The 65,477-nt window shown below is 36.7% G+C and overlaps 2 protein-coding genes across 3 annotated transcripts; one reads left to right on the forward strand and one right to left on the reverse strand.

Moving 5' to 3' along the window:
- The first annotated feature begins 3,288 nt into the window (after positions 1-3,288).
- On the forward strand, positions 3,289-17,222 carry LOC105223566 (sodium-coupled monocarboxylate transporter 1). Its single transcript, XM_049454475.1, has 9 exons — positions 3,289-3,804; positions 13,393-13,552; positions 13,618-13,683; positions 13,761-13,880; positions 13,939-14,093; positions 14,159-14,408; positions 14,462-14,842; positions 14,926-15,125; positions 16,007-17,222. The coding sequence occupies exons 1-9, from the start codon at positions 3,563-3,565 to the stop codon at positions 16,287-16,289; spliced, it is 1,857 nt and encodes a 618-aa protein (XP_049310432.1). The 5' UTR covers positions 3,289-3,562; the 3' UTR covers positions 16,290-17,222.
- A 16,273-nt stretch (positions 17,223-33,495) lies between these two features.
- LOC105223564 (uncharacterized) lies at positions 33,496-34,523 on the reverse strand. Of its 2 annotated transcripts, none has more exons than XM_011201311.4 (3): positions 34,339-34,523; positions 33,860-34,202; positions 33,496-33,771 (listed from the first exon to the last, which is right to left on the reverse strand). In XM_011201311.4, the coding sequence occupies exons 1-2, from the start codon at positions 34,450-34,452 to the stop codon at positions 34,002-34,004; spliced, it is 315 nt and encodes a 104-aa protein (XP_011199613.2). In that variant the 5' UTR covers positions 34,453-34,523; the 3' UTR covers positions 33,496-33,771; positions 33,860-34,001. The 2 variants fall into 2 exon arrangements, with proteins under 2 accessions (XP_011199613.2, XP_011199611.2); XM_011201309.4 differs by having other exon boundaries at positions 33,496-33,776.
- Positions 34,524-65,477: the final 30,954 nt, after the last annotated feature.

Raw genomic sequence — 65,477 nt, forward strand, 5'->3', positions numbered from 1 at the left:
ACGGAACATTTTATATTATCGCATCTAGCAGGAACCATAGCTTGGGAAATATCTTAAAGTGTAAACGGTTAACCAGAGGTTCATCAACCAAGCAATCAATATACTTAAAGAATGTTCCCTGAGTTTCATTTAGGTACCACACATACACTCATTAATCACATGGAGTAAAATCAGCCGGATGTTCGAAAATCCTGTTATTACTTATAAGGCCTAATTTGAGGCAAAATATACACTGTTATAAGTAAAAAACGCTCTCTCATTTTCATTGAGATAACTTAAATTTTGGAAGATTCAGCATAAAGTCGCTTGGAAGTTCGAAAATCATTGTATTAGGTATTGTATATGGAGCTACGGGAAGAATTGTCCCGATTCCATCCATTTTTGATACACAGAGTTAATATTAACTCAGGAAAGGATTCTGTCTGAGTTTCAATTGTATAACCGACATTTTCGGTCAAAAGTCAACTATGGATACTGGTGTTGACATAGTTGAAATCAGTTGGACGGATCTCGAGAAATGTGTGGGCGATGCCATGCCCATCCACCAATTTTCAGATCGGCTTGAATAAAGCCTTCTCGGACCATCTAAAAAGTAAAATTTCATGTCTCTGGCATGTTTCGTTATTGATTCATTGCTTTTCGATTTCGAGTATTTCGATGCCGTTTAGCTAAAAACAAGACGTGAAGAAATGCACCGACTCAACATTTTCTGACTTCTCAAGAGTTCAGTAATGTATAACTCAGGTTGGCATGTGCCATAGCTGAATGCTTATATAAGCTTATTTTGAGTTGAATCAATAAAATCTGTTATAAATATCAATTCTAAGCGTTTGAATGTTAACTCGCGCGATGGTGTTTTCAACATCGTCGTTCATTCAGCCTGCGATACGTCCGATCAATTGAAGCAGTGTCAAGATCTCCGCCCGCCGTACTTTAGAGAATTGTTCCATAGCAGAAATTTGCTCTTTTTCGCAATCTTAAGGGTTCACTTCGATAAAAATATTTCCTTAAAATGAAATGCTCGAGATTAAAAGGTCTTTTTTGGAACGCTTTATACTTCATACTATCGAACCGCTATCAAAATGTGGAAAAACCGTTAACACAAATGCATTACTCATGACAAATATTATGTATGTCTAAAACAAAGCCCGAAAACGCGCAACAGATAAACCATCCAACCAATGAGAGGAACTTTATTAAGTAAGTGACTCAATAATGTAGGAATAATGGAGTTTTCAAATACTTTTTTGTGCTTAATTTGAATATTAAATACCGAGTTGTCTCCTACAGGGCCATTTTGGTAGCGTTCTTAATGAAAAACCCGTTACTTGTAGGAAAGATTGGAGGACATCGGTAGTGATTTGTGATTTTGTAGTCATGTGAATATCAATCGATAACATTTTTAGGTCGATTTCTGATGCATTATTGTTAATGCTATTTTCAAGTTTTACGGAAGATCTTGGAGTATGGCTTCAGAGTCTGTTAGAGCATTACCTTGTAAGCCGATATGGCTGAGTATTCATGACAGTTTTATGTTTTCTACATTGGCAGGAAGGATATCTCTGATTTGGCAAATCGATTGATCAGCAAAATTTACTCTTAAAGTAGCTTTGAGTGATGATAAGAAGTCACTGAAGATTATATGTTTATCTCTACTCCTTTGTGCTATTTGGCAAGCGTGAAGAATGTTTGCTTCTGCTATAAAAATTGAGGCGAAAGATGGTAGCCTAACCTATGTCTTAGTGCTGCTTTGAGAGGTGATCCTTCTACGTAGATCAGTTTAGTAGTAATGCTTTTTGTGATGAAGAGTAACCTGTTTTTGAAGGCAGGTGATCCGGCTTTGACTAATATATTTACTATTGTTGTAGTTCGGAAAGCTCCAATAGCCATTGGGGTAGTCGGACTACTGTCTAGTATAAAATGCTTTCGCTTTGAAGTTTTACTAAATAAGCTACCGTACCGTACCGTTATCAAGAAATCTTTGAAGAAAATCAGCAATTCCCGCAACAGCCGATTCTACGTTACTTGAATTGGCCCAACCAAAGACTTTTAGGATCCAATCCTGTTTAAATTAGTAAGTAAAAAACAAATAAAACGGATAACTTTCAGCGTAGATTCCTTATAAATGACTGGCACAGCCCTCAAGCTAATCTTTGGAAATTTTTGCTAAACACATGTCGTCATTCCTTGGCCGTAGCTTACTGTTTTTGTAATTTTTTAATATGACGTGGCTCAAGACTGCCTCGTATAAACCGCTAATCTGATCCACTTTGCCTTCTGACACTCACTTTGTCACATTGCGTAATGCAATTCCAGATATCGTACTTATGAATTGCATCTTCAAAGTTTTTTTATCTCTTTAGCACATGTAACTGTAAACACGCTCATTAATACGTATATCAAGTCTGGCATAAATCTTAATTTAGTTAAATGAACGCTAGCGCATAGACTGCGAACTTAGCAAGCTGGCATCAAAGCATTTCCTTGCAATAAATGAGTTAGACTGTTACTAGCTATATATGTTAAACCTATGTACATATGTACATATATAAATTCCTACATTCATAAGAGTCTATAAGTAGCTACTGGTAATTTGCAGATACGTCAAGAATAGCCAAGAGTTCAAAGTCTGCAGCAACACTCACTTATCTACTGCTTTCCATTAAACGACAGTTTGACGCGCACTGTAAACAAACGAATGACCAATCAGCGCGTAGTAACTGCTGAGCGCCAAGTAGCGAGTGCATGCTAACTGTTATATACGGCTATGCGAGAGAGAGTTTATTACTTTAAAGAGCATACGAAGCTTGCGCGCTCTGCTTGAGGGTGATCATGCGGTCGTAGGCAACACTGGACCGAATTATCAAAATTTATTCGTATGAGTATCTTCACATATGAGCAAATCTCACAAACCCCCTAAAGAACGCACACGATCAAAGCAAAGCTAATTCTTATTAGTATAATAATATTTAGAATTTCCAAGTAGCGCTGCAAGACTTGCTGTCTAGAGACAATACAATGTAATAACTGTAAAATTACCGTAAATTGACACCCTCAGGTTCAACTTGCTGTCAACAACATGCTGCGAGTACGTTGATCAGCATTTGACGAGCCACTTAGTAATATGCAACCGTGTTTAGCGACTAATTTGTGCTCGTAATACTTCGCAAAAAAAAAAAGAAAACAAAAAAATATAAAAAAAACTGCAACAACAATCTAGACGACGTTCGACGAGAACTACGTATGATGTCGCAGCATATGTGTTTATTTAGTATAAATTTAGAACTAACGGGTAATAAGATGCAAAGTAACGGTCTCAGTTAAATCAGTTATAATTCGCGTGCGAACGCGTAAGCAACGGTCCAACGATCGCGCTCGTGGTTAATATAGTGATCGTGTGCTGAATTAAGTAGAAGTGTGCCAAAACTGGAAAAAAGGACATTCTCGAAGGACTCTAAGCAGTGTTTGTGTAGTGTTTTGTAACGGCAATTAAAGAAACTTTTTATGTACTTTTCCAAATAAAAGAAAGCATTGCAATTTCAACTTTTGTAAGCCATTCAGCATGCTGCCTAAAATGAATGTGGACGAAGTGCGCGTTAGCCTGCAGCGCTTCGGCTGGCCCGATTATGTGGTGTTCGTTTTAATGTTAACCAGCTGTGCGGTGATCGGTATTTATTTTGCGCTGCAAATGCGTCGTGAGGCGAAGGCACGCAAATCGCTTACGACAGAGGATGCCGAGGATGCTTATTTGGTGGGCGGCAGGAATATGAAGATTTTCCCTATTGCCATGTCGCTGATAGCGAGGTTAGTGGAGAATTATAGAATGAATGGATTTTAAATCTACAGGCTTTTAACCGCAAACTTAATTGAAAGGGTTCTGAGAATTGATCCTTTCTTAATATATGTATAACAGTACAGTGGAATGTGCCGTAAACAAAAAAAGAAAAACATAATGTCCTATAAAAATCCGACAAAAAAAAACTAATGGTCCAAGAAGCAAAAAACATTGACTATAATCACAAATTTTAGGTTTGAAAAAGAAGACTCTTGTCATGATTTATGAAACGTTATCAAATAAATATATGAGTATTTAGCTGAAGTCCTTCTCTATGCGATCCAAACTAATTCAAGAGCAATCTCCTTACGTAAAGAGAAGTAGTTATCCTTACCGCTTATGGATAGAATATAAGTATCGATATGATGAGAGACATCTTATAAAACTTATTTTTTCTATGAACAATTTGGCTTCTCACTTTCTCAGTCAGTTCATAGTTACATCGCTTAACAAGAATTTTTGTTCTTTTTATATAGAATATAACTATTCTTTTGACTTTTTTATACGGTACCGAAGTGAAGACTGGCTGGGTCGAAGCATGAAACATTTTTAGTGTTTTTGTTTAGAAGACAGCGTTTAGTTAGGTGAGATTAGTTCAGGTTCCGAATCTGGTCCTCGAAAGCACATATTCACACTTAGACCTTAGATAGCTCTAAACAAATCCGTTGTGTTTCTGACAACTCCTTTTAATCAATCTAAGCCCTCATAAATTTGATAAGATTTGCTTAGTTCAGATTCTAAGTGTGGTCCTCGAACACACAAATTCACACTTAGGTGACTCTAGACAAATCCTTTGTGATTCTCCTAAATCAATCTTTAACCTTAAATTTTGTATGGTCGACGGGACTTCAATCCATCAGAAATCCGCTTAGATGATTGAATTCTATTGCAGTTAGATCGCTTGGATGGCTACGGTTATGCGATATTTGATATTTCTTCCTTAATCCAGCAAAAGTTGGAGAGTTAAAAAAAAAATATTTTAAAAAAATATTAAACCTCATTTTCATCGAAATGACTTCGAAAAGTAGCTTCCGACCACATTTTCAGCCTCACCGTATTAGCGTGCTTTAATTATTTAGGGAAAACGTTAACTTGTTGAAAACGAGCACTGAATTACATGCATTTTTATTTTAGACCAGAACGACCTTGCGAGACTACTGAGCGTTAATGAGTGCTTAATAAGCTTATGCGAGTTTCAGCGCGAACGGAGATCAACCGCAAGTATTTAAACCTTAACTAACTGCGGTCAGAAGAAAACTGCGAGAATATTACCTTTGTAAACCAGCGCAATTAACGATGAATATAATTAAGGCATAACAATTATCGATCATTTTCATTCAATTAAATGTTTGACCAGTACTTCACTTTGTGCGCTGATACAAACATCCCCCTTTTAAGCATAATTTAATTATGTAAATGAGATTAAAGCTGAGTTATGGCAGGGGGTTCTCAATCACGTGAAAATGATCACGAGTAATCTTAACTTGTGAAATGTTCAAGAGCTATTTTGATTTATGATTACGTATTAAAGCAGTTTCTCTAGAATTTGTAACAATTTGTGGGAAACAGTTCAAGTAGAATTGCCACTCTAGCTAAAGCCCAGCCCTGATTTAAACTTTGCAATGAAAGTTATAGTTATACTCGTAGTTGATGGGGTTTTCATTATGTATGATATGAACTAATAGAATTAAGAAATGGTAACACTAAAAAGCAGAAAAGGGAACAAATCCTTGGTGAAAATATGGCGAATCGAACAAGCAATTAGTGTAAAGGAAATTGCCGGGAGTTTCGGATTAAAATTGAATGTTTGAAATTAATACCATTTAAATGAGAAATTTTCTCTCTCTATATATTTTGGATTGGAAGTGCCACATATCCAAAAATATATAACTGTAAATATAAAATTACTAAAGCGTTAAGGAAAAAAAATAAGTATATATTCAGTAGGCAGGGAATTTGCCTCCGGTAAGGTATGCCTGTCGTAATAAGCGACTAAAATCCAATATGCACTATGTCTGTTACTTGGCTTGCCTCGAAATTTCAGCATAGTCTTGCCAGAAATAGTGCTTTAATGCTCAGCTTGAATGATATTATAGACTTTGAATGAGATTCCTTCTAAAGAAAAGGCATTTCAAGTTGAAACGACAAATGTCACTAGTCATTGACTTCAATGGGTGCTCAACTAATTCAAGGGAACTATAGGTTATATGGGACAGCGAACTAAATAAAATAAAAAAACATTTTTAATGAAGATTGGCACCTGTTGGATAAACGTACAATATTTAAAATTTATAATAGAAAAGAACAATGACAGATGACAATATATACTCAAATAAAAATAATTATTGAAGAAAATAATTATTAAAAAAATTATGAATATTTCAACAAAATTTATGGAATTTAAATATATTACTGCTATACAGAATGCATTTATGCTATCTGGGTCTTAAACTAAAAAGGTTGAGAAATCTCTTTACTGTAAATATATTTAAAGAAAAGTTGGCACACGTTTATTAAATTTTAGAACATTGTTTAGATACACCACTTTTAAAACCAAAGGAGCCGAACCAAATACCTTTATGAGAACTAATGATTGAAAATATTTTTTAAGGAGCTTTCACAACTTTGTGAAATTTTTAAGGTAGTAGAAATGATAAACCAAAAGTTTTAAAATAAATAAATTTTAAAAATTTTTAAATAAGTTTTGAAAAAATTGGTGTTTTGAGAACAACGGAAAATATTTCGGTATTTGCATTGCCACCCGTTTAAAAATTTTGCAAAATTTGTTTAAACAAAATCACTTTTCTGAAATATTAGTATAAAAAGGTTTAGGGTAAAGAAATTTGAAATGGCGTGCAGTTAAAATTTTTTCTAAGGTGGCTTGCCACCTGCTTAAACTCTTTAATGCAAAACAAAAATTATAAGAACTGCAACCATTTCAATATGTTTAGCAAACGTAGGTTAAGAATGATTTCCCACAAAAAAATTTTCAAAAGTGTTGCCACTATTTAAAATTATAAATTATGTAAAGAAAAAATTGAAAATATTTTAATGTGAAATAAATAAACACGAAAACAACAAATTTAAGATTCTTCAAAAGGGTTGCCACTATTTCAAATTTTAAGGTATATAAAAACAAATAAAATACTATATTAGGAAACAAAAAACACGAAAACAACAAATTTAAGATTCTTCAAAAGGGTTGCCACTATTTCAAATTTTAAGGTATATAAAAACAAATAAAATACTATATTAGGAAACAAAAAACACCAAAAAAATAACAAATCAAAAAATTTTTTTCCAACGGGTTTCCACCATATAAAAATTTAAATTATATAGAGAAATTTAAAATATTCTATTAGAAAACAAATAAACACAAAAACAATAATAAATTTAAGATTCCTATTTTTCAAAAGGGTTGCCACTATTTAAAAATTAAAAAATATATAAAAAATTATATTAGAAAGCAAATAAACACAAAAATAATAACAAATTTTAGATTTTTTTAGAAGTGTTGCCACTATTTAAAAATTAAAAGTTTATAAAAAATGTAAAAATAAAATATAAGGAAACAAAAATCACCAAAACAATAACAAATCAAAAAATTTTTTTCCAAAGGGTTGCCACCATATAAAAACTGAAATTTTATAGAGAAACTTAAAAAATTATATTAGAAAATAAATAAACACAAAAACAATAACAAATTTAATGTTTATTTTTCAAAAGCGTTGCCACCATTTAAAATTTAAAGTATATAAAAATGTCAAAATATTAAATCAGAAAATAAATACATAGCAAAACAAAAACAAATTTTAGATTTTTGTTAGAAGGGTTGCCACTATTTAAAAATTTAAAGTATATAAAATATATAAAAATATTATATTAGAAAGCAAATAAACACCATAACAATAATTAAAATGTTTTTTCCAAAAAATTAAATAGTTGCAAGTTAAAGTATATAAAAATATAATATCAGAAAAAAAGAAACACCAAAAGTTGGAAGTAATTTCGAAAAACGATTGCCACTAGTTTTAAGAATTGTCTTCAATTATATTTCAAAGTTAAACGCATTTTTGTTATACGATTTATTATATCTTGAGCAGGGTAAATATATTGAGTTTGCCACGAAGTTTTTAATACCCAGAAGTAGACGGCGGAGACCCTATACAGATATAAATGTGTATAAAGGATCAGCTTAACGATCTGAGTTGATTTAGCAAAGGCTGCATATTCATAATTGTCCTTAAGTTTTCGATATATAAATCTGAAATTTTGCGCGAAATTTTTCTCCCTAAGAAGCTGCTATTTTGCCGGAATCGCCGTTATCGGATCACTATTACTTATAGCGGACACACGAACTTACCGATCAAAATTAAGTTCTTGTATGGAAAACTTTTTTACTTGACAAGATATATTCACGAAATTCGGTACAGATATTTTTCAAAGACAAGGCTATAATCTGCAAATATCTTGTTGAGATCGAATTGCTATAACATATAGCTGTCAAACTGTTCCGTGAAAATCAGGATAATGATCTTTTTATGCTTTGATGAGCTTTACTCAGGAGCAAGGTTTTATAGCAGCCGAATAACATTTTTCTTCTTTTAAGTTATAGCATTTAGTTCATGATACACACATATGTACATATGTAAAATTAATTTTAAGAATATGCAGACATAAATATTATATGCACACATTTTACTGCTTAGCTGATTGCACAGTAGCTAATCAGTAATAAGTATGTACATATATGTAGATGAAGAAGAACGTTTCAGAGTTCATAGCTCGAGATAAATATATGTAAGTTTGTATATATGATCTTATTTACATAAATATTTCAGCAATTGGCTGCGTCAAGGTCTTAAAGGTGACAGCTGACACCAAAATCAGTGAGTCACTGAAATAAAGTAATCAAACAATTTATGAGCGCATAATTTGTGTGGCCATTTGCAAGTGCATATGAGTGCATAAATATATGTACATACATAGTATGTAGATGACGAAATATATTTCATAACATTTTGACAACGTTCGTGCAGATCGTTTAGGGAACATCACCCCAATTGCAGCAACATTCGCTAGCGACTGATGCGATTTCATTAGCATGCAACAAAAAATGGTGTTATATACAATAAAGTATATATATATGTATGTATGTACATAAGTATAAGAATGTATTTGTATTAATAACACACACATAAACAGACATTTGCATATATGTTTAACTTTATCCACAATATAACAAAAAGCTTCACATATAAAATTATCTTTACAACTAACAAGCGCAATAGAAGCGTGGCGCAAGCTTCAAGCTACTTATATACGTATTAAACCCATTATTCTACTATATAAATCCGTACAATTTCCTTACGATTTGCTTACAGTCGCTAAAGAAAAGCGTAATTTTGTGTTCCTTATACGCCATAAGTATAGTATTTGAAGCAATTTAATAATTTTGTGGCAAATTAGACGCATTCGCACACAAGCAGGCAAACATACGTACATATAATATATACAGACACACATATATACAAATAAACATATGTATATACAACCACCCACACACACAAACGCACACGAAATCAAAACGTAGAAGGGGAAGCGACCCTGGTCCAATTGACAGCTAGTAAACGCTGTATAGGTCAGCGACGACGAGCTTGTATGCAAAGTTGCCACAGTTTATTAAGAGCAGACTGAATTAAGATTTGACTGACGACCGTTGATTGTTGTGGATGTGACAGTGGTTGCGGCATGACAGCAGCAGAGAGGAGAATGGAGAATGCGCGCGACCAACGGATGCTGGTGGGTGTATGCAACTATGCAAAGCAAGCAAAAAAAAAAAGTAACAATAAAAATTACAACACTAAATGCGAATGACTGACAGCGCAATAAATGATAATACACAAATTGAATTTTAGCTAAAAATAAATCGCGCTCAACTAGGCAAATGAAGTAATGTGCGAAAAAATGGAAAAAAACTCAAACGTAGGAATAAATTGGAAAATGCGGGTAATTTGATAAGTGTGGTAAACTACATGATATTAATAAACGGAGATTTGTTGTAAATTGATTTGGCGCCCAATTTGAAGGAGTTGTGAGAGAGCGCTACGTATAAATTGATAATTATATATTTTTGTATAAATTTATTTATTAGCTAAGGAAAAAAGAAATATTAAAAAATAAATGTTATACAGAATTTTCGGGATCCCGTTTTTTCGGGATTAGAGCAAATATGTAATGTTTCTCTTAATAAAAGCCGAAAACCTACTAGCCTACTGCGTTATTCGACTTATTGGCAATGAGTGTTCGGGGTCCCGAATTTTTCGGGACTACTAAACTATTGTCAGATTTTCTGTTAATGGATATCTATTAACCTACTGCGTTATTCGACTTACTGGCCATGAGTTTTCGGGATCCCGAAAATTTTCGGGATTACAAGAATGTTGTCAAATTGTTCCCGAAAATATACAGAATTTTTAATTTTTGACATTTTTGTTTATATTCAATATATGTATGTACATATGTATATTTCTATTCTATTATTTCTAACATTTCGAAATTAGAACTCCTATGCAATATTCGGGATCCCGAAAATTTTCGGCATTTGTTAAAAATTTTTGTACAATACATATTTATTTCTCGCCGAAATTTTTCACTAAATATTTAAAAAAAAATTTAACAAAGTTAAAATTTCTTTAAGTACTTACATACAAAAGCATTTTCGGGATCCCGAAAGTTTTCGGGATTTTCTTTTATTCGAAAAAGTATTTATTTGTATTAACCAACATTTTTCATGAATTTGTCCAATAGTAATATGTGGATATTATTTTCGGGATCCCGTAAATTTAATGTTTACGTGTTTGTGCATTTTCTTACATATGTATGCACATCTGTACTAACAACAAAATCATTCAAAAAATTAAAACTAAATTTAATTAAAAAAATTTAAAAACAAAAATTCCATGAAAAAATTTGAATTCCTCTCGCATTGACACATATTGAACACAGAATTTTTAATTTCAGTCTTGTACTCGTATAATAGCATTCAAACACATCGCTGTGAAATTAAAAGTTATAAGAATATATAACAAAAAAACATTTATTCGAGGCACGTACAAAAGCCCTTTGTCAAAGCAAGTGCTGAAAGCCACGGGCGAAAACCTCAGTTAAGTATTTACATATCCACAAAACAGCTAGTGAGAGTGGAATTGACAGCAGTCTATACACGAAAATAACTTTAAATTTTTTCCAATAAAACGTTTGAAACCCTAAGGCACTCCCAGTTCAAACAAAGCATGTTTTTAGTGTGCTCAAAGTTCATATATCACATTTATGAACCGATTTTATTACTTTTGGAATGCGTTGTGTAATACTTGAATAGTTTAAAAAAGTTACAAAGTTGCCACCTGTTTGAAATACTAGAATAGAACAAAATAGTTTTAAGAAAGCTAAGAAAACAAGCATAGTTTTTGGGAAGGGTTTCAGGAGGATTGCCACTTGTTTAAACAACTTTTATATTTGGATAAGCAAAAAAAGTTAGGAGGTTGCCAACTGTTGGAAAACATTTAACCCAAAATTATAAATATAAGCAAAAATACAAAAGAAGTAAAGAAATTTAAGAAAGCAACGAAAATTTAAATTAAATATGGGAGGAATTTCAGGAGGGTTGCCACTTGCTTACAAAAATTATAAATCGTTATGAATCGATTTTATTGTTATACGAAATATGCGTTGTCATCCTTGAATTTTTCAAAAAAATTAAAAGGTTGCCACCTGTTTGAAATTATCAAAAAATATATAATTTAGAAAAAATACAATGGAACTAAAGAAATTAACTAAAAATAATAATTTGTTATGTTCGGATTTTATTGTTATATGAAACATGCGTTGTATTTCTTGAATTTTTCAAAAAAATTATAAATGGTTGCCACCTGTTTGAACTAATTTTTAATTCTTTTTGGACCGATTTTAATATCATATGGAATATGCCTTGAATCCTTGAATTTTTCTAAAAAATTTTAAAGGTTGCCACCTGTTGGAAATTATTAAACCAAAAATTATATAATTAAAAAACAATACATGAGAGATAAAAAAGTTTAATAAATCTAAGCAAAAATAAATACTTTTTGTTGACGCTTTTTATAAAGGTTGCCACTTGCTTAAAAAATATAATTTCTTCATTTTTATAAAATAAACATACTACAACATATCAATGTTAACACATTTAGATAAGCTCGCATTAAAAACTTATTTTTTTAGGAAAGTTGCCACCTGATTAAAAAATCTTATATATTGTTAAAATATAGTATGGGTATCAAACTACAGTACTAAAACATATCACCGTTAAAAAAATTATAGAAAAGATGCCACCTGAAAGCAACTGATGTAGTTAAATTTAAAAAAATTTATCAAAGTTAAATTTTTTTAGCAATGTTGCCACTTGTTTAAAAAGTCTTAATCAATGAAATTGTTTAAGTAAACTAATTATTGAAATATATCTATCATACTGCAGTTCTAAGACACATTAGATAAAAACTTTTTTTAGAAAAGATGCCACCTGAAAACAATTAACTTAGTTAAAATTATTAGATAAGCATTTCTAAAAATATAAATAGTTATAATATAAGTAAAAAGGTTTAAAGAACCTCAAAATCGAAAATATTTTAAAAAATGTTGCCAACATTTTAAAAAAATTTAATTGATAATTATAGTTTAATGATATGGCAAATGAATGGTGTTAAAGAAGGATGAAGTTTGGCTTTAAAAAAAGTTCAAAAAGGTGGCAACTTGTTTAATATTTTTCAAAACATTTTCGATTTGGGTTCTTTTAAACCTAAATTAATAGAGTTGTAGACATTTTGGCTTGGCTTTGAAAATATTTTTCAAAAAGGTGGCCACTTGCTTAATATTTTTCAAACTAATGAAGTATTCCCGGCGTTTCATTTCTAAAAGAAAATATGTGGGAACAATAATTGAAAAAAAGCTTGTTCCAATAACGAGACCTTTCCAAAGAAAATGGCATTTTCTGTGCCTTGACAGCTCGAGTGAAGCTTGAGAGATGTGTTTTCAAATTTGATTAAAGATAAGCAGTTTTATAAACCTTTGCAGTCATTTCAAAAAAAGGAGACTCTCTTGTATGTTAGAATGTCAAATTAGAAATTGATTGGGTTATGTAAAGCTATCGTAGAACCAAAGCTGAATCGTCTGGTCGGTTGGTAGATTAATTTGAAAAGAACTAAACTTGAAAATATGCCAGGAGAACTGAAATGAACTGAAGAAAGTTTGAGGTATTGCCAAGACAAAGAGTTTTACGGACACTGAATCAACGAAGAAGGAAGAGAGCAATAATCTTCATAAAAAACAATTTTAAGCTTAAAAATAATGTACATCAAAATTTCTTGACGGACATTTCTTTTCAAAATAGCTTAAATTCTTGTTTCTTAAGCAATGAGTTCTTAGTATGATTCTAAACACTGCTTTACAGACTAGTAAAACTTCTTAATAGATTTAACGAGTTTATAGCTTCTAACCGCAAAACTTGCATTGCACTTTTACAGTTTCATATCAGGCATTACGCTATTGGGCACACCCACAGAAGTCTATCTCTTCGGCACACAGTATCTCTATATCATGGGCTCGTTGGTCATCATGGGTTTCGTGCTTTACTATTTCTTTTTGCCAGTATTCCATGATCTCAAATTAATATCCACATATCAGGTAAGAAAATTTGCTCTGTTTTATAGTTCTTCAGTCCATACTTTTTGTAACATTTCTATCGTTAGTATTTGGAGTCGCGTTATGATCGGCGCATGCGTCTCTTTGGTTCAGTGCTCTTCATGTTCGGATCGGTAAGTAAAATTCATTATCTACTATCCACATCTCTTAAGCGGAGAATGCTTCTTTACTGTATTCTCTCTTTATTCAGTTATTATGGCTGCCAATTGTCATTTATGTCCCCGCACTGGCCTTCAATCAAGCCACGGGTGTTAATATACATCTGGTAACGCCGATGGTTTGTCTCGTGTGCATTTTCTACACATGTGTGGTAAGTAGACAGCGCTGAAGAAGCATGTTTTCTATTTCTAAATTGCTCCTCTCTTTAGGGTGGTCTGAAAGCTGTCGTTTGGACCGATGTTGTGCAGACGATTATTATGTTTGGCGCTATGGTTTTGATCATTGTCAAGGGCACCATAGATGTGGGTGGATTTGGTGAGGTTTATCGTAAAGCGCAGGAGAGTGGACGCATTGAATCGCCAAAGTAAGTTTTTTTTCTTATTACCGTTCATAGTTTATCGATATACTATTAGCTTTTACTCTCCACAGCTTCACCTTTGATCTTACCGAGCGTTACACTGTTTACTCGCTCTTTATTGGCGGTGTTGCTCATTGGCTGAAATCGAATGCGATCAGTCAGAACATGATCCAACGCTATCTCTCGCTGCCGAATATGAAATCGGCGCGTACCGCACTGTGTCTCTTCATATGCGGCGTTCTGACTTTCATATGTGTTTGCGGCTACAGCGGTCTGCTGATCTATGCGACCTACCACGATTGCGATCCGCTGCAAACAAAGGTGCGTTGTTATTTTTTTGTTTGCTAAGACACCGACTAAATCTATATTTCCAGCTTGCCAAACGAAATGATCAACTACTGCCGCTACTTGTCATGGAAATACTGGGCGACTATCCTGGCTTACCGGGTCTCTTCGTTGCTGGCGTCTTCAGCGCTGCGCTCTCTTCACTCTCCACTGGCTTGAACTCTATGTCGGCTGTGATGCTTGAGGACTTCTTCAAATCGTTTGCAAAAAAGCCACTCACTGAGCGTCAGACCGCGCTGATAATGCGTTTCGTAGTCATCATCTTCGGTGCCATATGTGTGAGCTTGGTTTTTGTTGTAGAAAAACTAGGTACAGTGCTACAATTGACCATAACTTTATCGTCCGTGGCGAACGGTCCGCTCTTGGGCATCTTCACGGCGGGTGTGATGGTGCCCTGGATCGAGGGAAAGGTAAGTGGTCGAAAGCAGTCTTAAGAGAGAGAGAGAGAACTAAAAAGCATTGACTAACAAGAAAAATAATTCAATATTTTTAGGGCGCTCTAGTTGGTGGCCTTAGCAGTCTCGTCTTCATGGCCTGGATGTGCATACGCGCTCAGGCAGATCTCGCTAGCGGCGCTGTAAGCTACCTACGCAAGCCACATACCATAACGGGCTGCAATTACACCTTCATAGATTTTGCTTCGATGAGCATGATAGCTGAAAATGTTACTGGGCATACGACAGTGCACTCGCAGTAAGTAAAAAAGGTTTACGAAATATTAAAAGAAATATAAAGGAAATAAAAAAGGATGAAAACTAAGAAAAAAACTAAAAATCTTCTGGATAGAGTCATGTGTAGAAGTTCACGCAAGTGAGGAAAGTTCTCTGAGCGTCATTAACTTGGGTGTGACCCGAAACCATTCCTAACATATGTCTCAAACAGCTCACGTCATCTGGTCTTAGACCAAGTATCCTCTGGGTAGACAAGAAACATACGTTTGAAGGCGAACCATCCCTATCCAGGGCTGTGCGCTGGGTTTGGGACCCGCCATGTAAATAATGCCCCCAATGAAAATGGAACAACAGCCTCGGAGGAGAGACTTCCCTTTTGATGACGAAAACCTAAAATATCCCTGACAAATACATAATATTTCTAACAAGGATTTGATTTTACTCGGCCAACTCGTAAGGCAACTCGTCACGGTGATTACGTAGTTACGGGAATTTATAAATAAAACGAGAATTTTTCAATCATCATCCAAATTTATTCTATCACCTCAAAGTGACGTCAATTTGAAGCGATGCGCCACATGTGCCAACGCTTCCTCCAATCGTCAAAACATTTTTTATAGGCACTCTCCGTGATGGCCTTCAGCTCGAGCGTCGAATATGTTTTAATGTCTGCAATTAACTCAAAAAGGTTACCTAAATTTACCTGTCTTCCATCTAAGCGGGAGATGAGAGAGGGAAATTAAGAATTCCGATACTTTCTTGAAAGGCTGTATATATACTATATAGGGTTTATGAGGTTTCCTTTATATCAAACTTCGTGATAAACTTAATTCACCCTGTTCAGGGTATAATAACGAATTCATATACAATTAATTTCAATAAAATTATAAACTCTTTCAACAGAAACGACACTTTTCACATCTACAACATCTCATATCTCTTCTACACAATGATCGGCTCGCTAATAACAATCGTGATTGGCTTGATCACCAGCTTTCTCTTGGGCCCCAATAAGCTGGAGAACATGGACACATTGCTACTGTCACCCTGTGTGCGACGCTGGGTCGACCGCTACAAGGCGCGAAGAGTGCTAGAAAATGAAACACAACAACAAAATAAAACACCGACAAAAGCGCTGGAAATGGACAAATTGAAGTTAACGAAGCTGTCAGAGAAGCCTACGTAAAATTAAGCGAGTACGAGAGACGCCAGTGAAGAATCAAAGCAGCTAATAAGTTAATTTATATTTATTGAAGGCTTTAAGCGAGCTACCAAAGAACATTAGCGAAGAAATTAAGTTTAATATTAATTTAGAGTGTGTAAAGAGGGGAAAATATATTGGTGTAGCCTACATTCAGGCGCTACTATTTATTTAAGTCAATAATTGTAAATATCAAGCATTAGTAGAGAAGTTGTAGTGTGTAGTTGCCACATTTAGCATTATAAATAGCAATAAGCAAAAAAAAAGAAATACTAAAATAAAATGTTCCTATAAATTATTGTACATAAATACAAACAAAAAGTATGCTCCCATCAATATTTTTTTGCTTTATTTGGGTTTAATTACGACGATTATATTACTGAAACCCACACATATGTAGCTTCAAATAATACTTCAAAGCCTGCCTCCCGGGCAACAGCGGCATATATTGTATGTATGTATGTATTTTTTTTAATGTTTGCCACCTCTAACTATCCATCGCAGACTGATTCTTTCACCCTAAACACAAAAAATGCCCACTGGCGCGTTGGACCCATCACTAACCTCAAACTAATGACCCGCATTTTGCCTATGCACCCCTGTTAATTGTTAACTAAACCCTTTTGCGGCACTAAAAATTCGTCTTTCATCTTTTTTCATAGTGTCGGCTGTCGGTCCCACTAGGTTTGTATGCGAAAAAGGTCACTCTACCATATGTTACGTAATGTTTTTGAAAGTTAATTGAAAATTTGTGTCTTTCTGACCAACAACAAGCTTCGTTGTTATTGTAAGTAATTAGTAGTTGTTTTTGTTTATTTGGTTTGTTGTCTTTGGCTGCTGTGGTGAGTTATTTGTTTGTGGTTAGATAGAACTTAATTGAATAGTTAATGATTTGTGTAGATTTTAAAAGAATTTCAAAGGGAATGATTTTATTGCAATTTTCTAAAACAGTAATAGTAATATGTGGCAGAAAATTTCTGTTTAAAAGTATATATCTTCAGTAGCTACTCGATGAGTGTAGAAGGCAGTCAATGCAATTACTAAGCAGGAAATCCATTCTATCAATCAGTGGTAAATGAAATCTCCAAAATTGCAAAGCCTCACGAACTGAGGCTTAGACAGCATGTTAATGAGGAGGCTTCCAGACTCATCGAAACTGCTGGGCGAGAAATCTGGTTAAAACGCAAGAAGCCTTCCGACCTAGTAAGACAACAGTAGCAGCAAATGTATTGCTTAACATTTAGCTTTTAAGTACTTCTCCTAATTAATTCGAATAGAATTGCACAGTTTTAAAAAGTAACGGGTGATCCAAGGGAGGTTCATTTTTCAACAGCCTTTTCAGACATACGCCTGAACAGCTTTTACAAATCGTTCAACTTTATTACTGAAATTCACATTCTGTAAAGAATCGCGCCATTATAACGAATTATACGATGCCTGAAATTGTAGCTCGTGTTCTCGGCGACATTTAGTTTCAATAAGACGGCGCCAATTCCCACGAAACGCACTAATCAATGGATATATTGGCAGAACACTTAAGTCGATTGGCCACCACGATCGTGTGATATCTCCTTCCTGAAAATGGAAAGTCTAAAGTCTCTGCGGACAATCCCGCTTCGATAAAAAAAAGAAAGAAATCTGGAAATGGATTACCCTTTAAAATAAAAAAATACATGGGCTTTCGTTAATATTACATATCACCGGTAATTTTGGTTGAGCTGAGCTGAGCAAGTTTTGAGACTTACATGTCATTGTCTGCGTACTGGTCCCGTTTTTACACCGTAAAACGTTTACTATAAATACTTCACGTTCTTCTAGTTTTCCTCATTTGAAGCATGACAGTTAGAATGTTGTCTGCAAACAAGCGGACGAAAAACATTCTGCTCTACTTGCTAGTGTATTCATTTGAAAAACATGTGTTCAGCATCGTCCTCGATGACATTGGTGTATAGACATGACAGCTCTTCAGCTTTTCTTATTTTCTGTAGATAGTTCCTAAATTATCCGTGCCTAAATAGTATCTGTATAGTATAATAATCCACCTCGCCATGTTTTCTTTTGGACCTGTTTTTGATTAGCAGTTTAGCCGTTCATCCGTGTTTGACTACTTGCTTGAACCTCTAATGTATTCTAGTATAGCGCACTTTTTCTTGGGCTGAGTTTATCGTCGTTGGGCATAACTCTTCTCCGTAGAGCAGAACATTCAGTGTGGTTATTGTAGTCGTCTTTTCCTCAGCTTGTTGGATTTGTGTCCAGTTGATAAGTTTAGTGTCCAGTATTACAACCAGGTGATTGCTAGTATTTCGGTTGTTGTCCTCATGTCTACCATAGTCGAAATATGCTTCTTTGTTAGCAATACCAGCTCAGTTTTTCAGCGGCAAGTTTAAAGGTCCGCGGGCAAACTACATTTGTGCTCTACTCATATCCTGGGTTAACTACGTACGAACGTATCTTCAGTGCCTCCCGTGATGTATATATTGAAGGCATTCCATACATCTAGAGTAGCGAGTAAAACAACTCGTCTGAGTTTGTTGTATCCTTTGTGCGCTCCTTCCACACTCTTCATAACATTCTCAGTTGCCCGTAGGTTGATTTGCCAGGTCTGAAACCGTATTATTTGAGTTATAACCCGCCTGGCATTGCTTCTTTTATCCGTGGTTACAGCAGTATTTCAAGAAGCTTACTAGGTCTGTCGAGCAGTCAGAGAGCCCAGCATGCTGAAGGACTGTCAAGATTTCCCTGTTCTTTACCAATTAAAACGTGCTATTGTCTTTTCCAAATTTCTGTGAATAAGCCGACTTTGAGGCAGGTGTTAAACATTTCTAGTAGCAGATTTGGGCGGTTTCGGCTATTACTAGTGGTATGCCGTCTGATTCAGGTGCCTTTTTTGTGAAGCAAACCAATTTTAAATACCGCGTTCTGATGGGAAGCGTATTCCTATTAGAGTATTGTGAATCCAAACAAACGTTAGTCAGAAGGTGCTGGATCTGGATTATAAGACGGTTGAAACTAACTTCACGACTGAAGTTTTTCAAGAGTGTTGCCACGATTGAAATTATTTTCTTGAGTCTAGTTCCAAATTTCGAAAATTTTTTTGGGAAGTGCTCGCTTTAATTTGATGACTTGTTCTGGGTTGTGTTCCACATTAACGATTTCGCACGGTCTAAGAAGCTCAAAATACACACGCCTTTCTGATTCCACCTAATATAGAGCATTCCCTGTGGTTATAGATATTAAATCTTGCCGGAATGTGGATTTTTGGATACTTTCTAGTATACAAGTATTGGTGAAATACTAAAACGTTACCTCTGAAAATGGACTTTGTGGAAATCATACCACGAGAGCTTCCAATAAAAATATCTCCACTGCTACAGCCCACAAATCACTTACCGCCTATTGGTAATGTTTAGAAATATAAAAAAACAGAGTTCCATTATTACACTCTAGGAAAACAAAAAAATATTTTTTCTCTTCTAATAGAACATTTCTATTACTCAAACTATTATAACTATAACTAATTATAACGGCATAATTTGGTTTTGACTGAAAGCACAACACTAAACAAACTATTACCAAAACGGATGTCAGCGGAATGCAACCCTTCAACTGCTTGCGTTTAGCATATCTGCAAAAACACGAGATAATACAAAACAGCATCCCATTAGTGATGTCAACTCTTTTATGCCGCCAGTGTCAAAACATAAGCGTGTACAAAGAGCGACGAAAAACAATTACAACCGTGGTGACATGAGTACACATTTTTGATTTTTCTACTACTATTTTGTAGTCAAATTTTTATTTTGCACTTTACCCCCGAAAAATGCTTAATGGTTGGGTGAAATAATAATTAAAATTGTTGTAAAATCGCACATAAAAGACAACCGAAAGTGTACGGTACTCCTACACCAAATTGTGGCCTGTAGGAAAAGTGTAGTTGAAAAATTTAACCCTGTTTTGGCTTGGAATATGTATATATAAGTACTATATAGCAAAGCAGGCAAAGCAAAACATTGTACATCTCGTGCGACCCCTGAATGAGTCAATTCCTTACTATGAGTAGAACGCGGCTTGATCTTCTGCGAAATAATATTGTGCAGTTACTGTCACGAGTGATAGCTCAAAGTTCTCGCTTCAATTCGCTAAATCAGAGCACACAAATCGCCGATTCTTCCCTGAGGAATCAGCAATAAAAGAACATATGTACATTTTATGGGCATCCGATTTTTAACAATTCGCCATGTCAATATCACTCCCAAGTATAATAAACCTTCAATCATAGACAGGGAAATGAGGACGCACGCAAAAAAGTTATGAATGAAGTCGCTTATCGCTTGCGAAAGTTCAATCAGCGAGACAAACATAAGGGAAAAGTTACTTCAATATCACGCTTTCCTTAAATATAATATCATCTCAATTCGGCTTAAGAAGATCACTATGAAGTTAGTGCGTAAACAGTATTTTCCATTAGCACTCTACTAAAAACATATCATAACTCCACCATTCCCCCCAGGTTCGCAAGGCTACTATTCCGAGATATGCGTAAAAAAGTCCAATGAAGCCAACGAGAAACCAAAACAGGCTTCTCTGAGAAACGCCCCATTTAAGGCATCTGACGACTTTCAGCTCGCTACGTCCGGTCTCAAAATTACGAGTCCTTTATGAAGGATACCGCGTTCAGCCAAGAATACCCTTTTTACCCCCAGTTAAAGGCGACACGCATCAACGACCATTACGTAAAAACGTGACGGTCATAAGGATAAGCGAGGGTTCCTTTTGATTCCCCCTTTAGCTCTCGATACAGAAACCACAGTCCGATTTAGCTGAACATTCATCCAAAGTTAAAAAGGTTTTGAGAAATCATTTCTTTAACAGTAAGAAGTATCATAGTGGGATTGGTAACGGCGGACAACAAGTAGGTCCTTGAATATTTTTACTAACAGATTGACGGATAGCAAACCTCTCGTTGAAGGCACCGAGTTCTGACATTCTCAATAGTCACCTAAACTACCAGGTGAGAAAGGTTTTCTTTCCGGAAAATTTGTATTTTACGTGTCTTTAGGTAAGGCCGAACATCGCAACATTTTTCTATGAGACTTGTTGCAGAGGAAAGAAAAAAGCAGAAAACAATCCTCGTGGAAGACTCTACCTTGTCCCACTTAGTACTTTGGGAACCACTGGCAATATCCGACGAATGGATGCTCCAATAAAAAATTTGTGAGTAATACAAAAAGAAATATAAACCAATATTTTTAATTTCTCTCCAGAACTTTTAGATTGTAATAACCTTTATAACTGAAATTTCATTTAAAGAAAACAATGGACACCAATCATGAGTACCAATCAAATGTTTTGAAGAATAACATCTTTGTATTGTAGACCTTGAAGTAGAATTTACGAGCTCGCAAGCTATGTAAACCTCAGAAACCAAAAGCTAGAAAGCAAACCTAAACTTTTCCTCTAGGGTACTCACCAGCACACTATAAAGGTACAAAAAAGCGCACTTCATATTATTTTGTTGAAATAATAGTTGCTAGCGGGTACTGGCTGTACAAAAATCTACATTTGTACCCATAGTTGCAGCGCCGCATTTCCCCATTGATTCGTTTTTGATGTGCAGCGCCGCATTCGGCTCGGCGCAATTCACTAACAGACGGGTGTGCGACTTCGGACCCATTATCATATCCGTTTTTCGCTTGTCAGCGTTATCTTTGCTGCCGCTGCGGCCGTTTGATACCCGCTTTTGGGCGTTTTTCGGTTGCCAGCTTCCTTGATGTGCTGGCGCTATGATGCTTTGTGTTAATGATAAAATTTTAATTATACAATTTTTATTTCATTACTTTATTGTAGTTGACATTACCTTTGGGTGCATTACGACACATTACCCGCTGCTATTATACCAAGCCGCCACAGAAGCGGGTAAGTTTGTACGCAAAAGGCTTTTAAATTGTTGTTTTGTAGTTGAGAAGGAGATTGTGTGAGGTTAAATAAATATAGAAAATAATTTTGGACACATTTTTATCAAAGAAAAATAATTACCGTTATCATGGAATGTCATCAAACGAGTTTAAAACGAAAATTACACCTCAAGGACCACGGACTCAAGGCTCGGTTTTGAAGACGGAAACAGTGAAGCAGAGAGAGGGGGTAGATCAGGATCATTTCTTCAAGACACCGGAGTTCTCAGGGAGTCCAAATGCTCTGCGTACATTTTTTTCTACAGCAATTCACTGCAACCCTCCCCAGCTACGGCTCTGGAGGAAGAGCACAATATCATGACATTACGAGAAAATTGTTTTTGAGATTTCGATTCAAGATGAAATTTTGGACACGTCCTTTACATCTCAAGAAGAGGTTCATTTGTCGGCACAACCGCCATCAAAACCAAGACTTTATATGGAAAACGATTTCATTTGCCGAGATATATTCTAGAAATGTTTTGTGCTAGATTATTGTGAAAGTACCGTCTCCGATCAAATTCAAACTGACTGTCGAAAATCAAGATCTTCTTATCTTATTGCGACTTGAAGTTTGTTGATATCAAACAACTTGGATAGAAAGACATAATAAATTCTTTAAAGATTTAGTTGCGAGTGTGTACCAACCACTCCAAAACCTTCGGAGAAATATTAGGTTTGATCTTTAGAAGTCATTGTCAACTCTTAATATGAAAAATACTAGAGTGTTTTTATTGGTTCCCTAACAACACTGAAGTCGTTCTGAGATTATAACATTTTGAAAATAGTATAAGGCTGTGTTTTTCAAGTATTTCTTACTGCTGTTCTGATACAGGTGCTGGATGTTCATAAAACACTAATAAACGTTTTCTATTCGCCACTTTTCAGCTCGCTAAGTTCAAATGCAAAAAATTTACAATTGGAAGCAACAAGAAAATTATCTGATGGAACACCCTACAAAAGCATACTAGATTGCGCACTTAAATTCTACTATATACTATACTATCAATACTATCTTCCTAAACTACACTACTGTCTAGACTATATATCTCTATCTATCGATTATACCAATTTATAGGGTTTATACCAGTTATTTGTTCGATCTGCTAGACTCTAAAGCTTGTCAAATATAAGATAAACTGTCTGATCTATAGCTGTTTGATTATATCAATCTTTTACATTTATACCACTTTGTTAATCGAATCGCCACTCTCCAAGACTCGGCTAATCGAAGACTGTTAATATACTTAACGAATGGCTAGGCTTTTAAACATTTATTTTTCTCAAACTGACCAGCTTCTTTAATAAATTTGAGCAAATGAGCGCGCTAATAGCAATCCGCTATCAATTTAAGTGCGCACAGTTGCTAATTTCATCCGCAGGGTTGCATTAGCATTAAGATAAATTATTTGTAAAGCGCACTAAAATGCATATGAAATAGGATTCAAGTAAAAAAGGTATAAAAATTGAAGACAACAAAAAGGAAATAAGTACCGCTAAGAGCATGTAAATTGTGGAAAAACTAAAAGGCATACACCAATACACTCGTAAATGAGCGGAACGCACGTAGACACATAACGACTTACTTACGAGTGCGACACTTTTTTATTGGCCCACGCGTATTTTTACAACTCGAATGTTATTCAATGAGTTTTTGTACTGCAGTTGATGCCCAGTAGGAAAAAATGACAAGAAAAAAAATAAAATAAAATTTGGGTTTTTTTAAGAAAAATTAATAAAATAGTATTGTAGCAGATGATCAGTAGAAAAATATGGCGCGAAAAAATTAAAAAAAAATATATATTTTTAAATAAAAATTAATAAAACAATTTTATATTTTAGTTTTTCATATAATAGTAACCAATAAAAAATTAATTCTATATTAAAAAAATTTTTAATTATACAAATAAATTTTAATCATTTTAAAATAAATATTAAATTTGTTAGTATCTCAAAGCTATATGGCAACGCTACTAAGTATAATTCTAGAGCTGTTTACTTACAGCATATTCTGGAATACTCAGAATCTTTTTTATTTCTTTTCATACAAGCTTACTTAATTTTCACAATTATTTCTTAGCAATTAAAGTTGCAAGATACACCTTATACTTTTATATAAAACGTTTTACAAATATTCTCTCACAACAATATGCTCTCTTTTATAATTATTCTCTTATAATTTTTGCGTCACTGCTTCATATTTTTCCTACCGTGTCAGTTACAAATATATTGGAGAGCATCTTACAACAGTCTTGCCATTTAGGTGTTTCCCTACATTTTCAGCAATGCCGAAATTGCATCCAATGAGACTGAGTTAGCAAGAGAGTAAATAATCACAACACGCAGACTAATAAAAAAATCGTAAAAAATTTCTTGAAGAAAAAATATTGTCGAAAAGAAGCAATACTAGTGGGAGCTTTGCTCTTTTATGGGTATATTTTATGTTGGGAAGAGCAGCAGGGTGGGTGGTATAATGAGCTGGGATATACTTGTATGTACGCTATTCATCTACCTAAATATCATTTGTAATAAATCCCAAAGAGGTAAAGACATATTAACATAGTTTTGAAGAAAAGGTTCAAACATTGTTTCTTTTGCAATATTGCGTCGTCTTTGGAAACTAAGAAGGTAACAAGCCACCCTATAGCAATCCAGTAGGCACCTCAAAGTTCGATACAGGAAAGAAATAGTTTTGCCTATTTCAAAGGAGGTTTTCTTCGCTGTAGAAATTTTTATAGACCTTAGTCTACGAGTGAGAGTTAAGAAATAATTCTCATAAGAAAATTTAAGTTTTTTTTATCAGTAGATTTATTCGATCCTGGTATTTAGATTACATTCTCTGGATCTATATCCCTTTATGAACTAGATTAAAGTATTATATAATCCTAAGTAGTAAAGTGTTCCAAAGGCTGTTAAAGCTTCAGAGAGCTGAACTTGTTTTTGGCAGAAATTATGAAAGAAGACACTTGGGAGTCAAAAACAGGCCCCTAGAATACTTTAAGCAGGGAGAATGAGGTTAGGTAAATAGAAGAAAAGGTAATGTGGATACCTTGTGTCATTTGTCCGAGATCAAAAAGTACAAATAAAAGAATGTTTAAGCTTAGCCGAACTTCTATTCCTTATTCTACTGTCATCACCATATTCATGACAATCCAAACATAGGGAAGGAGGTTAGTTAAGTAGACTGCTCTGGTGGATAATTTTTCTCAAGGAAAGTTTAGGATCGGCCGACCTTTAATCTTCTTCTAGCTTCCACTACTTATTCTTTTGGAATAATCTTATTTTTAGCTACTGTTAGAGAGATTTTATAATATTTATGTTCTGGTAATCGGTAATATCTCTTCGAACTTATTAAAAATTCTTCAGTGTCTTTAGTGTGAAACCTGGTAGAACTTTAGAAGAAAAATATGTCAGGGTATGCGAAAAGAGCAAGTTTAATTCGTTATCTTTAATTTCTATGACAGTCGGCTCTACACCAAAATCAATTCCACCCTCGGCAGCAATTTCTAGAAGGATTTAATGTATCACGGATTTGAACCAATGATTAAGAAGCCTGAGTGTGCCAAGTTTGAGAGGTCTGCAGAGATGAACTCAGTGTTAAGCGGAAACTCATTGAGAAAAATGTTTGTCGGCATAAAGTTCAGATAAGCTGGAAGTTAGCCTTCTGTAGTATCCAAAACGAAATGGAATGAGAAATTCGTTGGTTTTGGGCCGGCTGTGGGTGGGAATTCGGTTATCATGATGTTGGCACTAATTTCTGCCAGAACCGAAGTTTCCAGAAATGTCTATTTACATACCTTATTTAGTAGTTCGTCTTCTGAGACTTTTTAATTTGGTAAAGCAAGTAAGACTGTAAAAAATAAGAACGAGTATTTTCGAGTTATTTAAATTTATGTAGATCTTGGACAGTACGGCTTTGAGCTTAATATCGAGTAACTTAACTTCGTAAGAGAACTGAACTGGATTTTTTAAGGAAGCAGTTTGAACTCCTGGCAAATTGTTATTACATATCGCCTTGAAATCACATTTTGATATATTTAATATGCCTGATAGCTTGATATGATGCTTAGTTGCTAGGAAGAGCACTCTAATATCGTGCATTCATGTGCCATGGTCTTCGATAATGATTTTAGGGGCAAACTTGACAGTTTGTGGTTTTAAAATATAATTATAGTGTAAGCCAAATAAACAGTAATTACGAGGATCAAGCAGAAGCATTGAGACCTACAAAGATATTGTAGACAACTTTGCTTTTTATACCCTTCCTGTACATATTCGCGTATATCCCTCAGTTTTTGAGATATCGCTCTGAAATTTTGAGTACGATCTATTTTCGCCAAGTAGCTGCTTATTTTTTGGAACCGCCGATATCGTACAACTATAGCGTATAGCTGCCATACAAATTGAACGATCCAAATGAAGCGCTTGTATGGAAAACTTTTTTGTTTGACGAGATATCTTCATGAAATGCGGCACAGATTTTCATCCAAGGCATTACTGCAATACACGTAGAAATTATTTAGATCGGATGACTATAACATATAGCTGCCATACAAATTGAACGATCAAAGTCATGTCTTTATATTGAAAACTTCTTTATTTGATAAATTATTTTCACAAAATTTTGCATGGCTTGTTATTTGTGGCCAATATTATAATCTCCAAAGAAATTGCACAGATCGGATCACTATAGCATATAGCTGTCTTATGAACAAAACGATCACAATGCTTTCCTTTTAGGAAAACACTTTATTTGACAAAATTTCTTCACGAAATTTATTGTAGAATATTATTATTAGAAACGGTAAAATCTTCATATAAATTTTTCAGATCGGATCACTGTGGCATATAGCTCTCTTACAAAATCAACGATCAAAAAAAGTTGTTGTATGGTTTTTATTTATAAAAGGTATTACAGCTCCAGAGCAACCGAAGTTAACCGTTTTTCTTGTTTCTACCCAAATATATATCCGTTATCTACCATAAATGTTCAGTTCAATTCAAGCTACTTACGAAACCCTGAGTGAGAACCACGCTACTATAATTAAACTAAGAAGCTTATTAATTCCTTACTACTAAAAACTTTTAGAATATTTTACTTAGAAAGTATTAAACTTATAAAATAACTCAGAATTTTTTCGGTTCACTTAGTATTTGGAACAAAGAGCCACTTCATACTCCTAAAACAATACTTTAAATTCTCTATCGCTCCCAAGACAGCCATTGCAAGTTGTTGCTAAAATGCATTTCATAATCAGTCAGCAAAAAAAAGAAAAGAATGTTTCGAACAAAATGCAGTAAAAGGTACTCAAAATGCTCAAACATGCCATGAGTAGTGTCAAAGACTTGATCCTTTCCGCAGGTCAATTGCCAAAACTTTTACATTACTCAAGTAAGAAAACTTTGCATACTTTCGGCATGCGCCCATAAGCATAGCACGGTGGTACAGCAGCAGCGCTGATGACACCTAACAACAAGCTGCTCGAAAAACCAAAGAAAAAATATTTAAAATAAAGCCTGAGCTACTAACTACCAGCATAGCGCCGGAGCAGCCGCACATTCTTCAACAAGTAAGTGGAAGCGCTTAAGCGGCACACAAAAATCCCTGTAATGCAACGGCCTGCAGTCTTCGGGTTTAGTTTGCGACGAAACTTTGTCGAACATACTTTGCTGCCCAGCACCCACGCGCTGATGTATGCCGTTATTTTGCGTAATTTTTTTCAACTTTTTATTGCTTCTTCTCTTTTTGGTTATTGCTGTTGTTGTTGTTGTTGTTGGCTTGCCGCAACATCATTTCTTTGTTGTTGCTGCTTGTTTTGTTGTGCATTTTGAGGCTGCTCTAATGCATTACAAAGTTTTTGGGTTCAACCCCCCACCACAGCGTCTCTTTCGTAGCTCACATTCTTGCGCGCGGCTACTCGAGGCTTTGTCCAAGGTGTAGAACTTCTTTAATTGCTGTTGTGTTGTTCTTAGCTGGTACTTAGTGGTCTTAAGTATCATACTGCCACCACTGTACAACTCAACGCCAGAAAGCCTCTTTGGTACAGCGTCCGTCGTTTGTTGTATAATGCAGCCTTTTCTTAGTGGACACCACAAAAACGGAAGTTTTACAACTATCTGATACTCAGGTAGAACTTGCTGGTTTTTCACCTTGTTGTTGTTGTGTTTATTACTCATCTACCGCTGGTTGTATTTCCTGCTTGCTGCTACTTGCTGGTTGTTGTTGTTATTCCTGGTGTCTTTAGTGGTGTTCTAATTGCTAACAAACTTAATTTTATTTCTCGGTGGCTTTTGGTTGCTTAATTTCATTTCCTTTTTTCGAAAAAAAATGTTGTTGTTGTTTGGTGTTTGCATTACCGAAATGTTTTTGCAAGTCCCCGTATGCCAAAACTTGCGTAGGCATTTGTAATTACAAGCTCTGTAGTTATGTGTTGCATACTTTTCGGAGCGCAGTTTTGTTCGACAACCCGCATGCATCCTTTGATGTAGCAGTGCGGGCGGAGCCAAGAAATATTTTATGCAAAAATTATATTGTCTTGGTTTTTTGCAATGAAGAACAGAAAACGGTAATTAATCGCAAAATTTTCAGTTATCTATCTCTGCTATCTTGCTTTTTGTGGGCTGATATTCTTTCCAGATATCTCTACAGTTTACAGCCTTAAAGAACAATCCATTTACACTGTTTTTTTGTAACTCGTCTCGGAGAACTAACTCTTTCTGTAAACCGTGGCGTCTCTTGAAGCAAGCACGCTCGTTTAAGGAATTTATAGCTTATTATGACATTAAGGTGAGCTCACCAACTTCGCAGGTGTTTCTACATTTTACAGCCCTAAGAGCAGGAAGGTTTTTGCTTTTGGTCTCGAAGACTCCACTTTTTCTGTAAAATCCAGCTAAAACTTCAAACATGCCTCTTCCTAACACCGCAAAAAAAAGGCTGAACAGATCCGATGTAATTTTCAAATATTTTACCCAATAAGTACTAGCTGCTGTAAATTTTGTCGAGCTAGAATTTGACCTGTTACATTCTGGTAGTGACACTCGTCTCCAGAATGCGGCTGACAGATCGAGAAGACTGCAGGTAATGTCCAAAACAGGGCACGAAGGAAATAATGGAGCATCTCTTGTACACTTGTCCGCATAGGCAAGACTACGCTGTAAGCATCTGGGGTCCCTACGGTGTGATACACTGGGAGAGCTATCGAAAGTGAGGCCAGAGAGTCTGTTGAAAATCGCGCTAAGCGCAAGACGTACTAACAGAACTCTATCTGGTATCGCAAGGGATTAAAACTGGTCTATTCGTGACTCATTGACCCACCAGACTAACCTACCTTATATCTATCTCTATCTTAACAAGTTCAGGCTGCATTTTCAAACAAAATTAAATCATATAAGCAGATGGATATTTTCTTAAGCGGTTACGGAACTTGAACGCAGCTTTAAAACCATCACCACTTAGATTACATAAGTATAAGAGAATTCCAGTTCCATATTGACGGAACACATATATTGTAGAAAATTTTCACATTTATCTCTCTGCTGGGTTCCTTCTCCATAACATGACAGCAAGTGAAAGCACAAAGGCTTAGGCGGTGTATAAATGAAAGCATAAAAGCTCTGAAAGCTCTATTCGATTCTGAGCTTTCCGACTTCGAGCTTCTGGATCGCCTAATTCAGCAACAGAACTTTAATTTTACTGACCTTTGAAATTAAAATCTTTTTGTTGAAAGTGAAAATGTTTAAAGATCTTTTTTTAACACAAGCAAAGCTCTCTAGCACTCTATAACCTATATAGTGATTTGCCTCGTTTTAATTGTCCGTTTAGACTTCAAAATTCACCCTCATTTTAAGATTACCAAAATACAAGTTACTTACATAGGCTTAATGTCAATCTGATTGACCATTTACAAATGAAGTAATAAATAGCCTAAACAAAATATTAAACAAACAGCACAACCAATGGAGCCCTAAGCAAACAAGTAAATGTTGACCAAAGCTGAGGAAAGGGTATAATAAGAGAAATGAAGCAAAAACAGACAATGAAGCAACAAAATAGATACCTTCATGAGTAAATCAAATTCTTCGTAGAAAATTAGTTGAACGAGCTGCTGATGAAAATCAAACTATAACAAGAACAAAAACAAAAGCAAACACTAAATATTTTACCCAAAAAACAGATTTACGAATAAAGAAGCAATATATCGAGTTGAGTGGAAGATTTAGTAGTGAATTCCCACACACTTAATAACAAATAACAACAACAAGAAAACCCAAACCAAAAGAAACTGCACGCTTAACTTGTCTAAAAAGCTTGAAGAAAGCATGCTGCTCAAAGCAGAATGTCCAGCTGACACTTAACGTAGCATTTTGTTGTTGCCTCCTTGAACTTATGGCCTACAAAATGCATGTGTGTGGGGGTGAATAGACGATATAAAGCTATAAACTCGCTTGTACATGTACAAATTATAGTCGCACGCGCCAAGCAAGCTCGAAGGAAAAGCGCAATCTTCGCAACCCCAAGTTAGTCCAGCTAACAAGGGAGTGTGCCACAAGCACTTGAGTTGACCAACAGCGATAGGGCAACAAAAAATAAAAGGCAAGCAAAACTCAACTATATATTATAAAAACAAAAACAACAGCAAGATTGAAGAAGTAGTTCAGTTTGAGTGGTTCAACTTAACAAATAAGGAAGTGCGCGTCAGTGGTCAGTCTACAAGACGCGCCAGGACATAACTTGCTTTGGTTGCGTTAAAAAGTTGTCGTGTGGGGAGACTAACATACAAGTATGTATGTATATGTCAATAATAAAACGCAACGGTAAATATACCAATAGGCCACACATGTAATACAAGCGCTGAGGGAGGTGGACCGATTGACGTCGGGTACTCAGAAACTACGGTGGTTGTACCAGTCATAGATTCTTATATGATTATGTAGCTAACTATACTCTTAAACAGACTATGTATTAATAGCTGCTGATTTAAACAAAAACCAAGTTTTGGAGGCTGATGATAAAAACAGCTACTGGTATAAACTGGTATAATCGCATAGAGTTAGTGCAGCAATTGGTTAGACCATTTTATGAGGTAGTCAAACTCTCTCTTGAGCGGAGTTCAACATGAGAACTTTGTTGTCGCTCTCCGTTTAAATTTTTTCAACAAGCTAGCAGCAGAGCAGAAAAGTGGCGAAACGAGCACAACTAATATTAGCGACCTTTACAGAGTGCTGTAACCCGATTTCACACTGTAATATATAAATACCAGGATAATATCACGTACCGAATTTAGTTGAAATCGCTTGGACGGATCTCGGGATATGTGATTTCACTTAAAAGTGAGCAGTGCCACGCCCATTGTCCAATTTTGACCCCAGCTTCCTTAAAGCCATCTCAGGCCATCGAAGAGGTAAAACTTAATATCTCTGGCGTATTTAGTGATTGCTAGTTTTATATTTTATAGTTTTATATAACTACAGTGCCGTTATATCGTTATATGGGAAGTGGGTTGATTTGATTTTATCCATTTTCACACTGTCGGTAAAGGTCTCATAAAAATGTGAATTGTGTTTAGGGAACTTGGCTATTTATGGACATTTATATATATTTAACCCACCACCCACTTTTTGGTGAAATCATATATATATTTTGAGACCCGACGCACCGATTTCGACATAATTTAGTACGTGACATTTCTCTCATATTTCCACGTTACATTGAGACCTTCCTAAATCCAACCAAAACTGTTCAAACCGCTCAATCAATATTTGGACCCCAATACATGTAGTTGATTTTTGATCTAAAATATCGGTAAATGCTTAAGATATATAACTGAAAGTCAGGGATAATTCTTTTACGACAATGATATGTCTGTATGTCAAAAATCAGTTGAATCGGGTCAATACTTCTTATAGCACCAATAGTATACCCAATATAAAGATTTTGGAACTTCCAAGTGACTTTATGCTGGATATATCGGCAACGAAATGCGTCACTAAACGATCGTCCGACTAGCGCTCAGCAAACCGAAAACACAATTGCGATTTCCTCAAATTGTTTCTTGGTTAGGTTAGATCGTAGTGTACAAAATCGTTGGATGACATTTGAAAAGATACTTATCCTTTGTGTTACCCAAAATCTTCTTAAACCGCATCACCTCATACATTGTCGAAGCTTTTTGGGCCTACAACAAATTTAGTAAAGCAGTTAATGGTGATTCACTAACTTCTCCAAAGCAGTATTTAGCGACATATTTCAATCTCAGTTTTGTAAAAGCGGAGTAAAAAAAAATTATCTGCTCACCATAGTATTCTCTCAAAATAAATCCATTGTTTGATGCCATGTGTGGGAAGTGGAACCGAGCTTTAATTTCGGGTATGAAATAGTTGGTTACCACGGCACGATAACGGTCGCCATTGACGGTTATGGTTTGAATAAATATAGACCGAAGATTCCACCGGCCCACAGACCACATCAAACTCTTGTTTTTTTATAAAATGATCGCTCTTGAATCTCTTCAGATAGCTATACACATTATCCGAAATGTTTTAATTTGGGCCTCCCTGCTGAACAAAAATAGCAAACGTCGGGTCTTCTTGGAACTTGTCAAGACCTCATAGGACGAAGCGATGTCGCTTAGGAAAGCTTAGTGGTTTCAGTTCTTGCATTAGCAGTATTTTGAATGATTTAAATTTAAGATCTCGACGTAAAAGGCGCAAGTCGTTCCATACGTCAGTCCAAGCTGCTGCAAACAGCGCCGAATCGGCACTCCATGGTCTTTGTGCACATTCCCATACGCTAATATCAGGAACGCTTCGATCTAAAGTGACATTATACATTTTACCATTGTGGAAACCAAGGCTTCAACTATTTATTTGATCACAGAATTTTTTTTTTCGTTGAAAAAATGCTAAAAAAAACACCCTGAACTGAAGAGGCAACTCAATTTTACTCCTTAATCTCCAACTAATTGGCCTGTGATTTTAGTTAAATTGAGTTCGACTTACATCCAAAATATTTTAGCAATCACAAACTAATTATATTATTAGTTCAACTTACGCCTTAATTTTCTGAGCTTTCAAATACTAAATTTAAGTTAAATTGAGTTCAATTTAAGCTCTTATAGCCTCAGCTGTTAAATATCAACGAGACAACTCAATTTTTCTCCTTAATCTCCAACTAATTGATCAGTACGCATGCGGCGTTACCAAACTAATTGAAAATCTCAGCGATTAAATACAAATAAAATTTTTATTAATTGTATAATTTATTTTTAATATATAAATACATAGTTATTAACAATAAATATGAAAAATGAGTATGTTAGTAATGTAATGAATATTAATTATTTGAGTTTAATAATAATTCAAAATACATTTTGAAGTTTTCAAAATTTACTATTATCTAAAAGTGATTAATAATAAATGATATCAACATTTAATATCAATTTGTATAACTTAATTCGTTGGTATTTATCGATATTTGGTTTTCAATCTCATTAATTTACCGCTTGAGTGGACTCCTGCGCTACAAAGAGACAAATTGAATGAAAATTTATGCATTACAACAACACATATATAAAAACTTTTAATATTTTTATATAAACTAACCTCCAAAAATTATCCACCAATATGCTCAAAACAGCTTTTTTCCACATTTTTAGACTGTATAAATCTCCCACCGCATTTTCCCCCCCTTGCTTACAACAACCAGCCAACGCAAGTTATCACTTAGTACTACTTTTCAACACCTTCACTTCTTTATATCCACCGCATTCAGCGTGTGTTCGGGTATTTGCTCCCACAGCTCCTTCAATTTATTGCCGATATTTGCCGGATTCTTCTTCAACACCGTGTCCTTCGCTAGCAGCGTGTCAGCAGCGAAACTCTCCTCCAAATCCTCCACCGAATTGCTGGCAACCGACGACTCCGCCTCAAGTGATTCAATAGCGTGCTGTTTGTGTTAAAAATAACTAAATTAAATATGCGCATTTATAATGAAATATGTGCGTATTTATTGCGATTTTTTTTTATTTTTAATGTTTTTTAATTTTTGCGCGCCATAAAAACGCGACCTTTTGAGTACTCACCGCGGACCTTGGCACACTGGCTATGGAGTAGGCGCATATTGCTAGTAAGAACACCATATGTACTAAGGCGAAGTGGGAGTGACGGCGAGTGTAACGATTTTGCGTAGTAAACATTTTTAGCACTTTTTATAATATTATTATGAAACTTTTTTTTTAATTTTTTATATGAATTTATTTTTTGTAATATTTTTTTTATTTTTATTTTAAATATTCTTTTAATTTTTTTATATTTTACTTGAAATTTTTATTGCAATTTTATTAAAATTATTTTTATTTACTTTCAGCAATTAATTGATTTTTTAATTATTCTTAATTTTGTTAAATTTATTTAAATTTTTACTAATTTTTTACAATTTTTTTAATTTTTTACAATTTTTTTAATTAATTATAATTTTTATTAACAGCTTTTTGTTAATTTTTTTTTAATTTATTTTAATTTTTACTATTTTTTTTTAATTTCTGACAATTATTCTATTCCGCTAAATTTTTCTGTTAAATTTATAACGCAAATAATACGGTTTTCCACTAAAACGCCAACAATTGCAATAAAATTGTATAATCAACGTTTTTGCACGATTTCGAAATTATTCCAAAAATTCGAGAAATTCTAATAGCACATTGAGCGCTCTTCAACAATTACACCAGCGCTGTGTTTTTGTGCGCTTCGCTCCAACACTTTCAACGTAATGCTCAATCAAATTGTCCGTCCGGCTTTGGCCGCCAGTTCACGTTTAATAAACTAGCATTGAACATCGCGCTCATTAAACGCTTACGACGCGTTCTCCATATAAAGTAAGCAGTCTCATCGCATACACACACACACACATACATATGTACGCGCTGCAAATTTACAACTGTGCAAATCAAAAATAAATTTTTTAGCTAAACAAATAATAATAATAATGATCCATACATAAGGCTTGACTCCGCAAAAGCACTCAATCTTGCTTTTTCGCACGTAAACAACTTTTGCACTCATATTTTTCAACATTTGTGGTGTTAGTCACACACTGTGGCGCGGTTTAACAGTAGCTCAGATACTCTCTGGCTCACTGTGTGCTCCCGGTAACAAATACTTGGTGCTGCCATTTTTACTGTGTTTCTAAAATTCTATTACTAGTGTGTATTAATTTCCGATTACACGGCATGCTCAAATTGCTCAACACCCTGTAGGAAAATTTTGTCGAACTTTTACTATTTTCAACAATATTGAATATAATGTATGAAGGTATATTAATTTTCATAGAAAATTGTATTATTTCTAATTATTCATATACACATACCCTGTAGGAAAAATTAGGTTGAACTTCTAAACCTGTTGACAATCTTAAAAATATTATTTAATAGTAAATTTAATTTCATATAAAAGGTGGTTTTTCATATATTTTACCTACATACCCTGTAGGAAAAATGTAATTGAATTTCTAAATTCTTGAGAATATTAATAATATTTAATTAAAAGTATATTCAATTTAATAAAAAGTTTTGTTATTCATATGTTTTACTTACAAACCCTGTAGGAAAAATTTTATTGAACTTTTACTATTTTCGACAATATTAAGTATAATATATGAAAGTATATTAATTTTCATAGAAAATTTTATTACTCATATGTTTATCCACATAACCTGTTGGAAAAATTTGGCTTAGCTCTTAAAATTTATGACTATTTTAAATATATAATTTTAAATATTGTCAAATTTGTTTAGAGCGTCCTTCTGATTTAATTTGTATCACTAGCATATTTGCCTACATACCCTGCGAGAAAAATTTAATTGAGTGGATAAATTTTATGATGAAATAAAATTTTTAATAAAATTTATTTCACAGATTTAGTTAATCTTTTTAAATTTAAGCATTTGTGTTATTACCGAAAAACCCTGCCAGAAAGTTTGAATTAAGCCGTTGAAAATATTTTCATAAAATTATATTAATTTTGAATTTTGGAGATACATACATATATACATATTTATTAAACTTTTTTTATTAAAATGTTTTGCTAGTGTGTTTGTTACAAACATACCCTGTATGAAATATATATTTATAAAATATTTTAATTAATTTAAGTAAATTTAAATTATACCATAGATTTAGGTAAATTAACATTTTTTATAAAATTTTTAAAATATACAATTTTATTTATTTAATTTTTCTTATTGGCATATTTGCCTACATACCCTGCAGGAATTTTTAATAAAGTCGTAATTTTAATTTTTAAATAAAATCAGTTATGCTTCCAATTACATTTATTTTGTTCTTATTTAATATTTTTTATTATCATATTAGCCTACAGACCCTGTAAGAAAAATTAGAACAAATTTCAATAAATTTTTTTTACATATTGTCAATTTTATATATTGTAATCTTCTTATTTAGCTTTTATTATTATATTTTATAGACTAGTATTCAACATATATACCCTGCAGGAAAATTCTATTGAAACACATAGTTTTTGTTTCGAAATAATTTCTAATTAAATCTATTTCATCTATTTTTCTTCTTCTCACACAATTTTTTTATAGATATTTTAACACGGACCCCTGTAGGAAAAAATTACCCTAATTAAATTTCAAATTTTTTACTTTCAGATGTTTTCTTTTTAAGTCATTTTTTATTCTTTTGGTTAATTATATTTAAATTTTTTAATGATTTAAAATTTTCAATTTTTCTAATAAAAAATCTTCCCTTCATGGTACGTTTTATTATTAATGTGTCACCCCGTCGGAAAAAATATTTAAATGAACTGTCTTATTAGAAACTATAAAATATTAAATACCGCTATTCGTTAATTATTTGAACTTCATTTAAATATTAGTTTCAGAATTTTCAATAAATTTCCTACAGGGCATTGCATAAATATTAGATTTTCGCATATGTCCGGTGAGCAATAATAAACCGCAAGAGCGTTAGTTTTATTATTATACTAATTATTGTACACATACAATTGCAAAGTGGTGAGAGTGGAGCAGTGTAGTCAATTATTTGCGCTACTACTCATTTCATTTTGAGGGAGTATACATACATATGTACATAAATATGTTACACGACGTCCATATGCGGTCAGTGGGGCAAACATGCATAGAATGTAGCGTAATGAGCAGGTGTTTCTATAAATAATCAGTAGTAGATTTGCCGGTAAGCAGTGGCGTTGGATACATTTTTCATATAAGATGAAAGGAATTTGCATGAATTGCTCGCTCATTTAATGAAATTTCAGATGGTCCATCTATTGAGGCCAATTTGACGTGGTATCTTGACGAAATTTACTTTTTATCAAGCAATTACATTCCTCATAAACAATACACTCAAACCCCCCCGTTCCTAGCGCCACTGCTTTGTGCTCACTTCGCACGAAAATGAAATTATTCATGAATTAAAATTGATTACTACACGCTCTCGCCGGCTGAGTCAGTTGGCGCATTATCAAAAACACAAAAAATGCATTTGCGTATGCAACAAACACACAACCGGCATACAAGTGCATATAAAGTATGTATGTACATATGTATGCGTGTGTATGTTTGTTTATCATAAATATGCGCACAATAAAAAGCGTTATGACTGTTGTTCCACAATACAATATAACAATCTAAACGTTGTGTAAGTAAAACTAATCGGCAAATTATATTTAATCTTTGTGCAACATAAACAAAAGCGGTCGGCGCACGTTAAATACACTGCGAAAAAATCAGCGACATAATTAGTGTGAGACTATTAACTTTTATTGCTGTGCGGTCACCTGTAAGGCGCATGTGTGCTTATATTCACATACATCCATATAAGTACATACATATGTGAGCATACATATATGCATATAAATACATTACAAAACAAAAAAATTGTTTTCAATTTTTCTTTCGTTTATGACTCACTGGAAAATCCCATAATATTATATAAAAGTGTCGAACAAATTGTGCTTACGGAAATGTTACGCCAGCTCAAATTAGCGATTTTGTATTCAAGCGGCATGCAGTGGGTATAACAACAAAAATGTGTATGTATGTATGCATATAATATGTGTTTGAGCTGCTCTTCGTGTTTATTTATAAATAGTTTTTGAACCGCCGTGAATCCGTGAATGTAGAACTAGAGCAAGTGTCTACTGTAAGCCCGTGTTAAATGAAACAGCAAATGTATGGACAGTGGATTTGGTACTGGAAAGAGCATATTCTATATTTTTAGTATAGAAAAATTTGCAAAGAATATATGGTGCTTGAAAATCGTCATTTAAATGTTAGAGGGATGGCAAGAGAGCTCGACATCTCTCGCGAGATCTCAAAACTCGAAGACTGGAAAAATCGTTGGCATAAGTGGTTTACATCTGGTGGAGTAACATGACCTAGTCAGAACTGCCAATGTATTTTTATGCGCCGCACTGTGTACACGCTACTCTCATTCGCCCACACATAGGGAATCAAACATTTTTCGGACAGCTTTTCTTTCGAAGTATGCTCATCGCAGTTCGTCATCGTCCATGCTTCCGTACCATACAGTAGTACGGGTAGTTCATGATTTCATGGCAACTTCTGTAGAAAGATGAATTATTTCACTACCTCGGAGTTATAATTGTCAAGGGAGACGTGATCTCCCAATCGTGGAGATCCTTTATTTGATGTTAGGAAATACGTAAGTATACTCAGATGTATGTTCTCGTTCAAGCAATGGTTTAAAGAAATTGGTCGCTAAGGGAACGCCTTGTCCATGGAGTTGACTAACGCCGAAATTCGCGCTATTTTAAAGCTTTCCTTCGTTAAAAGCAAATCCGCTGGAGAAACGTTTCTTGAGGTTAATATTGTTTTGGGGGATGGTACTCTATCACGGATGGTACTCTATGCGGACGAATGGTTTAGATGATTCAGAGTGGATGAAAACAACACCATAGATAAGCCACCCGGCGGAAGACCTGTGACGACGAATACCGATCAAATCATGGAAAACATCGTGTTAGACCGGCATGTGGCATCTCGTGACATCGCCCAGAAGATGGAAGTTAGTCACCAAACCATTTTAAACCATCTGCAGAAGGCTGGATACACAAAAAAGCTTGATGTTTGGGTGCCGCATGATTTGACACAAAAAATTTTTCTGGACCGAATCAACGCCTGCGATATGCTGCTAAAATGGAACGACTCGACCCATTTTTGAAGCGGATGGTAACTGGTGACGAAAAATCGATCATATACGACAATATCAAGCGAAAACGGTCGGGGTCAAAGACCGGTGAATCATCCCAAGCAGTGGCCAATCCGGGATTGACGGCCTGGACGATTTTGCTGTGTGTTTGGTGGGATTGGAAGAGAATCATCCACTATTAGCTGCTCCCATTTGGCCAGATGCTTAACTCTACCATCTACTGCGAACAACTGGACCGTTTGAAGCTGGCGATAAACCAGAAACGTCCAGAATTGGCCAACAAGAAGGGTGTAGTGCTCCAACAAGACAACGCCAGACCTCAAACTTTGTTGATGACTCGTTGGAAACTACGGGAGCTCGGATGGGAGGTTTTATCGCATCCACCATATAGCCCGGACATAGCGCCAAGTGATTACCACCTTTTTCTGTCCATGGAGTAGAGATAGAAGTGTTAAAACTACACCCCCCGTGGATCCGTCCCTGACTCCACCGATTAAACCATGGATTTTATAAGAAGCTTCTTCATGGCTGATAAATGCGTAAGGTTCTGGTCGATCAGCAATAGCTATTGGAAAAATCTTACTAATCTTATTTGTAGGTTAGGGTCGAGTCCAGTAATAGTACTAACTGCTACATAACGGTACTGAATTAACGGTTTTTGTTCTAAATATGAATAAAAGTTAAATGGCTGTACTTAATGGCTCATTCATTACGCCCTTAAAACTCAATGAAATGCAAATATTTGGCTCATTGAAGAATTTTTTTTTTTGTGTTTTTACTTTTTGTCTTCTGGACTCATCAAAGCAGACACCAACAACAACATGCAAATATACCAAAACATCTACCAACACAGATAGCGGTCCAGCACGAATGAGAGTGTGGTAACTTTAACGCCAAGTGGCGGCATCACTACCAAACCACCGTTCCAACTGTGGACCAGTGTGCCAACAACAACTATGTCAAGCATAGCGCCAAGCAGTGCCAACAACAAAAACAATATGAAACACAGAGCCCAGCAGAGGTATCAACAGCAGCCGTTGCTAAAAGCACTGACAAAAAGCAGTAGCTTAACGGTAAAGGCTTCGTATGGGCGCGTGCTTTTTGATTGAATGTGTGTGTATGTGCCGGCGTATGGGTATGTCATGCATACTCATTTGCGTCCCGCATAAATCAATTGCACTTGTCATCAACTCAATTAATTTTTGGCAAACAAAAGTGTAGTAAATCAATTGCGCTGGCAGCGTATAACGGGAATACAAAGAAACACTGGTGTGTGTGTGCATACATGCATATGTGAGTGACTGTGTGGCTGTTTTGCGCACAATAAGGCCTCTGGGCATGCTAGACCCCACTCAACCATAGATATACATACACTCTCTCTCTCTCTCTCTTTGTCTCTGCGTTCAACTCTTCAGCCACTGCATGTCCTTTTCGTGCCCTTGCGCTCTACACACACACACATGTGTGGCATTTGCATTGCCATTATTGCATTTTTTTGCTAATTTATTTTGCATTTTCTGCCGCTTCAATGTGCAGCATATATGTTGTTGTTATTTTTTTGGTGTCTCCCACCGCCAATTTTGGCATTTTTTCTATCGCCACTCATCAACCGCCCATACATTTTGCAAATGACGATACTTGCCTCGTAGCAGGCGCTTTGCATGCATGTGGCGGCCGCTGGTGTATGTGGCATGCGGCATGTGGCATGCAAATATGCGATGAACGCGTCGCTTTGGCAATGTTTCGGTCATCAAATAGGGTTAAAATGCGATTAAATTGGGTTTGGCCATGTCAACATCGTATTTTATAGCCACAGATATCCAGATATCCATTGAGGACAGTCAACAAATTTTTAATACACACACACACACACATGCAGGCATTTTGTAATGCAATTCGTTTTTTTCGCTGTCGTTGAACTTCAGTATTTTCTACTTTGACAGGCGTGAACGCCTATAATTTTTGCGCCAAAGCTTGTTGTTGCTGTGGTTTTTGTTGGCATTGCAAATTGTCAAGTCGATATTCGGGTGCATAATGTAATGTTAATAAAGCAAATGAAACGAATATTTGTGTAAAAGCAATAAAAAGTGGTAAAAGCAGGAGCACTAAGAGTCGATAGTTGACTAAAAAACGACGAATTTGTGGACTGACTGTTATCCTTGGTAGCTTACAATAAATAAATATGCCAAACTAGTTGCAAATCATTAGATATTCGATATATTATCAGATATAGCTTTGATGAAAACAAGCAGGTAGAGGTAAAAACCTTTTGTTTTTGATTATATGGAAGTTAGGAAGTGATATGGACCGATTTCTAAAAAAATTTTTGCTACGACGTACACAATGTGCTTGGAGGAGAAGGGCACTAAGCTTCTTTACGGATGGGTCAAAGCTTAGGGGAAAGGTTGGTGGAGGAGTCTACAGTCGGAATCTCTCAATTAAATCCAGTTTTAGACTTCCCGACTATTGCAGTGTTTGCCAGGCTGAGGTCGCAGCCATCAAGGTGACAACAGATTTGCTGTTCCGGAGAGTGTCTACTTTCAGAGAAGTGACCATTCACTCAGATAGCAGAGCAGCGATACTAGCCTTGGACTCATTCACGGTGCGTTCAGGGCTGGTCGAAGAGTGTCTGGCATCACTGTCTCTGGCGACTCGAACTTTTACTATAAGACTTGTATGGGTGCCGGGCCACAGCGGAATCGCAGGTAACTGCAAAGCTGATGAGCTAGCAAAGAAAGGCACCCTAGAATCGTTATCGGTAGAATGGGGACGTGTCGGTGCTCCTGCATCCTCTTGTGCTATACTATTGGATAGCTGGGCCTCGCGGCTGCTTGGTCAACGCTGGGCCAGCATTGGTACTTGCGTGGTCGCAAAAGGCTTTTGGCCCAATATAGAGCGCAGGAGATCTAGTGATCTCTTTGCCCTCAGTAAGGCCAGCCTCTCATTAGTGATTGGGCTCTTGACGGGCCACTGCCCTATTGGCATACATGCTGTAAGACCGGACGCCGCATGCAGAAGCCGCTTGGAAGAAGATGCGATAGAAACTAGCCAGCACTTCCTTCTTGACTGTCCCGCTTCTGGGAGATCAACTTAGACACTTGGGGGCACATACCTTCAAACACCCCGACGAACTAGCGGCCGTAGAAATTAAGCGCCTTTGCACATTTATATTGGCTACTAAGCGTTTTGCCGATCTTTAAGTCCGAACACGGGAGTTCTATTTTCAATGGCTTCACAAAGGACTACATCAAGTCTACGTGCGATCTCTGATCAGCCATCTAACCTAACCTAACCTAACCTACACAATGGCCTAATTATTTGAAATTATCGTACTATGAAATCATATACTAATCACTAAATAAGGATTCCCACTCTGCTGGCCCCTATAAGATATAAAGTCAGGTAAATAACTGATATTATTATATACGATTGCTGAGCGAATATACATACAGTGCTTTAGAAAAGACAAGAAAAAACGTTAACTTCGGTTGCACCGAAGCCAAAAATCAGGTACATATCTGTTAGTAACTATGTGTTCAGTAATCCAGGTCAAATTTCGTGAATATATCTTGTCAAATGTGAAAGTTTTCCCTACAAGTCCTTGATTGCGATCGTAGGGTTTGTATGGCAGCTATATGCTATAGTAAGCCGATCTGAACAATTTCTTCGGAAAATGCATTGTTGCCTTAGAAAATAATCTGTACCAAATTTCGTGAATATATCTCGTCAAATGTGCAAGTTTTCCATACAAGAACTTTTATCCGATTGTTCAGTTTGTATGGCAGCTATATGTTATAGTAGTCCGATATCGGCAATTTCGACAAATGAGCAGCTCCTTGAAGAGAAAATAAAGTCTGTAAAATTTCAAAACGATATCTTAAAAACTGAGCGGTTATTATATACAACTTAATATACCCTGTTCAGGGTACAAAATGTCAGAGAACCGTTAAGCCAGTATTGCCTCTAAGCTAGGAGTGACGTAAGCGTATCATACTCGTATGAAAAATATTCCAAAGACGCAAAACTGTTTTTCCAGGGACTTAAAAGGGTCACCTTTCAGCTGATGTAATGGTTAGCTAGAGAGTCTCTTGTAAAGGCGTAATACCTCTTAACTGCTGGAAAAATTAGGTTCAAAATGGGTATAAAGTGTACCAGCAGAATGTTTCAGAAGACATTGTAAGGCAAGTAAGTCATACTCTTTTCGATAGAGAGCGTTAGGTATTCCAGCAACCTTCTGCATCAACACACAAAACAAAAATCAACGAACAGTTGATGATTGGGCTTCTGATAGTTCCGAATGCTACCCATGCGCTACAGTTTGTGGCCAGAGTTGGAGAACACGGTCTGTCGAAAAACCTCAGAAATCTGGAGAGTCTCAAAAAATGCTATGAAATCAATACCAATAGAAACTATATGAGCCCACGAGTTGTGCTTTCAATTAGCAGAGAAAAATTATAAGTAAATTGTGTGGTCCCTGGCCTACTATAGCAAAATACAATCAAAACTCGTTATTTTCGACATTGTTCCTTTATGGCGACCCTCCAACTTTTGGATACCATTTTCGTAGTACGATTTGTACTTTGCTTCAAAATAGACCTAAGTTTCGGCGTTCATCTCTTCATTCGACAAAAATTTCTTCTAGCGACCATTCTGAGATCTGAAAACAGCAAATAACGTAGTCAATGGGGATCCGATATGGAGCATAGGTGGATGCCTAAGCAATTCTATAAATTGATTTTTCGTTTTTTTTTTCCCCGGTACATATCTATACAAAATAATTCCAATTATTTATTCCATAAACTTGCCAGCCGATCATTGCGTTTTTCCGCGTTTTGGATGACAACTCGGATGACTGTAGATTGGATTTTAAAATAATATGCTGGAACCATGTTTTATCTGTACAAAATATTACGCTTGAACTTCTTTTCTTCGAATAATCAACTCGTCATTGTTTTTGGTCAAATGTGAACTCGCACGACACTCACTTTGCACAGAGCTTTCTCATACCCAAATATTCGTGAATCATCGCAAATATTCAATTTTGAAGAACGAGTGAGTAAACTCAGTACATTACTGCAGAATAGCTAAACGTGAGTTGCGGAATGCAATCGACTTGTGAGGGCAGTGGAAAGCCTGCAGTAGGCAAGCTTCTGGCAAATATCAAGACAAGCTTATCAGTTATTTGATAGACGACAGGCTAGACATTTATCTTTCGAAACGACATGCGTACCTTGTTTCGAAAGTGTCCAAGGACTTGAGAGCCTTTAACATGGTGAAAGCATGCCTTTTTCGATTTTTAAACTCTCTTTTTATAACCTTACATTATTTTCATTTTTATTTTCATATTTTAACTAGTATTGAGTTGGACTCAAATAATTTAATCCACATACCATATTTGAGGCAGGAGAATTCAATTCAATCAGTTCTGAAATAAAAACTGCAAGCAAATATTATTTGAAATACATTTCTCTCGAAACCCCCATGAAAATATCACAAATTCAGTGTGTCAACAGCATTGTAATTCCGGTATCCGGTCAATTAAACGGCTTACCAAAGCACAACAACCACACTTCCCGCAAGGCTAAGCCAAAATCAGCGACGAGCGCACGAGAAAATAAAAAGCGAACGTGAAAATTGTTCAGCAGGTGTAAACCAGCAAACATGAAATATACGCGAATCGGCAGGCGGACCGAGCATGCAAACACACACATGCACAACGACGGAGTGCAAATGATGAAACGGATGTAACCGCCAAACGGATGGCAGGCAACGACGCAAATGATTCATTTCCGATGAGTGACAAAATGCAAACAAAACAGCAGAGGTGTCTAAAACAGGAGCAGAAGACTAAACACACACACACACATACATATTTGCATATGTGCGCAGAAATAAAATTGTAAATAAGCGCGGTGGTGAGTGCCAGTGCAGGAAGTCGAAGCGGTGTTGCACAGAGTGTTGCCCACATTTTTCTATTTGCAACGAACAGCAGGTGAGTAGTGACGCTTAGAATGGTGTGCGGTGAACGTGGCAAGCAACGGCGCTAAAATCGCTACCAATATTTGCGACACTTGCTTGCAACACCGTTGAGATGTGAGTAAATAGCGCTGCTGTTGTTAGCAGGCGGGGTATGTTGTCCTATCGATATGCTAACACCAAAGTCCCACCTACGCTTGACATTCGCTGGTAAGCCCGCTTCGCAGACCTTCGCTTTTCATTTGCTTATTTTGGCATTTGAGTTATGCGGAAGTGGTCAGCAGCCATTCGATGGCATTGGCCGGTCTGACTTTGACATGTGTGCGTCCAAAATAAAAAAGCGATAGGCATTTTCAGCAGTCAGTAGATGCCAAACCATGCTCTTTTGCCTTTACTAACCCTTCACAATTGGTTACAGTACTCGCATTGCAGCACAGTTGTAGCCTCCCGCCAAGGCGTATGAGTGACATGGCGACATATTGGAAATCAGCTATGTTGACACATGCCACTTACATGAATTATGAAATGCTGACTGGGTTGGTTGGAGTGTATGAGTGTAAATATTTTGAGGTACGAAATACAGTACTTGCCGTGAGTTGGAGTTTGATATAGTCCAGTGATCGAATATTTTGTAGTAAAAAGACGCAACGAGTAATGTCAAATGAGAGAATTGCGAACAGAGGGAGACAGAGGTAGACAGAGAATGTTTGAAATCTTTTCGAAACTCGCAACCTTTACTACCCAAATTTTTCTACTTAACCTTTCTTTTTTACCAGAACGTATTTTGCATGATCTCATTTGCTTTTCCGACTACGGCTCATCAGCTTTGAGCTTATAAGCTTATAGGATCAACACTCCAAACACTTAAGACCAAATTTATACGATTTTTTTTTTTTGATTTTCGAAGAGGTTACTACCTAGATGGCTGCTTGGCTGTCTAAGTAAATGTGGACTTTATTATCTGCAGGTGCACTAGAGACCAGCCATCCGTATAAATGATTAGAGTGTTGCTTGCAGCTAAAACATCTTTACGCCAACTATCTTTTTCTATGCATACTTTGAACCTTCTTTGCCTGATGAAAAGTGGGATAATGTAGACGGTGCTTGCAAACCGGCATTACCCACCAAAGCCAAAGAGCTCTGTAGGTAGAAAGCTTTTTACCGCTGTTGGAGCTGTTTTTAAGGCTCCTGTTATGCACAGCGCTGCGATCCTCTGAACCCTTTACTTTGGCTTCCGGTAGGTGGATTTCTGTACGCCCGTCCACCATACTACACCGTAAGAAGAATTAGCCTTACAATAGCTGTGTAGCAAGAGTTCATGAGAGAGAGAGAGAGAGAGCTTCCAGGCTTTTCTCACTTATTCCACGTCGTGCTTCCACAGCAGTTTGCTGACCTAAGGCTACGCCAAGGTATTTTGTGTGGTCGTTGAGAGAGAGTTATATACCATTTATAGAAGCTAACCTCCATAGAGGCATTTTTTGCTTTCTTGTGAACACAAGCAGATCCGATTTCTGCGAGTTCATCCACAGACCCGCTTGCAGTGCTCAATTCTGGACTGTCTTGAGAATGGTGGTCATAATACTGCTAATGCTCTGTAGATACTTACCCGTTATTATGATGGCAATGTCGTTTGTGTAAGCCACTATCTTAGAGGCTTTGCCGTCCTATTTCCTTAGCAGTTAATTCAACACGAATGTCCATAGAAACGGAGATAGCACTCTACCTTAGGAAATACCTTTATAGACTTCTTTGATCATTCTAGCGTCGTTCTGTTCTGTTCTTATCGTTAAAAGGTTAAAAGGCTTCTATTCAACGTAGTATAGCGGGATCAACATCTATTGACTGGATAATTGCCTGGCATCTCCGAGGCATGCTTTCTACTAATTTGACGGCGTATTCTAGTAGTAAGGATCTTTATATCCGACGAATTTCGTAAGACAACTGCTTCAAAGTGTATGTGCGTCTTCCACGAAGCTTCTGTTTAATATATGCCCACACATTTTCAATAGGGTTTGGATCGGGCGACTGCGACGGCCAATCCAATGGGACTGAGTACAGAGCTTGCTGCGGTGTTTAGGATCGTTGTCCTCCTGCAGAATCCAATCTTCATTTTTTTCTGATGAACCATCGTTTGGCAGATGGCAACAAAGCCTTTTTGTAGATTTTTATCATTTTATCGGCATTTAGGTTGTCAGTAAAGAGGTACAAAGTGCAAAATCCTTGCTTTGAGAGCAACCCCAAAGATGCACCTTTATTCCATGTTTTACGGTCCGCTGAACAAGCCTGTTGGTGGAAGTTGACCAGGCTCGCGTGAAAACAGAACGTGCCCATATAGAACATTCATCAGTAAAAATTACTTTTTCAAAATCTCTATCAATATTCTCATGCGCCCTAGCGAGTCGCTTTGTCACAAGTTTTTCAGTCGACAGCGGCTTCTTCATTGTGTTGCGCCATTTCAGATCATGAGTATGAAAAAGGATTCGGATAGTTTCGTAGGATATATCTAAACCTTTTGCCATTAATTTTGCTTGTCCTTGCCGCAGTGTTAAAGCAGAATTCCGCGAAAACAGATTCACTATCCTTTTTTCATCTTTTTTGTTCACTTTTCCTATCGAACTACGTTCTGTAAATCATCGACATTTTTAGCCACTTTATATCGCTGTACCCACTTCTGTACAAATGCCTTCGACTTTCTCATATATTTAGCAGCCGCTGATTGTGACATTTTGTGACCTTTCGGGTGGCTGCAAAGGAACACAGCTTCGTAGTGCGACGCATACTTAGCACTCATGACGTTTGACGTGATTCTCTTTCAAAAGATCAACAACAACTGAACCTTTGTTGACAATGCATCAAGGACAAAGGCGAAGGAATTAGAGCGAAATCTTTCATCAACTGTTGGTAAAGTCGACCACGCTCTTGTGAGACTATAAATACTAACATATGAAGTGCAGTGTAAAAATAGTTCGAGCTGCAGAACTAAATAGAGAAGGTACCATCTTCTGTAAGAGTATACAACTGCTGGCGTATGCCGATGATGTTGATATCATCGGCCTCAACACCCGCGCCGTTCGTTCTGCTTTCTCCAGTCTGGAGAAGGAAGCAAAGCAAATGGGTCTGGCAGTGAACGAGGACAAAACGAAATATCTCCTATCATCAAACAAACAGTCGTCGCACTCGCGACTTGGCACTCACGTCACTGTTGACAGTCATATCTTTGAAGTTGTAGATAATTTCGTCTATTTAGGAACCAGTATTAACACCACCAAAAACGTCAGCCTGGAAATCCAACGCAGGATTACTCTTGCCAACAGGTGCTACTTCGGACTGAGTAGGCAATTGAGAAGCAAAGTCCTCACTCGACGAACAAAAATCAAGCTCTATAAGTCGCTTATAATTCCCTTCCTGTTATTAAGCAAAGGCTTGGACGATGTCAACAACGGATGAGTCGACGTTGCGAGTTTTCGAGAGAAAAGTTCTGCGAAAGATTTATGGTCCTTTGCGCGTTGGCCACGGCGAATATCGCATTCGATGGAACGAAGAGCTGTACGAGATATACGACGACATTGACATAGTTCAGCGAATTAAAAGACAGCGGCTACGCTGGCTTGGTCATGTTGTCCGGATGGACGAAAACACTCTAGCTCTGAAAGTATTCGACGCAGTACCCGCCGGGGGAAGCAGAGGAAGAGGAAGACCTCCACTCCGTTGGAAGGACCAAGTGCAGAAGGACCTGGCCTCGTTTGGAGTATCCAATTGGCGCCACGTTGCGAAAAAAAGAATCGACTGGCGCGCGGTTGTTAACTCGGCTATATTCGAAGAGACGCTGCGACCTTAATATGCATGTCCAAGATTTAAAACCTTACCTAACCTGCTGATCAATGGTCGAATTTTGAAGCTCCTTTCTGCTACAAAATGTAAGCCTTTAAAGCACATAAGAAAATATATATATATGTCAGAAATATATTTCTCAGAAATGTTTTTCTTTAGAAGCATGTAGAACTATTATTAGTCCTCTCCAAGTATCCTCAGACATATTTGGGGACAATCAGCATACAATTTCGGAATCCAACTTTGGAATTTCACAATACTAAAAGAGAAAACTGAAAGCACACACAAATACATACCCACATTGCAAGCAATATTATGCCACCAAATAGTTAACGACATACACAGAAACTAAACTGAAAAGCATAAATTTTGCGCCTTATCGCCATTGTTGCGAACGCGCCAAAATTTGCCGAAAATGAAGTCATCGAATGAGCAGTTAATTGAAATAAAAATAAATTGCCGAGAATATTATATGATGGGTTGGGTATACCCACCCCATTGGTGGTATTTTCGTTTGTTTGGTGCAATCGATTTGAAGAATCAGTGGCAGGGTGGGTCAACTATAAATTCTACAAATAGTTTTGACAATAAATTGTGTGGGCTTTGTTGTAAAGTGTTCGAAACGGAATGCGAACTTAATTTGTGGTCGCCACAGACGCTAAGTAGCGCATAGATATGTGCAACACGTACGACACGTACGTTTTTATGCCACCACTGTGGCGACTTAAGTGAATTTTTCAGTAAAAGCTTTAAAATGTTATGCAGCAGAAAATCGAATTAAACGCGCACAGAGCTTTAACGCAATGCGCTGTTACTTTGAAGTTTGCTTTATTTCCTTTTAATTTTTGTATTCGGTTTTTTATTTTTTACTTTTTCCTTCAGATATTACTTATTCCCGTCAAGCGGCACTACTTAAGAACTTGTTATCTCCAAGGACCTCTTAAGCATGTGTTGGGCAATAAAGTTGTTGTAGCATGTGCGTTGTTGCTGTTGTTGTTGTTAGTGTTATGTGGTCTGTTAGCAAACACATATGCAACAACAATAATAAAAAATGTGACAAATGCCACACAGTTTACTTAAAGTCTAAGATTGACAAAAGTGTGTGATCAAAGTGAATGGCAGAAGAAGAAGCAGAAAAAGAAGAGAAAGATGAAGTGACGGCAGAAATACAAAAAGTAGTAACAGGAAAATCTCATAAAAGATGCTTTGTGGCTGGCATTTTTTATTGTTCAAATAAACCACGGCATCGTGTGCACACATATTTATTTGTTTGGCACAAGTTCTACAACACTATGCAACACAGCGCAGAAGTTTTATCATAAAAAACGTGAATTGCAGCAATTTTTTTCGCTCACACCATAAGCATACACATACAACTAACCAGCTGTATATATGTGTGTGTGTAACTTTAAGTAAGTAGTTGAGCGCGAATTAAATGTCTCACTGAAACTTAAGAGAAAACACCGACAATGGTTACGCACACCGACATACAAGGTGTTACAATAAGTTTACGCGGGCATTTCGTGACTTTTGTGACGCTGAAGGCATTGAGCACTACGCTTTTCAATCTCTAAAATTGCGCTAGTAATTTCTTTCTACGGCAAGCAGTTCTTTCAGCACTTTAATTCTTTACGAGGAGCTTTTAAAAGCTTTCATATATAATTTATATTACTTTTGGTGCATTTTTATTTCTAATATTTCAACACTACATCAGCGATATATGTACTTCTGTTAGCAATATCATATTTATTTTGTTTTTAACAAAGCTTTAAGCTCTTTTAGGAAGCTTTTTTATTTTATGTTTCTAACCTGCTCTACCTCATTGCTAGTTAATAATTTTATTGAAAGCGTAAAACTATTTGGTGACACTTTTTACCTCATTGCTAGTTCATAACCTCTAGTGAAAGCTTAAAGCTCTGCTGTGAAACTTTTTACGCGTTTCAGACTTTAGATAGCTTCCATATAAAATTTATTTAATTTTTAATGCATCGTATTACTTTTCTTTTTCAAATCTACACTCTCTAAGAACGTAAGTTATCAATTTCATCTATTTCTTAAGCGCTCTGTTGGAGCTTTTCAACGTTTGTTCTGACTTTAGAAAACGTCAACATTTTGTTCAGTTTACTTTTGGTGTAGCATATTTTTTCTGTGTTATTTGTGTAGTGCTTCAGTCAGCAATTTCATATTTTGTAATTACTTAAAGCTTTAAGCTACTTTCTGAAGCTTTTAAAACACATTTTTGTTGCATGCAATTTTTTTATGTTTCAAATCTGCGCTATATTATTTTTATTTATTAATAAATTGTACTGCTTAAGCTAGTGAAAGCTTAAAGCTTTGTGGTAAAACTTTTTGTGTATTTTTAACTTTAAATGGGTTCAATCTATAGTTTAAATAACTTTTGTATCATGGCATTTATTTCCCCCTGCAATTTTACGCCATTTAAGAACTTAAACTATCAATTTTTTATATTCATTAAGCTCTCTTAAAAGTTTGAGCTTTTCTACGTTTTTCTTTACTTGAAAAGCTTTCGACATTTGGTGCAGTTCATTTTTAGTGTAGCGTATTTTTTCTGTGTTATTTATGTAGTACTTCAGTCAGCAATTTCACATTTTGTAATTCCTTAAAGCTTTAAGCGTTTTTCTGAAGCTTTTAAAGCACATTTCTAATGCATGGTATTTTTTTGTTTCAAATCTGCACTATATTACCTTTAGTTATTAATTTCATATATTTCTTAAGCTAGTGAAAACTAAAAGCTCTATGGTCGATCTGTACTTCGATTTTCTGACTTGAAAAAACTTCCATATTTAAGCAAGATAATTTTTGGTGCATAACATTTCTCTGTTTAAAATCTGTGCTATCAATGTATTCGAGCCAACACTTCATATATTTTATAAGGTACTGAAAGCTCAAAGCTTCGTTTAAGAACTTTTTTTATCATTTCTAAAGTATTTGTGTTATATATTAATTATTAATTATTAAAAAAAATTAATTATCATAGAAAGTAGATATTGAAATTACAGAATGATATAAGGTTCTACGCTATAAAATATCCAGCTTACTTCTTAGATTTCAGAGAAAACTATTTTTAATTCTTATGCCTAAGGCCTCAAGAGAGAGATACATTTTGATCCTAACTAAATTGAAATCCACCCTTTCGAACTTTGTGCTGTTTTAATAAAATGTATAGATTTACAAAAGCACAGCGCCCATATTGCAATATCCATTATATTGTATTTAGATAATCGGTAAGCCATGCTAGTTGAAAACTCCAATACTAACTCCAATATCGTATGTCACATAGCAACACTTAGTAAAATGTTGCCGAGATTCAGCGATTGTCAATGGGAATTCTGGAGAGAAGGAGCACGCGCATCACGTGCTATTATGTACTAGCTTGCAACACTGTGGTGCCACTAAATGTAGCAATAAAGTTAATGCTAAAAGGCTTTTTATAGAAGATATTCAGCGCGGAAATGAATATGCGGGGAATAAATTTCAATTTATTCCAGAGTTACTTTAAAAAATAAAGAAATACTGTGAACTGAAATATTTTAAGAGAAAATAGAAGTTTTGAAATCGTATTACGATGCAATGGTCAAGTCTTTGTTTCGTGTATAAAGGGATTCTCCGGCGGAGACAATTATATTTCGTTGATGTCTCGATGTCTTCTGTAGTTTAGAAGTATTGATGACTGATTTTTTTGATGAGATCCCGCACAAAACAGAGAAGATCTTCGATGGATTTTGATACCACAATCGTCGAAAGATGTCTTCTATAAGCGCTTGGAGCGCACCTGTGAGAACTGCTCCGCCACAATGTCAAAACCATGTGTGGTGACTTTAACGCCAGGGTGGGCAAAGAAGGTATCTTTAACACAACGGTTGGTAAATTCAACTTCCATGTTGAAACATCCTCAAATGGGTTGAGGCTGATCGACTACGTCGGGCTCACTAATTTCACTAACAATTGAATTGACTCTCTACTACAGCTTTAAAAATTATTAGTGCTCGTCTTCATATCGGTACTGCTTCCACTGTTTTCCATCCAACCATCTCCGGTCTAATAAGTTCCTCACAATTACAGTCAATTGAAGCAATTATTCAATGTCACAACCAAATGCCGCTCAACACAGCTCCCACAAGCATCAGAACCCAATAGACATAACCAAGCATAAGCCAATGCATCCTTGAGCTCTCCGACGTGTGTGGCATGCATATATTGAATTATTTTGAATAATCGACAAGCCAATCGATGTGCACTGCTGGTAACATGCAACAAAACATCGCCTCTACCTTCAAGCAAACGATAACGTTGCCCTTTAATTTTTGCCAGCAGCCTTTTATTGTTGCTGTGGGAGAGAGAGAGAATGCAGTAGCAGCCGCTTGCAAGCCAAGTGAAGCGTTTAAGCATAAATGCAACATGCTGCACAGGACCACATGCAACACATGCCACACCTGCCACACAGCTTGCATTTTAGGATAAGTGCTTGTGGATACAACTGGGTCTATGCAGCCTTGTCGTGCTGGCAAATGCACTTTACCTAACGCTATTAACTTTGCACTTATTGTTGTTGTTGCTGCAAATGAACGATATGAAGTGCAATCATTTTGAAAATTTCAAGTGTCTGCACTCCAGCCAACAGCCAACAGCTTGCCTGCCTATCTTTAGTCGGCTAAAATGCTTTGGAGCAACGAATTGTTGTTGCTGTTGTTGTTGTTGTGTAATATTGCACTCGCATTGCCGTCGGTTATTATTCACACGCTATTGATTTCTAATTGAGTTGACTTCAAATCTGTCTGCATTGACAGGCAGCCAAGTGCTGCAACCCAAACCGAAGGTGCCTGGCAAATTGTAGCATACTTTTTGGGGCCACATATGCACTGGTTTCCACTGAATGGCAACATTGCTTGCAAACTGCTACCGATGCATTCGAAGGTAGCTGCTGTTGCTTTTGTTGTTGCCTGCTTCGATGTATTGACGAAGTGGCGGTATTGATGTGTGCACACGTTTGCTGCCGGAAGTTGACTAATGAAATGCATTTATGCGGCGTGTTGGAGCGCATGGTAATCGGGCTATTAATGGCACGTTGTGCGGCAAGCAAAGTCTCGCTTTGTTTCAATTCATTGGATTAATGTGAGGTCTTTTGTTTTTATAGGTCTAAGCTGGGAAGGAGAATGGCATCAGTAGTGAGGTATTGCCATGGCATCAATTGATTTGTTGTTGGTGGAAAATGGTTTGTTCATCTAAGCTTATAAAGCTGGGAATGACAGCGAAAAGTTCTTCTAGAGTGGGCAGAGGATAGAAATTGACGGCGGTAAGGTATGCCTCTCGGCGAGTATAATATTTATATGCACTAGTCTTTTATTTGGCTTGCCTCAAATGAAATTCTTTCTAATGAAAAGACATTTGAAGTTCAAGCGACAATTGTCATCATCATTGAGTTTGTGCCGCTCAATTGGTAGAGCAAAAGCTAAAAGGTCTGGTTTTGATCTTTGCGCTTAAAAGCACCGTAGGGTAAGGCCGTCGTCGACAGGTACTCACGTAAAAAGACAACGAATGTTGTTCGCCTAACTTTTTATTTGATTTATGCTCAGTTTGGCAAGCTATTTTGCAATGAACAAACTAATTGCGGAACAAAGTTTTCAAATTGTTCAACAGAGTCAATAAATTAAGCAATCATGGATCGTTTTTGCACCTCGTTTGGTTTAGTAGATTATGCGCATTGTCAGAGACGCTGTACAGTGCGCACCGGGCACTATTGTTGCTGTGGAGTAGACTATCGAAGAAGATTTGGAGTGATGATAATCCACAAGCCATTGCTGAGTTCACCGTTACATCCTCAAAAAGTTAAATTTTGTCTATGGACAGCAAGAATTATTAGTCTATATTTCTTCAAAAATGAAACCAGTCATAATGTTACAGACAATGGGATCGCTATAGAGCCTTGGTTAACGACTTTTTCGTACCGCTTTGCTTTGAGGATGTTGATGTGGACGACCTTTAGTTCCTACATGCCATACAGCCAACGAAACAATTAATTTATTGAAGACAACTTTTGATATGCGCACTATCTCCCGTCGTGAACCTGTGACATGACCTCCAAGATCGTGATATTTAATACCGCTGGATTATTTTGTGTTTTTCTTAGCCATAAAATCCAACGCATAATCGCTTTTTCCAACAGGAGCTACTTGTGACTGAGTAGGGAATGGAAAAGTGAAGTCGCCTCTCGTCGAACAAAGATCAAACTCTACAAGTTCCTCATCTTTCCCGTCCTACTATATGGTGTGGTTAGATGACCAATTACATCATCTGATGAGTCGGTCTTGGAAGAGCTCGAGAGAAAGGGAAGATTTATGGCGAGTACTGCAGTCGAAGGAACGATGAGGATCAAGAGACAGCAGCTATGCTTGCTAGGCCATATTGTCCAGATGGAAAAGAACACCCACCGGTAGAAGCAGAGAAAGAGGAAGACCTCCACTCCATTGAAAAAATCATAAACCATGGATAAAGACCTGGCTGCACTTGATAACTCGAATGGCGCCAAACAGGGAAAAGTAGAAACGACTGGCGCGCTGTTGTTATTTCGGCTATAAACGGGTAAGCGGAGTCTACGCCAATAAAGAAGAAGAAGAAGGATTATTTTGTGAGGGGTTAAGTGAAGTCACTTGTTTACGCAGATGAGGTCTAGACGATTGGCACCTTAGAAGGACCTAAAAACAGGCTTTTGTACTGACATATGGTTCCGATTTCTGCATGAAGTCGTCGAAAATTGGGCCTCTCGGCTGGAATTAATTCGAGCCAGCTAGATAACGAATAAGTTGACATATGGGTGTGTCAATTTTCGAGCCGGATAAGGGATTTCTTCATTAAAAGTGCCTAGATGTTTCTACCCCAACTTTCTCGGTATAGAATAAAAAATTAATTAAGAAAGGTTTATATATATATTTTCTAATAAAAATACTATCTATTAGCATCCAAAAGAGTGGCATTGCATGAAGTTAGGTCTCCCGTCTATTATAAATAAAAAAAATAATTCCACTTACGAGAATGCAGTTTGTTTGTGTTTATTGTTGAATCGGTAGTGATCCTTGTAAAGAAAAAAGTTGTTTTGTTAATCTTTGAACTTTGAATAAATGCTGAAGCATTCACACTTTCTGCCATCGAATCATTTGGTTAGATGCTTTAGGAGATTTCAAAGACGGGAATTTCTGGACAACTAGAGGTAATCCTTTGGAAGTCCTTATATCAGCCTTCGACTCATGGCTTCGAACCCGTAAAATTGATTACTGCTGGTATTTCTGGATAGCTGAAGCTGTTTCAAGTGTTTCAGCCTTAACATAGCCAAATCGAGAGAGTTAAAAAAGATGAAAAGTTTCTGTCTAGTCTTGTTCCAAACAATTTTGTCAATAAGCATTTGGTTCGTTTGAATAAGCTCTACAGCTTTAGCCTAAGAACAACAATTTAGGGTTAGGTTAGATGGCGATCTAGAAATATCTCACATAGCCTGCTATATTTAATGTCATAGGAATGAAGAAATTTTGTGTTCGAACTCATAAACTAGCAAAACGCTTAGTAGCCAATACAAATTTGCACAGCCGTATAATTTCATTCCCACCATTTCGGGGGATGCCTGAAAATAATGCGCTCCCAAGAATTTAAGACTTGACCTACCAAACGTGGAACAGTCCAGAAGGAAAGTTTGGATTGCCTCGACCTCGACATTGCAATAGTGTGGAAGTCTGAGGTGGAACTTTCGCAGCCATACACCTTCCGACGATGTCAATGGGTAAGATGGCGTTAAATGTCATGGTTGGAGTGGACCTTAGTGCACCACATATGCTGATGAGTGCCGCCAGTTAAACGCTCTCGAATTTCTTTGAAAGAGTGGTTCATACAGAACCCTTCAGTACATATGTATGTTTAATGAAATAGCACCTGGAAAGTACGTACTTAATATTTTTCAGAAATATATTAATTTTAAGTAAATCTAAAATAATAATACCAACACATTATAAACTTTTATGCTCCTCTATTAGCATTAGTATAACGGTAAACAATTTTCTAGCTGCAATCTTTCACAAAAACCGATTTATCTAGCTTCCACATGTAGTAGAGCATAAAACACACCAATACCACTAAACCATATATGTAACTGCATATGTATGTACGTATGTACATAGATGAATATTTATATTTATGCTAGCAGAAATATATTTGTTCGGTTTTGCTACACTGAGCTGCACAGCGATTTATTACTTTGGAATTTCAATCTTAAATTTCGCAATTTATTATCCAAAATAGTAACAAAATCAAATGTGTTCCGGCACGAGAGAGAGGCGGTCGCTTGAGTTCGGTCGGGTGGCGAGTGAGTAAATAGACAGTGATACAAACGTAAAACTACTTAGTAGCAAAGCGAAAAGCGACCCAACTAAACAAACTGACCGAACCAACAAGCACTGGCAAACAATCAGTCAAACAAACAAACCGAAATGCATGGAAATAAGTCAACTATGCAAATTCAAACGTTGTAAAATGGTATAGAACTCTAAGCATATGTACTGACCCCGGACGTCGGCCGGCGGAGCCAATGGCTGCAGCCTTAGAAACGGCAAAGAAATGGGAAATAGGAATGACTGTTGGCACAACAACAAACGACGATAACTAATATAAATATAAATTACCTTTTGATAAATCTGAGTCATTCATATGTGTAAAAACAAAAATAAACCAAATGGGTTTAGGCTTTTAGGAGGGCGGTGCGATTTGTCCGCGGTTAAAAGTATGCCAAAATTTAAGCATTTTTTTAACAAGTCGGTAAGGTTTTCTTCTCTAGAAAATAGTTTTTCGAACTAGTTCTTTTTATACCTCCCCCTCTTTGAGTTTCGGAAATTAAAAATAGTGTTCGGCCTATAGAAAAATAATTTGCTTATAATATATATAAACTGGTTCTAGACCATAGGGTCGCCCTGAGAATATCGGAGGAACTAGCACCGATCTTTCTATCTCGGTCTCTGCCCTTATATAACAACAAACAACACGTACTTCGATTAACCGTCTGCTAATCAGGGTTTTTAGACATTTTAGAGAAGTTCATTTTACATGGTCGCAGAGAGAATAATGGAACCCGAGATGGTTATAAAATGTGGACTTTCTGATCCATATTAATTGTTGGAAAAATTCCACAAAACATTGTTGCCGGCCATCGGTTCGCCCTGAGAACTCCGAGTCCGAGGAGGAATAATCCACGATCTCTCTCCGTCGTTCACTACCCTTATATTACTTTAAACAATAAAAACGTTAACTTCGATTGCACCTAAGCTACAATACCCATCACAAATGCAAAAAGTTACTTACAAGAATTTGAATCCGATCGTGCAGTATAGAGATCTGATATTAACATTTTTTTTCGGAAATTACATTATTCGCTTAAGTAATGATCATGTCACATATCGTGAAAATACTTCGTGAAGTGAGAAACTTTTCTATACAAGCATTTGATCCCGATCGTTAAGGTTGTATGGCAACTTATGCTATGGTGGTCCGATATAATGAACTCTGGGTGGACAAACAATATTATGTTAATCTATCATTATAAAACCACGACATCTGGAAACTGCAGTTAGCAAAAGATGGACCTCGCAACAAAAATCTTTGATAATAAACAATAAAGTGACCAGTTGGTATTCCTATCATGTTCCTATAGTCTCTTTTTCGAGTACCAATAAGAATTTCGTGTACTTCCGATCTCTCAAACCTTGAAAACTCTCCTTTTATCTTTAATATTTCTGCCACCATAAATCCAAACTCTGGATCGGAACACCAGATGTTCGTAAGAGTCTATTCATCTAACTATTTTTGGTGGCTCTGACATTGCCAATTTGTTAAAACTATGTATAGGTAGCACTTCTTAAAAACCTTAAAAACATCAATGCTTCCAAAACAGTATCATTGTTCAGTGTATTTCAGCCTTAATTCACATCCATTATAGCATTCGGCAGATTCCCTTAATGGCATCATAGCTCAAAAGATACTGGCAGAATAAAGTAGACCAAAAGAGGCGAAAATTTTTAGTATTTTAGGAAGTTCAGTATTTTTCCCGCATTTCTAAGACCATGATATGAGCATCTGGGGGCCCCACGGTATGATACACTGGAGGAGGTATTGAGTGAGACCGCAGAATCTCAGAGAGTCCAGCACAGACATCCTAAAGGATGACTGCTCTTCTTGGACTTAACAACTGAACTGCATCTAGTATCCCAAAGGACCATGATCCTGGTCTATGGGTGGCTTATTGGCCTAACCTAACCTAAGCTATTAGTGTTATTGTTATTAAAGTTTCGTTAATATAGCTTGAAACGATATTCTTATTGCCTATCGTATTCTAAATTGTTCTCAATACCTCCAATCGGAAAACACCACCCTACAACTCGTGAAGGTTAAGTCAGGATGGTGAGGTTCAAGAATTTGGAGGACGCAACTTATCAAAGCTGCAACGAAGAGGATAAACACTTTCTCCTCCACCGTCCAGGTTTCACCAGACCATGGTTAAAGCATTTTGGTTGCCATACTTTTCTACGAACCCGATGATGAATAGATACTAATCGGCTCAATAATTTTGTGATGGAATCCAGGCGCTTTGCCGATATGCGACGGTCTTTTTGATTCATACCTAAGAGTTTTGAGCACGAACAAGCAAGACGTAATAGCATAGTACCTAATCCAATCTAAACTAAGACAGGATGAAAAAAACTTCGCTACTTTTTACGTTAAGATTTTTATTTTACGTACTTATATGTATTTCCCGAACTTTAAGCAGCTGGGCAGCACCGGAGAACTCTATGACCCTCGATTGGTCCGAGGATTTCGACCATAGTTCAAAGCCTCTTAGAAATAGCTGAAAGTCACCTTGACTAATCGAGCTTCCATCGTTCAAGCGCCGCATTTCTGCTCGTAGTTATAGCTTATTTGTTGTTATTACTGTGATTTTTCTCCCCACATAACAGTTTAGTGAACACCAAAAGAGTTTCGAAGAAAGCATGCAACATGCTTACGAATATATGCATTTGTAGCGCGTGTATGCCATGCCAGCAGCAGCTTGTAGCAGCTTTGACTGCGGTACGGTGGGGCGTTAAGCGTGCGGACATAACAAATATCTACGTATTTGTCCAAAAAGTGCACAGTTGCATTTTATTTCTGACATATTTGTGCTGGCTGTTGATATTTTTCAATGCTTGTTGTTGTTGTTGTTGTACCCTCCATAGTTCTTGCCTTTATATGCCACATATGTATATACAATATATTTTGTTGTTTGCTGCATTTTATAAAATCACATTTGCCTTACGTCCGAGTATTTGGTTTATGGCTTGTGCTTTAGACGCCCGGGTGCCTCGCCGCTATGCTTCACTGCTGCTCCCTGCCTGAGTTTGGAGAAATCTAATATTTTTGCTGGCGTCACACACGCTTGAGAAATCTATTCGAACGTAAATCAATCCACATGCATCAGCGTACAGGACACGCAAGCCAATGGCTACGCTCGAGCCATTTCGTCACAACAGCAGAGGACCGCTCGGCTGGGATTTCGGTTTTGTATAGTTGCGGCCCATTTCGTATGTACGCTGCGTCCCGACTCACATACCACACCAGTTCATTTGCCACTAACTAGTCAGTTGGCCATTGGCAAACACGTTAGCTGGAAGAAAGCTTGATTACGTAAACACATACTATGCCTCGAGTGAATTTCGAGTATTCTCTTGCCCCACACCATCGTGTGGCAAGCAAGCAGTCCAGCGTCATTTCTTTCCGCTGCTGCTGTCAACTTCAATTTAGCATTTTCTTTGCCGACAAACTGCTACTGGGCCGATCGGTCTCTTGGTCTCTACACTTCTCAGCAGTTGTAAGTATGTATGTTGTTCGCAGAATTATAAAATGATTTTTGCTTTGTCGTATTTCATTTTGTTCGTTTCGAATTTGAATTTGGTTTCCTTTGCCTTTGCTTCTATAAGCTGCACTCCGTTTGAGCTTTGCGCCCTTATGGCCGTTGGTCACGGAAAGTCGTTTGATTTGTCCTATTGCCAGCTCACTTGGCACTGGGTGCTTGTGGTGACTTCCAATTGAGGCCTTTACCTACATTGGTTACACTCTTCCGGCTTACAGTGTGTTATTTCGAGTGGAACTATCCGCATTTATATAATAATTTTAAATTCGCGCCTCGAGCTTATCAGAAAACTATTTTTATGTTAGTTAAGATATAATCTGACATTACCTAAGCTACCTTACTGATAGTCTTAGATCATTAAAGAAAATAATTCCCATGAAAAATAACCAAACTTTTTAGAAAATCACTTGTTCTCCAAACCTTTTCAATTATTTTTTCTACAAATGTAGGAAAGGTCAATCAAGTCCAACCCGGGATGTCTCCAATCTGAGTGAAACATATTTAGTTCTCTTTTTCTGCAGGCAGTCTCGGTGGTCTCGATTTGCGAGAGTTGTGCTCAGCAGTCTTGCATCTATGCATATTGGCATGTAGCCTGTAGAATATTCATTTGTTTTGGTAGTTCCTATATATCATACATTTTGCGGAACCCGGAATATGGTCGACTTTTTGTATTTAATCTCTTCGCAAAGGCTGCTTGATGGGGGACTTTGTACCTTCTTTCAATTTGTGACCTGGTTGGCCGCATTTTATGCAAGCAAGTTCGTCTAGCTGTGCCGTTCCGTTCTTAGCATCCATGCAGACCATCGCCATTTTCCTTACTTGCACAATACCCTTGCCTTTTCTAGGGAATCCTCTTCTTCCGGCTCATTTCGATAATTTATTTATTTATTTTATATTATAATTCGGTGAGATTTGATGTCCTTCTGTATTGGCAGCTAGGGTTCCCTTCTCCTTCTTTTGCCGGTGGTGCTTGTATGGCCGGAATTTTCTTTGAGGCTGTCTTTCCACCAGTTTTGTCTGGTTGTTGTGGAGTGACTTTGAGTATAGGGGATCTAAGTATCCTACTACTTCTATCGAAGACGGTCCCGTGTCCCTCGTCTTGGCCATCTTTAATATGTCTTTCGGGCTTTTTGTTGTTGTTAATGCGGTATATTCATTTTTTTAAAGACCCGCCAGGGCTTTAAAGAGACGGAGCTAAGAACAGCAGGCTAATGCCAGCCATTTCGGTAAGATGTCACTCTTATCGACTGAGGTGACAGAATACTGTCCTCCTGTCCTCACCAGACCTTTGTTAAACTGATCCGTTTCGGTTTTCCAGTACACCGTAATCTGAGTTTTACTGGCCTCAATTCTGATGGTCGCTTGCCCACGTTTTTTTTCGTCGTCGTCTGTGCACATTTGATGTTGAACGCTGTATTGTTCCCTCGTCGCTTTGTTGGCTCCTTCCCGTGGTTAGGTTCTTCCGCGGGGCAACACCGGTGGAGATTTTGAACACTCATTTAAAGGCAGAATCTTCTCGCCTCTTCGCGGAAGGTTCATTGAGAGCATGAGGGTGTTTAAGCAAAGCCCTCATCTCTTGCAGCTTTTGATCGGGGCTGCTTATTACTATTCGCAGCTAAACTACTTAGCGTATGCCGTCCACTATTCGCTAGCTGTGACCCCGATAGTTTAGCCTCTTCGCATTGCATTATTGATCTATCCCTCGTGTATTATCTCTTTATAGGGGAGATAGATTAGTATGTGATTACATTAAGGGAAGCGTTTCCTTAAACTTAGAGACCAAAAACGACCATATTAATGGTTCTACAGAATCACAAAAAAACTTAGAACCATCTATCCAAGCAACGAAAGTTTTCACACTAAATTCTAGACAAAGCTCAGCAAGATATTAAACACTGTGCTTCCTTGGTACGATTTTCGATTAGAAATTGCATTTACGATATTTGCCAGCTACCAGCCACATCGTTGCAGTAAAGAAAGCTCAAAGATTGCTACGGGTTTAAGGTTGAGTCAACTGGGTTATGAGGCACAGCAAATAGTGAGTGCAACGTGTGGCATGCATAGCAAACTAAGTCAAATTGTTGCAATTTGCCAGAGACCAAACAAACCGACTCACTTACACGGCGGAATCGGTATGCAAGGGTCACTTTTTGGACTTGTTGGAGTGCGACAATGGTGCAAAGCGGTGCTAAACTCGCCAATTTTAATCTTAACACAAATGCAACTGACCAGCCACAGCAGTTTTGCTTTGCTAGCTGCGTTTATGAGACTTTTTTTTGTTACGCAATGCAAAACTGAAATTCGTGTGGGAAAGTAAAGGCAGATTTCACAGTAGAGGTTGCAAAAATGTATGTGTATGTGCGTGCCGCAGCATTGCAGTTGCAACATTGCATCGAGGAGACAACCATTAGCTTCCGTTTTTGCAATCTTTGTTCTGCTACCACTACTCCTTCTTCTTCTTCTTTATCACTGATTTGTTTCATTTCTGTTGCACGCTGCAAATTTCCTATGAATTGTAGATGCAATCAACAGTGCGACCAACAAACAAACAAATCAAGTTGGGCATAAGAACACAACAAGGCAGTTAGTCACCTAACGAAATCTGCAAATCAGTAGGGACCAACAAAGAAGCAAAGCTGGCAGAGCAGACCTTAGTGACACATAAGCGTACTTACGGTTGTAAACGCATTTTTTCTGTGTAGCTGGCAACCCTGTGTCACCTAACCGTTGCGCCAGTTTATTGTTGAGCTCGCTGTTGCCTGCAGCGGCATCTTCTAATGAGCCCTCACCCATTCTAGCTAGTTCGAAGTTGATCTCTAAGCTGCTAGTTGCAAAGCTCATGCACTCTCTTCGTAATGCCAGTGCATTTTCTGTACCTTATCAGCTAAACATTTAGTAGCTCTGCTTCTTTGATATGCCACATTGCTTTTGTAATCGTTCATGGCATTTTGGACAAGGGTGAAATCTACATAAATCAAATTGGTAATTGTTTGGGGATATTTTTCGGAATTTTTAGGGGTTATATGAGCGCTAGTAAAAGCAAATCCATCTGATAGACAGCATTAGTAATCTGGTACCTCATGTCATATAAGTTCAATTCGTTTACCTTGCCTGGCGTTAGAAAGACAAGATTTCATACCAGAAACTTTTCAGATAGTTTTGGGTTTGCTTGACTTAGTCCGACAACGAGACCTAATCCGACATTTCTAAGTCAAGCAATCCCAAAACTATCTTAAAAATCTCTGATACGAAAACTTGTCAAAAATCAAACCCACTAAAGAGAAAACGCGCCATATTTTGGTTTTATTACTTCCATTCCACACTATGGATGACCGGTTTTCAAAAACATGGAAAAATTAATGTCAATCGTCGAAACTTGAATCCCAAAAACTTCGATCCACATTTGGAACGAATGGGTACTATTAACGAAAAGTGGATCACTTACAGTAAGGCTAGCATTGACGATCAGCAAAGTTTTGATATGCCAGGATATGGCAGGAAATCATTTTCTATGATCTACTTATCTACTCTCATACTTTTAATTCGAATCTGATCTGCCAAAAATTTAACTATTTGAAAGCAGCAGTTGCCCAAAAGCGTCCAACTTTGGTCAATATGAAAATAATCCTGTTCCAAAGCATATGGGCTCAAAGGATGTAAGCTACCTGATCAAGGTCCTAAACCTGTCGCTAACCACTCCGCGAATACCCGATGGTTGAGAAATTGGAAGAGTGCTCGCACTATTGAAACCTGGGAAACCCGCCAACAAAGGGGAGTCCTATTGTCCAATAACTGTCTTCTCCCCAGTAGTGAAAACACTTGAAGCCTTGCTACTCCTGAGCCTAGCAAACCACCAGCATGGCTTCCGAAAAGTGCATAGCACCACCACAGCTCTTGGAGTTATAAACGCCCAGATAATATGGCCCTAACAAAAACCCACCCTGCGAGAGGACGGTCCTCGTAGCGGTGGACTTGTCAAAAGCCTTTGACACAGTCAATTACTCAACGCTACTTGAGGACAGCGAAAAATCTACGCTCCCTCCAAGACTGATGATGTGGACTATGAACTACCTGAACGGTCGTCAATTAATCGTACTATTTCGAGGTAAAAACTCTAATCTAAGAATATTTAAACAAGTGGTTCCGCAGGGTGATGTCTCCTTTCCGTTACTGTTAAACTTCTACATCTCGAAAATCCCTCAACCACCAGAGAGAATTTCTATGGCCTCGTAATCTAATGATTACACAATAATGACGTCGG

This window comes from Bactrocera dorsalis, chromosome 4, assembly GCF_023373825.1.
Source record: "Bactrocera dorsalis isolate Fly_Bdor chromosome 4, ASM2337382v1, whole genome shotgun sequence".
Lineage (NCBI taxonomy): Eukaryota > Metazoa > Arthropoda > Insecta > Diptera > Tephritidae > Bactrocera > Bactrocera dorsalis.

What these genes read in the sequence shown, in the direction of transcription:
- LOC105223566 (XM_049454475.1), top strand. Translation starts at nt 3,563, where the DNA reads ATGCTGCCTAAAATGAATGTGGACGAAGTGCGCGTTAGCCTGCAGCGC. An exon ending in AATTAATATCCACATATCAG is followed by an intron (nt 13,553 to 13,617) that starts GTAAGAAAATTT and finishes TTCTATCGTTAG; the next exon opens with TATTTGGAGTCGCGTTATGA. An exon ending in TGCCCTGGATCGAGGGAAAG is followed by an intron (nt 14,843 to 14,925) that starts GTAAGTGGTCGA and finishes CAATATTTTTAG; the next exon opens with GGCGCTCTAGTTGGTGGCCT.
- LOC105223564 (XM_011201311.4), bottom strand. Translation starts at nt 34,452, where the DNA reads ATGTTTACTACGCAAAATCGTTACACTCGCCGTCACTCCCACTTCGCC. An exon ending in CCAGTGTGCCAAGGTCCGCG is followed by an intron (nt 34,203 to 34,338) that starts GTGAGTACTCAA and finishes TAACACAAACAG; the next exon opens with CACGCTATTGAATCACTTGA.